The following is a 71,824-nucleotide window of genomic DNA, read 5'->3' on the forward strand; positions in this document are numbered from 1 at the left end:
CTTTTTCGTAAATCAAAGTATAATATAGGTAATTGTATCCAACGGAACTATCAATTCAAAATCAATTTCATTTAATTTGATACTATAAAATTAAACAATCCATAAAAAGAATAGTAAACTCATAATGTACAGCATTAAACACTTTATTACAGAATACCCCGTGTTATAAATAATATGTGTTAAAATCAAATTTGTTCCCACAAGTAATTACAATGGAAAAATTCAAAAAAAAAAAACATTACTCCGTATATAATATATATAATTATGAATCCATCCCCCATCTCCTATGTTTAGTTTCTTGTAGAAAATATAGTTAGGTTATCTGTCACCTCAATTCCTCAAATGTAATGTGGATTGTGATATGCAATTGTTAATCAATTTTTATGTCAACTCATAAACTTGTAAGTTGGATTAGGTCTTTTTTTTTTTTAATTAAAAAAATTAGTTATATTCAGTGTTGTAAAAATGGGCCTAGGTGGGCTGTCTAGGCAACATATAGACCTTACGCGCCCCTAGGCCAATGAGATTTCCTTGGTAGGCGGGTTTTACATGGCCGGCCAACTAGTAGCTGATTTATTTCTCTTTTAAAAAACGGGTTCTTTCGCCCAAAACGATGTAGTTCTGAGCGAAATAAACCAAATTAACAAAACTTAAGTTTGGAAGCTGCAACAAGCGAGAAAGGAAAGGAAGCCAACCAAATTCGCACATTCGAACCTCAATCCCTCAGCCCATAGCTGTTGCAACACTAGAGCGAGTTGTTTGGTTGCCTGATTCGCAGGTAGCAGAAGCTTAAAGAAACTTTAAAGTTCGAACATTGTTTGGAGCTTCTGCAGAGGAACAAATTTCCTAGTAACTAGTAGTAGAGCTCGTTGTCACCACTTCGCCACTTCCACAGCTCGTTATTGCTATCACCAGCTCCGGTGCTCCACATGATCAAAATACGCACTGTTGAGATTAACAAGACAAGAAACAATAATAATGGTAGAAAGTAAGGAAGACATGATTTTACTTGGTTCAACAATGTGCCTACATCCATAGAAGTAAGTGAAACCATTCCTTTATTAATTGTGATGATGATAGTGATAGTGATACAGCACCGAAGGATACAACCATGTATTTATAGGCATCTGATCTATCCTTATACAATACGACTGACCCAATCTGCTCCACTCTTATTCCTTATATATTATATGAGACATGCATATTCCTTATATGAAACAAATTCATATTCCTTATTGCAATATTTATAAAATTAACCTAGGCCTTTTTTAAAATTTATTTTTACTAACTCTCAACTGTTGATCTACTCAAATGGATGGATCATATCAGTTATCACTTTTACCAGGGAATATGTTATCATCACACAAGTAAAACACTAGTTGGGGAGAAATTCTAATAATGGATTGAATGAAAAATCATCAAATCTAGACATAATTATGTCTTGATACGCTTTAGATATTTTAATATTATCTAATTTTTTAATTATATAATATCAAAAGAGCTATTAGAAGTATTCACATCTATCCTACCAATATATATTGGAGCTCTCATTTGTAGAGAATACACCTTGAAAAATCTTATTCAAAGATCATAATAAATTATCTCTAAAACGTATTGGGAGATGCTTAAAGTTATATTTTGAGCATTTAAATTTGGGTTGGCCTAATGTTTGAGACCAAACCCCATAGATATGGCCGTTCTTCTATGCAATCAAGCCCATATATCCGGTCATTTCGTGAAGACCAAGCCCATAAATACTACCCTATTGTGAAAATGAAGTCTATATATCCAGTCATGACCCTTCTGTGAGGAAGTCCATATATTCGGTCTTTTTGTGAAGACCAAGCATGCTAAACCAACTGTCCTTTGAAGAAGCTATACATGTAAACTCTTTATTGAAGATAAAAGTCATTTGAGTTTGGGAGACCTTTCAGTAGAGCGTTTAAGACATCTAATTAAAGAATTAGTGAATAGAGTTTGTACCAACATTGATACTTAATGTAACTTGACTTTAAATTTAATATATAAAAAATTTAATTTTTTGTGTTTATAATTACATTTTTATGAATAACATTGTAAACCTTCCCGTAAATTTAAATGTGAGTATCTTCAACTTTTTTTTTTTTAAACCTTTTAAACAAAAATTGATTAAAGGGCAACTTAAAGGACAAAAAGAGCCATAACCGTAAATAACTTTCAACATACACACGAACTTAATGCTGTTTAGAAATAAACTCATATTGTTCCTAATGTCTCGTTCATAATTAGGAGATTGCTAGTGCTTTTGCCAAGCCTACCAGACCGGGACCGAGCAATGGACGTCCTGTTGATATGCAAGTCCAATGGAACAAACCACTTGCTGGAAGCTGTGACAGATCCACCGGCCAAGCGACGTGTGGTGGGGTGCTTCGGGATTGCGGTGGAAATTGGATTGCCGGGTTTATGTTTAATATTGGCCGATGTTCGAGTGCAGAGGCGGAGGAATGGGGTGTTCTCCAGGGTATTCAAGTGGCTCTAAATGACGGTGTTGGGAACCTGATTGTCGAAAGTGATTCAAAGACTACCATAGACTCCATGAGAGGCGGCCATAGGGGGCCGAACCTTCCTAACAATATCATTTCTCGGTGTCTTGGGAGGGCGAGAAATTTCAACAACATCACCTACCGACATGTCTTTAGAGAACAGAACCAAGTGGCTGACAAGCTTGCAAAGCAGGCACGAACGCAACCGCGAGGCATTACTATGTGTATCAATACGCCCTGTGGGCTGGGAGACATGGTCGAGAACGAGAAATTAGGGGTTGTTTATTGTCGAAGGGTCGTTAGGACCTCGGAAGCTTGAGTCTTGTGCGGGTGTCCCCCTCCTCCTTTATCAAAAAAAAAAAAAAATTAGATTATTGCTTGTACGTTAACATTATTAACGTGTACAACTAATAATGTACTCAAAAAAACTAATAATAATAATAATAATAATAATAATAATAATAATAATACCTTAAATTTCCATCCATTCAATTCCAAAAAAGAAAAAAAAAAAAAAGAAGAAAGAAGAAACAATAAATTTCCATCCATTCAATTCCAAAAAAAAAAAAAAAAAAAAAGAAGAAAGAAGAAACAATAAATTTCCATCCATTCAATTCCAAAAAAAAAAAAAGAAGAAGAAGAAGAAGAAACAACACACCAAAATTCCCAAGTACTACTTTTTCAAAGTAAGAGTTGTATACGTCACAACTTACATAGGGAATTAGGGAGTATTAAATTGCATCATGTCATTCATGTGAATATTCACAAAATTGGGTTGCTAAGGTTTTGGCCGGGCATTCCCATGTGGTGCTTCATTCCTAGGTTGTGCTGTGTTTTTTCTACAAACAAGCAACAATGGCCTGACGAAGATGCATGCCATAGTCGTGTGTGTGGGGTTATTTTTTATTTTTTTTTTAAATAAATATAACTTTAGGTGTTGAACCTTTTAACATCTTAACATAAACTCAAAGTTGGAGCGAGTCAATAATAATGTTTTTATTCATAGCATTTCAACACTAGTCAAGATGGTTAAGGGTACACACTTGTAACCACAAAGGTCATGAGTTTGAATTTTAGTCTTTTTAGTTTAAGGCGGTTAGCTATGAACAGCTTAGGTTGATTTACTTTCTTGTGGTCCTTTGTCGGTTAGGATCACAATGTGGAGTTTACTCAGCACACACATTTAGGTAGTGGTAACGGGTTTCTTTGGACACCCCAAAATTGGGAGTTAATTGGGAGTTGACTTGTTAAAATTACCAAAATTGCACTATTTGTTGAATTTAAGTGTTAAATAATCTGGGGTGTGGTTGAGTGGAAGTGACTCATCCATTCTTAACCAAACGTCAATGGTTCAATTCTTGGCTGTAAGTATGGAACAACCTGAAATCACTAGGGGAACCTACAATTCAACAAGGAGATTAGTCACTATTTTCGGTAATAAAAATTTTGGATTACACTCAAAAAAGAATTTAAGTGTTAAATTTGTGTTGTTTTAGCTCGTTTGCTTAATTGCTATTTTTGTAAAAGTTTAAGAAAAATTATTTTGTATCTTATTTCTAACATTACCATTAAAACAAATTGTAGGAGGAGGGTGTGAAAGCAAATAACACTTATATCCTATACAAATCGGAACCCACCTAGGCCAATTGATGCCCATGCAATCCTCGGACAAGATCCTTTGGATAGAGGAAGGCGGCTCATTCCACACCTGAAAATCCTCAACCATGTTGATTGAAAAAAAATTCAAAGCAAGAAAAGTTACCGTCATATTTTGTTCCCTAATATGTTCCACATGTACCTCTCATTGCTATCTCATCTCTCGCTCACGCTATTATTATTCTCTAGTTGATTTTGTTATGCTCTTAACCCATCAAAGCAATTAAACAACAGTTAAAGCAAAAAACATGTGGAACGATTACAAAAATCCACGGATTAAGAGCACCGCCTCATCTAAAATAAGAATTATGAATGACAACGTCACTTATTAGGAAGTCATTGTTATCATTTTTATAACTGTTACAAGTTTATAATATAAAGGCTGACCCCGTGTAGCAAGAGGGAGACACACTTTGTTTGTTGTACACAAATCATAGCAATACAATTATTGTTGTTGAATAATAAATAAAATATATATTCAGTAAACATTATTACCGTCAACATTAATCAAATGTACTCTAAGCATCTGGTCCGTCAATTTTTTTTTTCAAACCCCACTAAAACAACTTATAAGGCACTAATACGAAAACAAATCATTAATTAAAAATGAACTCTAAAATGGAAATAATTGTACTAAACCTCCAAAGACAAAACCATGTTAGAGTTAGACCGATTCCCACAATCCATCCCCATCTCCATTGCTCTAATCACTTATTAATTCTACTTCCCATATTCTCCTTCAACTAACAAGTCAACACAATCCTTTGTAGACACTTTCTTCACAGGTGTGGGTAATATAGTTATTTCACACAGCACGCATCACTCTAAAATTTGGCGCAAACTTCCCGCTGACCACATTGATGTCGGTCGGCGCGTACACCCGATTTTCAAAATAAACCCTAACGAATAAAAACAAATTGGGGGGGGGGGGTGATTAAATATTAATGAATAATAATTACCAAAATATTCAATAATTATTGAGATTAAAAAAATATAATTATTTACGTGATCCGGTTGATTATGCCTAGTTCTCCTTCTTCTTCCATCTTCCCTACTTACTGTAGTATTCTCTCTCTCTCTCTCTCTCTCTCTCTCTCTACATTTTCATCGGTTTCTTGACTGCGCCGCACGCATATTATATCGGCGCGAGATTTCCTTGGGAATCTTCTTGAGATATCTTCGAAGTTGGAATCTTTTCTGCTCATAATTTCTTGGGTTTTTGTTGTTTTATTGCTGGAACCTGAATTTGGGATCGATTTTTCTTTGCGATAGTTTTTGTTGATGATTTCCAGCTGAGGAAGAGCTTGAGGATCTTAGGAAAAGGTCAGACATCATTGTTATTTTCTGGGTCTTCGTTTTCTTTGAGTTTGTATTGAATTATGGTTTAGTTTCTTTTTATTTGGAATGTTTGGAGACCTGGTGAAGGAGGATCTCTCATATATTATGATGGCAGCTCGAGCTCACAACCTATCAGTTGTTATTCTTGTAGGAGTGCTCACAAAGCTAACCCCTATGTGTTGTTGAATATTTGGGTTTTGGGTATGATGGAGGGTTAATTATTATGTTGCCCTTTTGGATCTTGAGTGCAATTGCATGCAGTATGCTTGTGTGAAATGAATGAGCATTTATTATGTTATTAGTATGCTTTGTGTTAGTTGTTTGTGGGGATGGAAATGGAATGATTCTGTTTTTTTCTTTTTTTGAGCTGCTATAATTGTTAATTGTTCTCTATGATGACTATTTTGCAAACTTTTACACTGTTGGTGGAATGAAGGCTTTATTGATTGTGATTGTGCTAATATCTATCATCTATGGTCTGCTTTGTTTTGCTTTTAGCTTTTGCTGTCAAGGTATTTGACTTTGTGTCTGTTTCCTCAATTTTTTTTAAATTTCATGTTTTACTATGCTAAGTTCTTCAGCTCAAGTGAAGCCCAGGTATCCTCTGCATCTTAGTTGATATTTATTTTTATAAATAAAAATTTCAAGATAATAATATTCCTCTATTCTTAATAACTTTAAGCTTTATATAAAGTTGATTTGGATGATTTACTGTCACTTAAAAACCATGGAGGGGAGATCCTATACAGCACCCTCACTTTATTGTTTAGATGTGAATTTTGTTTACTGTGTATATACATTCATGTGTTGTCCTTCATTTATCTGACCTATCACATTATGATAGATTAGCATGATGTAAAGTGAGTACTAACCAGTTCTGTTCTTAGCAATGACAATGATTGATGTGTTGGAGGAGGAGGAGGGGGGGNGGGGGGGGGGGGGGGGGGGGGGGGGGGGGGGGGGGGGGGGGGGGGGGGGGGGGGGGGGGGGGGGGGGGGGGGGGGGGGGGGGGGGGGGGGTGTTTGACGTAGATAGATTGGTTCTGATGTGCTGAACTACGTCTTAACTGCCTCTTTTATTCTTAATATAATAAAGAATGTGCTTATATTGTTAAGATTCTTTTGCCTATTCCAAGTGTGAGTGGCCAGAAGGTAGTAGATGTCGTTAATTGGATGTGTCTCCTGTGATGAATAACAACTTCTTCTTTTCCGGCATGTGGGATATCTTCAACTGGAAGTTCTTTTAAATACTTGGATTGCCTTCTATTTTGGCAATTTTGCTCCTACATATAAATCTTTGATTTGCAAAACCTAAACTCGTCTTCCTGTCTATGCAGTGCCTGATACAAGCAGCAAAGCCGAATAGTTATTGAAAGATGGAATCTAATAGACATTCTCCAAGTGTTATTGCAAGGCTGATGGGTCTTGATGAGCCGCTACCTCCACAGCCTGTCTATAAACAAAGAAGAATACTCTCAGAAACTTATCTCCGAAAATCAGCTTCTATAGTTTTGCGGGAGAAAAGCTCATTTTCTGTAGGCCACTCTTCTAGTATGAATACTAAGAAGCGCAAAGCAATTAAAGATGCTTTTGAAGATAATTTACCAAGATATGTTCAAGAGGAAAATAAGCTGCTTGATGTCCGGAATTTTCCATCAGAATACTGTCTCGGACATTCAGCTGTCTGTAAGTCATCCAGTGCTTCAAAATATAGAAACAATGAAATATGCAAGAAGTCAGATATAATGTCTGAAGGGAATATTTTGAGTTCACTTCAGGAATTAGAAACAGGTTCTGTTGTGGGTTCCATTGGTGATTTTGAGACAGGCCAGTTGAGCAAACTGAAATCCCACTTTGAGTTGAAGGATTACACATATCATCCATCTACTAGGACTACTGTACTAGGACCTAGTTCTGTACATTATCCTAAAAGTGACATGGAACCTCCCAAACAGAGTTTTAGAGTTCCCTTTGGAACTCCGAGTAGAAGACTCCAATATGCAAGGCACTATCATGTTGGCGATCCTAAAACCAAACCAGTGCAATTGGGACCAGTTACTCAGCCAGCGGCATTAAGCCCCTCATCTTCAAGTTCCTTAAACAACAATATCCTAGATCGTAGTGCATATTCCTTTTCAAATCTGTTATTTTTTACAAAAGAGTCTAAGAGGCAAATGCTTGAACAATGGAATCTAACCAAAGACTTTCAGGAAGTTGAAGTGGATAAAGGCTGTAGCAATCCTAGGGAAATTAGTAGCAGAGATGGTTGGAAGAGTGAGCATAGTAGAACTTTACCGAGATCAAACACTTCACAGATTTGTATGAATATATCAGGAAATGCCAATAGCAGATCCAGAACTGAGCCTACTCTATATGGCTCATGTTTGTGGCAAAAGGATGATGTTAGGAATGAAAACAAATGCATGAAGCAAAGCCAGAAACATTATGTTGAACTTGGAGATAGAAGAGTAGTTATTCCAGAGAAGAAGAGTGCATCTAGATTCTACAAATGCAATCCTGGTCTTTCAAACTCTGAGAGTAAAAGTCTTGCTTTCACAAGGAATGCTGCAGGTTCAATGGCTAATGCGAACACCAAGGGCAATGGAATTTCTTTTATGAATTTTGAAAATCTTCATTCTGAACCAAGTCCATGCTCTTTGTCAACTGGAGATGATCTTTCCTCTAACAGTTGGGAAGCTTCATTTAAACAGGTCTGGCTTTTCTTTTGATCGTATAATGATGCCCTTGTCTTCTTGTCATCATTGATATTTGAACCTGACAAATACTATGATCATCCACACAATATTTTCCCTGATTCAAGCTTTGGTTGATTTGCTCTTTAGTTAATTGTTACTATCATCCTTTTACCCCATCTTTGTAGTTCTACATTAGACAAATTCCTATAGTAGATGTTATTGTTTTCCATGAATGTAAAATACTTAACTATGTAGTGTTTTTCACCCAAACGGATGCTGAAGTATTGGATAAAGAATGAATGTCAATTTAATCCTTTTAGATGCTCTCTTGATACTTTGTTTATAGTGCCATTTATTAACTAGTAACTTTTCTAATTGGATTTTTAATGTCTATATTCTATAACTACTTTATCGTTCTCAAATACATCCGATTAATATGCAATTTCTACACAAACTATGAGTTGAAGTATGGTTTTCATTCTTCTATTTCACAGAGGAGTATAAACTTTAGCTATAATATTATTGTGGATTTAGATTGAAAAACAAAGTTGTAGATCTTGGCATCCTTTACTATGTACCTATCATCTTAGCTTATGATATAGTTTATTACTGCTACTATGCAGGAATCATTGAATGAATCCCCTCCAAACAGGCTGGTTTCTTTGAAAGATACCATAATTGACCCAAATTCTACTATGAATTTGAAGGAAGCCAAACAAAGTAGTCCAATTTCAGTTCTTGAACCACATTTTAAGGCACGGAAACTTCGAAACTCTGAATGCTATGATGGTCCTGTTGTAGATTTACATAGTAAGTGAGCACTGCCTTTCTCTGTTCATTTGATACATTAACATCATATAAAGCAGTCTTTGTTCATTTAGTTGAGCTGTTACTTGGTCTAATATAATATGGTTGCTCTCCATTACTTTTGCCAGGTGTGGTAAAGCAGCTTAAGCTTCTTGAAACCAGCTCAGAGGAAACATACTCTGAAGGATCTGAAATGGCTGTATCAAGTGTTGAAAATAATGAGAAACGATCTTTTTACTTTTCTCAAGAACTGCTGGGAGTGTTTAGCAGTGAAGAAAGTAGGGATTTCTCTTACCTAGTTGATGTTTTAGATGAGGCCCACCTGAATTTTGAAGTGGACTTCGAAACATGTAATTCTTTGGAATCCCCTATAAACCCATTGTTGTTTGAGGCATTAGAGAAGAAATATGGTAAGCAGATATCTTGGTTGAAGTCAGAAAGGAGGCTTTTGTTTGACCGTATAAATTCTTGGTTTAGTGAGATTTTGAATTCATTTACGGATATCCATGTTCGTTCAAAGTCCTTGAAGATGATGTTTCATCCAACATTGAGACGAAGTGAGGTTGAGGAAGAACTGTGGATGTTGCTTGTTAATGAGGAAAAGGAAGTGGGCAAGGACTTGTCTGAGAAGGCACTGGGAGTGGAAACAAAGTGGTTGAAAATGGAGAGCGAGATTAGTAATATATGTAAGGAAGTAGAGAATTACTTGTTCGATGAACTAGTAGCAGAGTTGTTTTGCATTTGAGAGTTTATTTTTTACATTTTCCCTCTGTATTTAAATCATTCTTTGGCAGGTAAAATGCAATGTTGAAATAGCAGTTTTGGCATATAGTATACTATAAGATGTGAGTGCTGTATAGATTAGAGTGAAAAATTCAAATATCAGCCTACTGTATGGTGAAGCATATGAGAAATTTTGCACTTGGTTTTATTGTTAATAATAATATTGCTATAGAAATTCGTGTCTACCTAAGTGCTTGACTTTTTAATTCTTGTTTGCTGACCATAGCATGCTTTTCTAGTTTGTAAAAGACGTGAAGTGAAACGAATTACATTACATGCGTTTACAGGCACGTGCGTGCAACTCTTGGATTCCATTTTAATAAGCCTGTGAGTGAGACATTTCAGGTGTAAAACACAAATGGAGTTTTGCAGCTTTGGAAGCTCGCTAAGTTCCCTTATGGGTTGATGTGGATGAGGTATGCTGCTTTATCTCAATGCCTTTTTATCTAAGATTTAATCAAAGACGTTCATATCTATACACTATTTTTATAGATTTCTCATGAGTGTTCAGATGGGAGATCTTACTGGCATTTCTGTTTCATTTTCTTATGTATTTTAATTCAATGTTTCTGCCTAAAAGAGTTTTCTATTTAAATGTTTATCTGAAGGGGCTAAGAACTGTGAAGCATACTCCTTAGAAATTAGAAAACATAAATTTAAGAAAATTACAACATCAACTGCATATAGGCAACCATTCAATTACAGGCATGAGATACATCAACATATTGAAGAAACATTCGAGAATAAAACATCTTTCAAGGGGTGATGTAAACAGTGAAGTGGGTGATGGTTTCCACACCATCAGTTGTGTGCTGATCCACATGCGGAAGAGTCTCTATGGTGGCATAACCCTTAGCTGTCTCATACGTGCCAGTCCCGCCGATTATAGCCAGGTGAGAAATCGGTGTAGCTGTTCTGTGAACTCCAAAGAAGCTGATGGTATCTCCAAGTTCGTGTTCATGATCATGCTCACCATGGAACATTGCGGTCAAGGCTAATGTGTGGCTAGTGCCATCCAAAGAGCTAGCCAAGTAAAACCCTTGTGCTCTTCCAAGAACAGCTGATCCCAATTCGTGCCCTTCGGTTATTTGATTGTCGACGACGGTGATTGAGCCAAACATGAGTTGTTGGATGTTGAGACCAGAAGGGAGCTGCCCACCCGTGACGAAAGGTTGGTTGTCTCCACTATCGACTACATTGTTGTTGCCAGCGTTTTGGAGGAGCGTGTTGGTTTGTTGTTGACCATTTAGGCCCACGAGGAATGGGTAATTGTTGTTGTTAATGACATTGTTGATGGTGTTGAGAGGTACTCCACCATTGATGGGGAAGATTTGATTGTTAGGTTGGGTGAAAGGCAAGTTGTTGGCATTAGAATTGGCAACAATGCCGGTGACTACTCTGCCTGAAGGTTGCGAGCCACCAAGAATGTCATGCATGAAGAAAGAGAGCGCGGGGTGGTCTGTAGTGGGATTTGCCACCGTGGCAGATGACGTACCAGGAGTGGTGGCAACGGGGGCTGCCCCGGGAGGAGGAGCCACTGCTGCAACCGGGCTAACGACAGGCACTGCTTCCGGCTCCGTGGGTTGAGGGCCCCCTACTGGCTCAACATTAACAGCGGGGGCGGTGACAGCTGAAGCTGTGGGAGGAGCCACCTCGGGGTCATCTGTTTCCGGGGGATCAACCACTCCCGGGGCAGCCACAGCTGGTGCCACCGGAGGAGTCACCACGGGGTCATCTGTTTCCGGTGGATTAGCTTCTTCAGGTATAGTCGCTGGCAAGGGGGTGACCGGGCTCGTTTCATCAAGGATCCTTGCTGATTGAGTACAACCAAAGGTGAAAACTAGAAAGAAAATGCATATCAGAGAAAACTTGGCCATTTTCGTAGAGTGATGAACAGAGAGATTAAGATTTTCTTGGTTGAGGAGAGATGCTTTGTGTTGTTTGATGGGAAAGAGTGGAATCTGGCAGTATATATATATATAGTCTGATCTGATGAATGGTTCACAATGAGAAGTGGAGTTGATGACTATTATTTGGTTTGCAGGTGCATTTGTTTAGTTGTGAAACTGCTCCATAGACATATGGTTTTGGATGTTTGATTTGTTGAACAAAACCAATACAGAAAAAGACAAATTACACAACCAAATCTTTGAGGACAGATGCAAGGCTTCATGTCAGATAAGATAGTTTGAGTTTAGAAGTTGTGTTTGTGTGGTATATATATCTGGTAGTTATGTTAAGTTTCATTGATTCAAAATTTTAAACGGTAGACAATAGCACGTAAGTAAAAGACTTAGCATACAGGTTGATGTTTGAATATTCGTAAAATATGTAAAAGTTTGATTTGTTAACATTCTGTTGATATTTATTATAGTAGCGTAAATTTAGATACACATTTAAACCCAATCTAATACTACGTATGTTCTACTTAATTGGTATAGCATTAGTTTTGATTTGTTAACATTCGATCCATATTGATTTGTGCTCAAGTATATATCCCTGACTTTCAAGTATCTAAATTTTCAACCTTGAGTCCTTGACCAACAAATGAAAGACATGTAAAAATTATTTAAAAAAAAAAAAAAAGGAAAACAACGGAGGAAAGAAAAAAGAAATGGGAAAATTTGGATAAATCTCGTTTCAAACACTACTTCTAATTCCAAGATTAAGAAGAAGAGATCCTCTCTCTATCTTAAAGTGACGAAAAATAAAAAATAAAAAAATTGTAATGATAAATTTCGATCTATCAAAGACATTTCCTCTCTCTATCTTAAAATGGCTAAGGATGGATAAAAAGATCTTTTTGATAATTGCTTCATAAATAATAGGCAATCTATCTATAAATCTATAATAAATATATAAAAACAAAATGTCGTGTTGAAAATATAATGTAGCATTTTCCCGCCTAAATACACTTTCCAAATTTGGATTGAGGATGTCATTCTTTGAGATAAGCACATACAATCTTCTAACTCATGTACATAATTTCATGTTTTGGCCAATTAAATTACCTACTGAAAAATCTCTTGAGTTGAAGAGTGTTAAGTATACTCACAAGATTGGAAGAAACATGCATGTATTATATTTGTATTTATACATATAAATTGAGTTAATTCGAGCAAAGGTCCTTCGACTATAGTGATTTTCCACATTTAGTCTTTGTCTTTTAATTTGGACAAATTTGACACTTGACTATCAAAATCTTTCCACCATTGGTCCTTCCGTCACCTCAGTGTTATTTAGGCGGTAATTTTAGGGGTAAAATCGTCATTTCATTGTTTGGGTTGTCTTCTCATGCCTTTGTTTTGATTCGCTTCAAGTTCATATTTGTTGCGTATTCGTTCAATCATTTCCTTTATTTCCTTTTCACAATCAGATCTCTGCTGCAATTTCTGTTCAAAGATGAAATATAGTGTTAAAATACAAAGGGAAAAGCAAGGAAGAGATTCAGAGAATAAATACTGATCAACCAAGCCTTAAATTGAATCTAGTTGGAGTTTCCTGGATAATCAGAGCAAAAAGAAGGAAAACTGGACATTACCCCATCTTCATGGGACTTTACTGCTTGTTCTATTTCTTTGTGTATCCTTTCCAATTCCTTTGAGAGAGGATTAACTATCATACGAATAGGTGAATTCAAGGAAGGCATAAAATGCGCATGATGCATTCGCATATCGTTAGGTCTTGTAGAATAGAGGTCAGATTCAAAGGTTGTAAAATTGCTTGGTTAGGAAGTTCACTTGTGATCCTGACTTCATGGGGCAAAGTCTTAGTGTTCTCAGAAGAGCAATGCAGTTCACCACTAGGCTGGCAGTCAATTCTACTAACTGATAAATCTGTTGGACTGCAATCAAGTGTCTGTCATATTAGGGAGATGAACTGAGGCAAACAACATTCATATGATAAAAACCATAAATTTTGTTAGAGATGTAATAGCTAAATTAGAGAGTTTAAAATATTTCTTGGCACACATGCCAGAGGAAAATAACATAAGCATCTCATTGTCATCAAGTTTTTACTTTAAAAGTGAGGCTGCCACCCTACACTGACAAATCACAGCACACAATCAAGTAAGAATTGTTGCAACTTCAAATACAGAGTTAAAAGGGTTGACGAAGGCATACTTGCCGTAAAGGCAATCGTCTCGGAATCTGCTCGCTAGAAGTTTAATCCCCTACTCCCGGCTCAAATTCCACGACCCAGCCGCCAAATGAGAACAAGATCTGGCGACTTTTCTTCTCTTAGATCTCGCCATTTTTCTTCTCTTAAAGGCTTCATGTTCTCCATTTTTAATTAGCCATAACCCTAGCAACTGCCTTCATTTCCAGTCGTCTGCAGCCAAACAAGAGAGAGAGAGAGAGAGAAAGAGAGACGTCGAATGGAGAGGGAGGGAGGTCGCCGGAAAAGGAGTCGGCCGATCCAACGGCGGGAAGCAGCGCCGTTCACCACCATTTTCGGAGACCCAACACCTCATCCCTCCGCCTTCTCTCTTAGAATGGCCTGAGAAGACAACCAAGAATAAAAGGACGATTTTACCCCTAACATTAACGCCTAAATAAAGCTGAGGTGACGGAAGGACCAATAGTGGAAAGATTTTGATAGTCAAGTGTCAAATTTGTCCAAATTAAAAGACGAGGACTAAATGTGGAAAATCACTATAGTCGAAGGACCTTTGCTGGAATTAACTCCATATAAATTTTTTACTTTGTATAAATTTAAGTGAAATTATTGGCAGAAAAAATTAAATATTTGTATCAGTACACAATTACTCCGTAATAGTTACATGAGGAAGTCAACAACTCAAACCATGAAAACAATGGATAGATGATAATGTCAAATGTAAAATATCTGAATAAACACAAGTGCATGCCTTTGTAAGTACGTGTTTGTACTCATATTCTTACTACATACTTTAATTTAATGATTTCAGATAGGTATTAATGGCGTTAAATTTTTATTAGTGGTTGGTTTGGGTTAAACCAAAACAGAAAAAGACAAATTACACAACCAAATCTTTGAGGACAGATGAAAGGCTTCATAGTTTGAATTTAGGAAATAATTTTAATGAAATTAATTATAACCTTTGTCACATGATATATCATATATGTAATTTTATGAGCTATACTTCTTAGTAATATTGCTCACAGATAAGTTATTTCACGAGTTATGTTTTTTAGTTTTATTTTCCACACACTAGTTTCATTATAACAAAATTTTACTATATATATAGTTTCATTTGACAATATACATATTTGTAATGTGATACGCCATTAGTTTACGGTAATGACAAAAAAGAAAAGTAGTGTATTAGACCATGGTCCACTCAGTACTGTGTGGACCATGGGCCATCGTACAACGGCATAAACCCATGCTAGTCCAATGAATACGTAAGTTGAACAATTAATGAAGATTGTAATAGTTTAGAAATGTAAATTACAAAATTGTTCTTATATTGGCTAATAACGGGCTTCACAATTTAATGCAAAAGTGATAGTCATTTGAGGTATTCGTTGATGAATGAAGAATCAAAATCGTCACTTTATGAAAAATTAAAGGGTTCATAATATAGGTGATGATTTTTGTCCCCTTTTGTTTTCTCCACAATGTGGCAGTATATATTTATTAACATTTCTTTTTGATATCTCATATTTTCTACTTTCACCGGATTATATTCTGGATCTCATGAACCATGAATAAGATGGACCATTAACATAAGGTACATTTTTAATATATTAAAGATTCAATTTTAATACATTGAATATTCATTTCTTAAAAATACATTATTTATTTATATACTAAATTAGTACACAATAATGTACTTTTAATATATTAAAAATAAACATTTTCTCATCATCCACAGTATAATATGCTTCTAAGGGTTTAGAAATGTAAGTTTTCAAAATTGTTCTTATATTGACTTACAGGCTTCACAATGTAATGCAAATGTGATAGTCTTTAATGTATTGGCCATTGAGGAATCAAAACTGTCACTTTATTAAAAATTAAATGGTTCATAATATTTACATTAACAAGGGAAGAAAAATATATATCTTTATAATTATAGGGAGGAAAAATATAATGATTATGTTAATTAATTATTATTAGCCTAAATAAACATTGAAATTGAGGATTTTGTAGGATCCATCGTCTCCACCCTCCGATGATGTAGACCCTGAAATGTCGAGAGGCTTCACCGTGGCATACCCATTAGCTCCATCGTACCTCCCTGTGCCGCCGATCACAGCCAAGTGCGATTCTTCCGCGTCATTCTTAAGCACTCCGAACAACCTCAACCCATCCTCATACTCTCCACTCCCCACAAACCTCGCCGTCATCGCCATCATGTGACTGCCGCCGTCCCCGGAGCTGGCGGCGACGTACACGCCCTCCGCTTTTCCGACGAGCGCCGAGGCGGCGGCGGAGGAGTAAACCTCCTCGTCGATCGCCACCACGGTGCCGAGCTCGAGCTCTCGGAGGGTGGCGGCGGCCGGGAACGACAGTGTGAGGCCGCCCAGGTCGAGCGTCGGAGGTTGCCGGACTCCGGCGGGTTGTGGGTTGTAGGGGATGCCGGCGACGACGGGAGGGAAATAGCCGCCGGCGAGTAAGGGTTTGGAGAAAGGCGGGAGATTGTCATTGGGGGCGGCGTTAGGGCGTGTTTGGGTGTGGATGTTGTGTGGCATGGAGAATGAGATTTGTTGGTGAGGGTGAAGGGCGTGTTTGGGATGATGGTCATCAAGATTTCTAGCTGAATCTGCTTCATTCATTAATGATGTGAAGAGGATGAAGAAGAAGAGATAGTGTAGTGTGGGAATTGGCATGTTTGTTCGTTGAAATTAAGGATTTTAACATGCAACCTTAATTTCTTCAAATGTTAATTAGTTGGCTCTTCAATCTTTATATATAAGAAGGGGCTATATTATATTGCATGCATGGGGAGATCGACATTATGAAGTGCTTCGTTGCATGGTACTTATAGTTGATATGATGAATTGGAGTTGGTTGGTACTATTGGAATGGTTGATTGTAATGTGTGGATTAAGAATTCATTATCAGCTAACAAATCCACTTACCAATGCAAAACTTAATAATGTTGAGGATTTGTTGGGTTTGAATGTTATTACATAAAAGTGAGTTTACCTAGTATATATAAATCTGTAAATAGTGATTGTAACACTATGTCATTATATATATGGCAATACTTAAAAACAGTACTAATATTTTGAAAAATAAAATAAAAAATATTTAGCTACACTTAATAACTAATACTATATATAGAGAGAAAATTGTCATTTTGGTCCACTGACTATAGAGGTCATCTTAATTGCAGTCCACGACTTTTCAAAAGTGTTAATTGCATACCCTGACTATTCAATTTTTGTCAATTTTGGTCACTCCGGCCAAATTACTGGTCAAATTCGCCGGAAAATTCAAAACCCTAAAATAATGAGGGTATTTTAGTCATTTCACACCCCTTTTCTTCTTCTCCGGCCAACCCATCTTTTTTTTTTCTTTTCTGGCGAACCAAAATTGCTTCTCCAGTAAGGGGAGAGTGGATTGGACTGATTCAACTGAGTACTAAGAGGAATTTATATTATTTTTGTTACGTTCTCACACGGCTGCCACAGAAGTGGGATTCACGTTTCCGTAAACGTCACGGATTTCGAGCTGGACGCCCGCCGACGGAGCCAGGTTACCCATCTTGACCATGGTGGTGGCAAAGTCGAAGAGGAAAGCGCCGATGCGATTCACGATGCTGCACGCAGATTTCGAGCTAGACATTGATCGACGAAGCCAGGGTGCCCATCTTGACCGTGGCGGTGGCGAAGTCAGAGAGGAAAGAGTCAGTGCGATTCACGATGCTGCTCGCGGATTTCGAGCTGGACGTTGGCCAGGTTGCCAATTAGTTGAATCAGTCCAATCCACTATCCCCTTACCGAAGAAGTAATTTTGGTTCGCTGGAAAAGAAGAGAAAAAGATGGGTTGGCCGGAGAAGAAGAAAAGGGGTGTGAAATGACTAAAATACCATCATTATTTTAGGGTTTTGAATTTTCCGGTGAATTTGACCGGTAATTTGGCCGGAGTGACCAAAATTGACAAAAATTGAATAGTCAGGGTATGCAATTAACACTTTGGAAAGTCGTGGACTGCAATTAAGAGGACCCCTATAGTCAGTTAACCAAAATGACAATTTGCTATATATATATGTGTGTGTGTGTGTGTGTGTAAAAACATAATAAGTGTGAATGAAGGTTATACCATTCATTTTTGTCTATTTTTTTCGTTAAGTTTTTTTTTTATACATTATGTTATAAAAGTTGTACTTTACAATATTTTAGACAAATATACCCCTACCGTTATAACTTCCGTTATCTTTTCCACTATTGTTACCATGCACATGCATTCACCATATATTTTCTTATTTTCTTCAATAATAATAGTATATACACATTATATATTGGAGTTATATGTTAATTATTTCGTAAAATATAAATATAAAATTTATAAAAATATTTTACATTATTATTATTATTTACAATAATTTAAATATCTAAAAACTAAATAAATTTAAAATTTTAATATAAAATATTAATATTTGGCACCTATTTTTTGTGCATTGCGCATAAAAAGAACTAGTATGTATGTATGTATGTGTATATGTATATATATATATATATATATAGGATCATGTTTAAATGAGAACAGTGTGCCTAGGGGAGAACACAGAACGCATGACGTTTGTCCACGTATCCAGATCTAACGGATGAAAACACTGATTTAAAAAAATGTGGTGTCATTTTCGTAATATAAATAATTGAACATCGAAGTGCAAGTAACAGTTTCATATAGTGCACCTAAGTACAAGTAAAATGTATTATAAGTGTAAGTAAATTGTATTACAAGTGCAAGTAAAATGTACACTGAGAATCAATACTAAGTGAACCTAACGTTATAACTAGCTAGTTGCATGCCACTGCGTCGTTTTTTAAAAATTGCATCTGATTCTTCGTTGATTTGAACACGTGAACGACCGTGAATGGTTCTTATTTCTCTCCTGGGCGTCCGTTCGCATTAGAACGTGTTCCTACGTGTTGCACGCCGCCTTGCCGACACCCTCGACGCTACTCCGACCAGTGTCGGGTCGAACGCTCCAGGAGTGCGATGCCGCTCTAATGCCCCAGCATGGCCGGAGTGTGCGACAGCACCAGCGGAGCCCGACGACGCCGATCAAAACGATCGGCCAGACACCCTGTTCTTCGAACGTCGACTACCATTGGACCTAGCGGTGAGTCGCGACCAGCCGGAGAACCACGGGACCTAAACACTACGACTCCCTGTCGCAGTAACCAGCCGAAATGGTGAAAAGGGACCCTAACAAAAATAATAATAATAATAATAATAATAATAATAATAATAATAATAATAATAATAATAATAAGTTGTCGCCCACACGCGACCCCCCAACACACCTCATTATGAGCGTTGATTCTCCAAAATTGCACTGCTAAAATGAATGCACAGGGTGCACACGAAAGGGAGAAGTTCACATATGAACTTAATTAATTAATTAATTATATATATATATATATATATATATATATATATATATATAAAGATCAAATGCGGAGGGGTATCCAGGTGAAATGTGAGGGTGGATGATATATAGACGTTGATTTTGTACGTCAAAATCAACCGTCTAGATTGAACAATGTTTAAAAAATGCAGTGACATTTTTGTCATTTTGTGTATTGTTGAAACTTAAGGTGCGTATTTTCTGTGCTTAAAGTACGTCATTTTAATACTTAAGGTGCGTCATTTTAACACTTAAACTTAAAGTGCATCAGTTTTACACTTGCATGATAACTTAAGGTGCGCAATTATTGAAACTTAAGGTGCGTCATTTGATCTGAAGCTTAAAGTGCGTCTTTTCAAAGCTTAAGGTGTGTCCTTTTAACACTTAAGGTGCACCATTTTAACACTTAAGGTGCGCCAGTTTTAACACTTAAGGTGCGTTATTTTAACACTTAAAGTGCATCATTCTAACACTTAAGGTGCGTCTTTGTAACACTTAAGGTGCGCCATTTTTACACTTAACTTCTGCCAGCTTCCATCCAGGACGCGCATATTTTTTTTAAAAAAAAATTCATTGATTTAAGTCATTGATCTAGATTTATCAACAGTTCAGATATCATCGCATGTTTCACCTAGGACTTCATTCGCACTAGATCTCATCCCTATATATAAATGATCAAAGTCCAGCACCCAACATCTAAAAAATGTGTGACATGCAGTATAAGAAAATGAAGTTACACCTTCGCTATTAGCTATAACTTTTAGTGTAAGTGGTAAACTTTTGATCCTAACAATATATATAGCCGCGATGGCAGTTATAAAACTGTGGCTAAAAGTAAAAGTAGTCAATAATTTTTACAGTTGTATAAAATTACCACTAAATTCTTTGCAACACACTATTTAGTTACCGTTGGAGAAGACACTATTTAGTTACCGTTGGAGAAGTATTGACAAATAGTTTTGTGGCGATTACAAATTGTTGGTAAATGACATTTTTGGTGTAGTGGGTGCATTACACGATGAGTTTTACTTATAAAAAAGGCAGACAACTTGGTTCCATTAAGGCATCTAAAATGGGATATTTTTTTTTTTGGTAAATTCACGGGGTCTTTCTCCGTCCGGTCCGCTTGTGGAAATCGAACCCGGGTTCTCCCAAAATTCCTCCTCACAAAGAGAGTTCATTTGCCACTTGAGCTATCCCATTGGGTTAATTAGTAGGTTGATTAGCAGCAGCTTTAATGCGTTATTATTATGCTAATTCCTTAAATCAATAAATTGTTATGTGTATTTATTCCCAAATCCAAGTAAAGTGATGATGTTAATTCCTTAATTATTATGCTAATTAAGCGGGATTAGCGAGTAAATTAAAGTTATATATTCCTTAAATTAATAAATTGTTATGTGCGTTTATTCCCAATCTAAGTAAAGTGATGATGATAGGCAATAATTGCTGTATATTATATCACATCATCTAATAATTATGAGTATTTTTTAATTTTTTAATTAAATAATTACTTAAATATAATATATCACATCAAACAAAAATATTACTGTTTAAATACATAGAGTTTCAATTTTTATCTTCCTCACACATTTTGTTTGTGTGAACTCTCCTGTATGTGCTTTGAAATCAGCAATTCACTTTCATCAAAAGCTTTAATTTGCATCATTTAGAGCATCCATTGTAGGGTTTTTGAGGGTTATTGGAATAGTAAAGAGTGAGCTGGATAAAAGAGAAAGGAGAGCCCTAATGCTGCCTCCCTTTTCTCTCTAAAATCAAACGCCTTTTTCTGTTGCTCAACTGCAGCTTCCACCGCCGGCCTTCGGCCGGAGCTCTAATGGAGCTTTGAGCCGACGGTTTTGGTCACCTTCTACGTTTGCTCTCGCTCTTCTTCCGCCCCGACCACCGTCGCAGCTCCGTCCGCCTCCGACCACGCCACAGATCTTCTTCTTCCGTTTTCTTTCCCTTTGAATAAAATAATAGTAGGTAGGTATTAGGGTTTGTGTTGGTAGTCTTGAACTCCCAACTCTACTTTGACTTTACCCACTTTTTATTTTCTCTATTATTGTGTTTTCCTCTCGTTACTTTCGCGAGCATTTTTCCTCTCGTTACTTTCACGAGCTTTTCATTTTCATTAGCATAAATCGTTTAGTTTGATTTTGGCAAGTGTTGATCTTATCCTGGGTGAGCAAAAAAGAATGATGACGAAGACCCAGATCTTTGATGAAGCTTTAAGTTCCCTGAAGGGACATAGCTTCCTAGTTATGAAACAGTCTGCGCTTCAAGTTTTCTATAGCATAGTTAGAAAAGTTGTTTCTATGTCTGACTGTAAGAGATGGTTTACCATTTCATTGATCGTTGATGTAAACGTTTTATGTTATGAATTAATGGAATAGCTACGTTTACCTTAAAAAAAAAAAAGAGAAAGGAGAGAGAGAAGGGCAAGAATCATCTGCAAAATCAAAGTTATTGGAACAGTATCCAAAGTAACAACAGAGCACTGTTGTGCACGTTTTGCGCACAGCCGCGCCCACTCGGGCGCATGCAGTGCAGCGCGCTTGACAAAGCTATTTTTTAATCATATTTGTTTTATTTTTTTCCTCCCCTCCCATTTTCTCTTTCCTAATCACACTTACAAAAACTCTTTAAAAACCGCAAAAAGAACCTCATTAATAAGGATGCTCTTAAGCCTCCTATGGTTGACCATCATTGAATTTCCATGTAGTTACATATTCTAAAATTACATTGATAAGCTAATCTTGTATTGTGCATATATTACAATAATGTGGACGTTTTTAAGTGGATGTGACAACACAATACACAAATGCACTTAAATAAAACAACATAACAACAACGAAGCACATGCCCAAAAGATGGTAAAATATTCGAACACGTGCAAGTCATCCAATGTAGAATACACTAAATGGTCACGTGATGCACACAACTGCAAACAACTTATACATGCACAACGCAAGTGCACACACGAGTAATAGTATGCAACTATGCATTAGTCCGAAGCATACCAAAGTGCACACGATAGAGCATAAAAGTATACACACCACACTATCGTTAAAGCATTCCAAAATGCACACGATATAGCATAAAAGTTCACGCACCGCACTACCATCGACTTGATGACGTACAAAACAAATCAAAGTCAACTATTGAACTAAGTACGAATGAAAAAACTCCGAAAGTAAATAAATAATACAAGCATAACATATAAATTGAATATTCTACCATGAAGAATCTTATTCTATCATAAATACATTTGTAAAATCAAGCATAACATCCTAATCAAATTCTATCCCTAATTAAATCCACTGTATATTCTCGATTTTGCCCTTATTAATTCTGATTTCATTAATCCAGCCATATATTTTCGAATCAATCACATCCACTCAAATCTTTGCATTCAGTGGATATGATATGTTCTAACTAGGGGTGGGCATTTCGATTTTTGGTTCAGTATTTCCGGGTTCGATTTGGTTTGGTTTTTTTTTTTCGATTTTGAAAAAATGAAACCATTCAGTTTCAAATTTTAGTTTGATTTAGTTTCGGTTCGACGTGAATCAGTTTGATTTTGGATAAGATTTGGTTCGGGTTGAAGACTCACACATTCCTTAGTTCTCTTGAGCATGTAACTATTTATTTATTTTCAGTAATAATTTAAATTAAAAAAAAAAACTAGACAACAAGTCTACAATGGATATTTTCATCCGCAAATGCATTATCAAACGATTTCAAATGTACCATTGTAATTTCAGACATTGACATTATGACATACCTTATTAGTCTATATGTTCTCACGGAATTAGTAGTACTCATCTATATATAATCTTTGGCAAAAATTTGTGTGAGACCGTCTCACATGTCTCAATCCGTGAGACCGATATGATCTTTGATTAATGAGGTCAAAGATACTGTAGACACAGAGAATTTGAAGCCGACAAATGACTGATTCGTATGTTCTGGACTTCATTTTGATGAAATTGAGCTGATTATTGATTTATTTGGATTAATTAAATTGGTCCAATTGGCCGAATTAAATTGAAGAGTGATGGACTCAAATTATGTCAATTGGGCTTGTTAAATGAAGCCAACAAATAATGAGTATGGATTGATCCATATGTGGCCCAACAAGAAAATATTTAAATTAATTATTTAATTTGAATATGTGATAAGATATTCATATATTTAAATTATTTATTTAATTTAAATAGGAATAAGGGTCAAATAGGTCATCCAACTACACATAACAATGCAATTAGGTCACTGAACCTAAAAAACTACAATCAAGTCTTTAAACTAACCTATTTCATACAATTTGTCCAATTTGCAAGTTTCTAACAAGTCACTCAAAATTTAAATTACTTAAAAAAAACTTAAAATTAATTATTTAAAATTAAATTTTAAAAAAAAACGTCTCTAGCCTGAGGCGAAGAAGGTTTCTTCGTCTCTGGCCGGAGACGAAGAGACGAAGAAACTTCATCTCCATGGCTAGAGATGAAGAGTTTCTTCGTCTCTGGCCATGGAGACGAGGAATGGAGACGAAGAAACTCGTCTCTGGCCATGGAGACGAGGAATGGAGACGAAGAAACATTCCTCATCTCAATGGCAGGAGACGAATAGTTTCTTCGTCTCGTCTCCGGCCATGGAGACGAAGGTTTCTTCGTCTCCGGAAAAAACCTTCTTTATCTCTGGTTAGAGACGTTTTTTTTTTTTAATTTTAATTGTAAATCATTATTTTTAAGTTTTTTATTTAAAAAATAATAATTTTTAAGTTTTTTATTTAAAAATATGTAAATTGGACAAATTTCATGAAATAGGTTAGTTTAGCGACCTAATTATAATTTTTTAGATTTAGTGGCCTAATTACATTATTGTGTGCAGTTGGATGACCTATTTAACCCTTATTCAATTTAAATATGTGATAAGATCATCAATTTGGATTTAATTATGGCTAGATATATTTTGGATAAATATTCCCATTATCCTAAATATTAATTGATAATAAGGATAATATTGAAAAGTTTGAATTCTAACTAAAGTCTCTCATATTCTCCCTTATAAATAGAGCCCTCCATTCATGGTAAAGAACACACTTGAAGAATTGAAGACACCTGGAGAAGCTCTAGATTGAAGATCAAGCCAAGTTAACAAGGATTGAAGATCAAACATTCAAGAAATCAAGTCAAGCTAAAGTGGATTGAAAATCAAATATACAAGAAATCAAGTTATGGATTGACGGTCAAACAAGCTAAAGTGGATTGAAGATCAACTATTCAAGTGTTAAACCTAGTCTAAAATAGACTGAAGATCAAACTAATTCAAGACAGGAGGCCCTTCAACGAAAATTAAGCAACAAAGCCCTTCATTGAAAAACAACCTGCATTGGCCACGAGAAATTTGGCTGAAGAACCTTCATAATGTGGCTTATTCTTCAATGAAGGGCTTTGTTGCTTAATCTTCGTTGAAGGGCCTCAGATCATGAATTGGCTTGATCTTTAGTCTACTTTAGACTAGCTTTAACATTTGAATGTTTGATATTTTAGCTTGTTTGATCGCAAATCCACTTTAGCTTGATTTCTTGTATATTTGATCTTCAATCCACTTTAGCATGACTTGATTTCTTGAATGTTTGATCTTCAATCCTCTTTAGGTTGGCTTAATCTTCAATCCAGAGCTTTTCTAAATGTCTTCAATTCTTCAAGTGTGTTCTTTGGAATGAATGGAGGGCTCTATTTATAAGGGAAAATATGATGAGAGACTTTCGCTGAAATTCAAACTCTTCAATATTATCAATTAATATTAAGGATAATATGAATATTTATCCAAAATGTATCTAGTCATAATTGCATCCAAGTTCATGATCTTATCACATATTTAAATTAAATAAATAATTTAATATATAAATATTTTATCACATATTTAAATTAAATAATTAATTTAAATATTTTCTTGTTGGGCCAAATATGGATCAATCCATCCTCATTATTTATTGGCTTCATTTAACAAGTCTAATTGAAATGTTTTGAGTCCATCAGTCTTCAATAAGACCAATTTAATTGGACAATTTAATCAATCTAAATAGATCAATAATCAGCTCAATTTTATCAAAATGAAACCCAGAACATACGAATAACCATTTGCAAGCCTCAAATTTTCTGTGTCTACATATACAACTCATTAATCAAAGATCCAACTCGTCTTACGAATTGAAACTCATGAAATGTCTCACACGAGTATTACTCATAATCATTTAATAGTTTTACGTACTATTAGGAAAGATAGGTGTTTTACAAAATACAAACGATTTGCTTGTGTGGGCTGTTCTGATATATAGTACATATTTATATTTTTTAAATTTAAAACATCACATCATACATCGTATATTCAATTTTTCATAATCTGCTGTAAAGTGTAAACTGTAATTAAATCATACATTATATTAGCATATAATATACTAATATAAGATTATGGCATTTAAGTCAAAATTAAGATTAATTTACAAATTAAACATTATATTTTAATTAATATCTTACAGTAGAGAGTTGCACGCTGTGAGATGGAATGAAATTAAGTTGATTTTATTGGAGACTGTCGTTTTGAGGTTTGAAGAGGAGTGTGTCATTTGCATTCTTCTGTAGTTTTTCCAGCCTAGAATTGCCCATGGAAACCCTTTGGTCGAGCCAGCCAATGATGTCAGAAAACACGGCGTCGATGTTCTCCGGCAACTCCCCGTAGGTTAGGGAATGCCACATTCCAGGATACAATTTGAGGGTCTTGTCTGTGCTCGAAGCTTTTTCATGCAATAGTTTGCTCACCGATGGATCCGTAACTATGTCCTCCTCTCCATGTGTCACTATGAATGGCAACGTCACCTGTTTAACCACAAGTTGTTTAGGTACAATGGGGAGATTATTACATTTAATCACGTTATTTATTGGAGTTAACAATTTAGGCAAAATTGTTAAATAAACTTTTGAGCTTTATACAAAAATTAATTAGGTCCATGAACTTTTAAAAGTTGTCATTGGACACATTAAATTGTTATTTTGGTGAATTCGGGTCCAATAACCTGTTATCCATAGATAATATCCGATAATTAAGATTCCATTTAGAGTTCTGATGATAAAATCGGTGAAAGGTTTCGATTGCCTCATTGGTCATCACTGAAAAAGACAATTGCACCATTTTCTTCAAAAGAAGAGGGCGACGATGCCGAGGTCGCCTTTTTAAATTGATGAAGAAGGCGACACCGAGGTCGTGTTCTTAAACTGAGGAAGAAGGTGGTCGTGTTGCCTTCTTCGGAAGGAGACAACGTCGAGGTCACCTTCTTCAAATGAGGAAGAAGACGGTGATCACCTTCTTCTTCAGAGGAAGAAGGCAACATACAGTCATGCTTCTTCCTCTGAGAAACAAGGCGACCTCGGTTGCCTTCTTCAACTGAGGAAGAAGGCGGCGAGCATCAATGCATGTCCTCTTCTTCTTTAGTTGAAGAAGGCAATACCAGTCACCCTGATCTTTAGTGATGAGGCAACCGTTGACGGTCAATACTCACCGAATTTACCGTCTGAACCTAATCGAGACCTTAATTACAGGATCTTACCGGTGGGTAACCGGTTACTTGGCCTTGATGTATCAAAGTGACAAGTTAATGTGTTGAATTGTAGCTGTTAAAAATTTAGAAGCCTAATTTGTTTTTTGCATACAGTTCAATGGCTTATTTGACAATTTTTTCAACAATTTATTATGTTGAAAAACTCTAGATTTTTAGTTAAAAAGAGAGTTAAGAAAATACTTCATCGTTATAATTACCATCACTTATTGAATGTATGTAGTTGGTCACACTAACCACCAACAAATTAAATGTTATCGAAAAACTAGACTGACTAGTTCGTTAGACATGTTAACACCATTAGTTTGGAATCTAATTTTTTAAAAATATATATTTAGCCTTGGTAAAACTTGTAACTGACCTCATCAAGTCTTCTCTCCAAATCCAGGCTGACAGAGAGCAATTGGTAGCCGGTTTGCAGTCGGGGTCGGCCCTTGTAGCACAGTGGGTTGGACCTAACCTGCATATCATCATCGGATTATATATGGCTAGAGACAAGACAATATGGGAAACCGTTGAAAAAGTACTAGGAAAAATATGGATTTGATTCTTATATTATGATGTGTAAGGCTTTGTTTATTAATACTTTTTTTTTTAAAAAAACTACAAAATGGATTATATATATCATCATATTTATAATTTACTTACTACTCCGTATTTTTTTGCATCCATACAACTCCGGCCCATTTCTAAAATACAACAACAATAACAAAGTTAAAGTGGGTCCACTCTACCACATTTGACTATGTAAAGTTTGAATTATGTCAAATTAATTTGCAAGCTTGCATTTGTTGAAAGCTTGAGAATCCACTTAGCATTTTATAAAATTAAAGCCAAAATTCCAACTCCATATCATCTTGCAATGGGAGGGAATGAAGGATGACGTGTATAAACATATAGTATAACAAGAAGAAATGAGAAACAATTTTTTAAAAAGTACTAAATAGGCTTATAGATTCTCCAACTATTGATGGAAAAACAATTAGGCTCTCAAATTTTAAAAAATTCCAATTAAACTCTCAAACTTTAAAAATTTTCGATTAAATACTCAAACTCAATAAAATACTACAACTAGGCCCTTTTTACTATTGTTTGCATGTTAATTTCATTACTTGCTAGATTATACCACATTTGATTCATATTGTGTATTTGACAGTACATTATAACTACATTTAATATTACTTCGTATATTAAAATTTTAAATAATATTTTATTTCCTTTCGGCTCTAATAGTCACTACCCCACTATCGTCACAACACTCGTTGCCTACTGCTGGCTGCCGGTGGCACCAAGCATTGCAACTTTGCTATTTGAAGAAGGCAATGTGTCCACGCTCTTCAAATTAAAGAAAGTGGCATCATTGAAAATTTTTCCTCTCGCCAAAAAAGTGTTAGCTCCATAGCTTAGAAATGTTTGATTGCATGATTTTTATTTGTTTGATCGAAAGGTTAATTACATAATTTTTAGTTAGTGATCTAATTACATTTTCATTGTTGATTCATTTAATTTTTTTGCGACAAAATTAATTAATAGCTGGTAAATACAAATAAAATTGATATTGATATTTTATCTAAAAGTACTAAAATCTTAAAAGCAAACTCATTAATTTAATTTAGTTTAGTTTAATTTAGGTTTTTTTTTTTGGCAAGTATGAAAAGGAAAGAGAAAATGGGAGGGTAGAAAAAAAATACAAATATTAAATCTTCTTTTCATGTGCCCAGCTGGCGCGGCGCTATGCCTTCCGTGCAGTAAATTTTCTCTTATTTTCTAAAATAGTAAGTCTCATCACAAAAAGCTAAATAGCAAGAAAAAAAAACTCCCAAAAAATCTACTATCCCGTTTGTTCAAACACAACTCCATGATTTTTTTTCTCCTAAAAAAATCTAAGTCAAGTTTCAAAAAAAAAAAAAAAATCTAAGTCAAGTGGTCTGTATTGTTTTGTTCCACTTTTTCCCCATTCTCTAATGATTTGATTGGTGTTTCGACTAATTGGACGACTTGGTCAGTAGGATTGACCAGTGGAGTCGTTACCACGTTTTGGACTACCTTATAAATTGTTTTATGTCGTTAGCATATTCTAAGGTTTTTTTTTTAGATAATGAAGAAAATATGTAAATATTATCTAAGAGTGTATATTAGATAAATCTCGTTGCGACCCTAGTCGGTAAAGAACCATAAGAATATAATATAATCTAAATTGTCTATAACTGACTGATTCAAACAAAAAAAAAAATGTTAATAGGCCGTTTCGATTGAAATCAAAATTAAAATTTTGTAACTATAAAATTAACAGTCTTATCAACTTGGTTGGTGTTGCGCTACATATTCTAAAATATTTTCTATGTGGATTTCCGTCAAAATTTGGCGTTGGGCATTATTGACTTGGCAATCAAGAAAATAATAATTGTGTTTTTAAAAAAAATGTAAATAAACATTATTTAATTACCTCTTTCCTTATTGCTGGGTCCCTGAAGGCAGCATCAATGATATCTTGAGTTGGAATGATCTTCCAAGTGGGAATGATTTTGCTACACTTTTTCAAAACGCTCAACACTATTGCTGGTGGCTTCATTTCCTCTGCAATCTGCAAGTGGGAGTGGGACAACCACATCATTTTTCATCAAATAATTTGAAAAGTATAATTTCACATATAATATCTATAATAAGTATATTAATTTTAATTCAAATTAGTATTAAATTTTCTACAATAAATATTACAATTTCTTTCATAAATAACAATTTTTATCATTAGTAACAATCATTTTACCCTAAATAGTATCACAATGTTCACATATAAATATTATAATATCTATTATAAGTAACAGTTTATTTATTTCAAATTTGGTATTAAAATTTCTGTAATAAGTATTATGGTTTCCATAATAAGTAACAAACAACTATTCTAAATTTGACTTGTTTCAAGGATTAAGATCCGTGAGATGACCTCATCACACAAGTGTGATTGATCTTTTTTATTGTGAGTGTTTAATACTCCGCATATGGAAAACACTTTATTCCCCTCCTAAAATTCCTCTTGACATGGCTTATAATCATTGGGTGTCATGAATTGATTGACCTTACTTACTTTTTATCGAAGACTAAATCATCGATGAAACAATATACTCTTATATATTTCTCATAAAGGGTATTATAAATATGGTTGATTAAGGAATGATAACGTGTAGGAGTAGTGCACACACCTTGCACATTGGTGCCACAAGGACAGCACCATCCCAAAAATGAGGCATTTTTCTATGTAAGAGAAGAGCCATAGCTCCTCCCATTGATTCTCCCAACAATATCCTCATCCTTTTCACATTTTCTTGCCTCTCTGCAACATCTCATCACAAAAATAATAATTCAGAAGATTATTATTTATTTATATATTTCGACTCATTGACAGCTAATAATATATATGTGCGCCCACATGATCATAACACAAATACAATGTCACATTGTCATAACATAGTACAATCATGATTTTGTTTGATAATTAGCTATTCTTGATTAGCAAGGAATACTGAGATGTTTTGCAATCAGCTGATAGCTCATAGGTAAGGGTCACACTTGTGTGAGACCGTCTCACGGATCCTTATTCGTGAGATGGGACGGGTCGGATCAAAGCATCATGCAAATGTCATACTTATATGTGCAAATGTCATACTTATATGCTCAAATATAACACTAATCAAGAATACAATTTTTGTTACTTATAAGAGAAAAAGTAATACATTTTTCATAATAAGTAATATTGACAAGTATCCCTTACTTATAAGGGCAAATATAATACTTTTGAGGAAAAATGTAATACTTTTAAATCGAAATGTAAAAGTATTGTATTTTCCCTTAAAAGTACTACATTTACCCTTATAAGTAACAAAAATTTTATTCCTAATTAGTATTACATTTGAGCATATAAATATGACATTTGTGCATATAAGTGTTACATTTGCATATTGACGCGACCCGACCCGTCTCATGGTGGGACGGTCTCACACAAGTTTTTGCCCATAGGTAATAGTTGTTTGTGTTAACTGTTTTGACCAACTGATAGTATTATGTGATTAGATAAATGTGTTTCATAAATTAGTTGTTTACTCTTAACTAATTATATGTAAAATGACCTATTAAAAGTAAAATCATAAGCATAATGCGCTATTCACTTAACTATTAAATTAACTTCACAAATTATTATTATTGTTGTTGTTGTTGTTGTGTTGTTATTAATAATCTAATTTTAACCATTATTTTTTGTTTTATTATTAATAATGTTTATTATAAATTTATAATTGTTTAAAAAATACCAATATTGAAAATATATATTCAAACAAAAATAGAATAAACATAAGTTTTTACTAATACTTCACACATAACGGTTAACACAATTATATATATAGATCAAGTGTAAAGAGACATGCAGGATAAAACTGTACAGATCAACGACTCTAAAAAAATTACACTTTTAATCTATAAAAATGTGCATTTGACGGCACAAAAACGTGCACTCAAAGGCATAAATATGTGCATTCGAAGGGCAAAATTGTGCACGGTCCCAAAAGACACAAATTATGCACTCAAAGACATAAAAATGCTAAAAGACCAAAATTATACACTCAAAAGCATTAAAATATGCACTCAAAAAGAAAAAAAAATGAATAATTAAAGAATCTTTTCATTACCACATATATTGGAGTAGTGTTGAGAGCAATCAGTGACAACAGCATCAAAGCTGGGGACGAATCCCTGAAGGCCTTCTGACTTCCCGTGCCCTTCATAGTCCATTCCGTACACTGCGTACCCTGCTTTAATCAGCCTCCTTGCTGTACCTGCAACGTGCACTTTCTACTATGTATACGTGCACTGCTCAAAAATACCTACATACGTATGTATCGGAAAAAAATACGTATATGTTGTCAATTAAGGATCGGAGTAGATGGGTGGACCTTTCATGGAAACACTGCACTCCATGGCGTATCCATGGCAGAGAAAGATCAAAGCCTTTGGCTCGCAGCTTGTCGGCACCCATCTGCACGTGAAAAGCTTCATTCCTCGTGAATTCCTCACCAATTCCTGGGTGGATTTAACCTTAATGTTTTCAACTTCTGATCAATGTTTAATAATATAATAATCCCAGAATACAAATACTGTATTTTTGGGATGTATTGTGTGTGCGTTCAATAATTAAGAAGAGAGAGAGAGAGAGAGAGAGAGAGAGAGAGAGAGAGAGAGAGAGAGTGAAGGTTATAGGAGAAGTGATGATGAACTACCTCTTCATATATGATACTGCTGGTTTCATCTTCAGAAATAGCCTGTAGAAAATATGATCAAAAAAGAGAGCAAAAGATGGTGAGTGAGTGGGGGTGGGGAAAAAAGATGAGGAAGTGTAAATTAATTCATTTGGGCTGATCATGAAAACATGTACCATGAGAATTGAAGGGTGTGTACTCTGTGTAGACACTGAGATTTCAAGAGATTTAAGATTGTGTGAGAGAGAGAGGGGGCTGGGTGGGGGAGAGAGACATACAATGGTTTGAGACTTTGATTGTGTTTATATATACATTCGAGAACTAATCCTTAAGGGCTCGTTTGGTTCGCGGAAAATATTTGAAGGGAAGTGGAAGTGAAATTCCGTGGAAAAGTAGTTATCAGGAAGATAAATTTTGTTGTTTGGTTGGTGGAAAAGAAGTTGCTGGGAAAATAAATTCTGTTGTTTGGTTAGGTTTAGAATGGTAAGGAATAATGTGTATAAAGACCTAAATGCCCCTATTATTATTATTATTATTATTATTATTATTATTATTATTATTATTATTATTATAACTAAACCCATAAACCTTATTATTATTATTATTATTATTATTATTATTAAGCCTACCAAAGTCCAAAGTGATGACCCATTTGCCATTTGTAACCCATCAGCCCAAAGTCCCAAACCCATTGCATTTAACCCTACTCATTGTTGACTACTGCAAAGTGCAAAAGCAGTTGAAGAAATTGGGAGAAGAAAAGCAATCGAAGAAGCCAAGCTAGAGAGGAGAAGGAAATGGGAGGATCGAAGAGCTCAAAGAAGAAGGCAACCTTGACTCAGGTTGGTTATTTTTTTCATCCATGTTTGTTTTATCCTCTCTTTAATTTGCGAAATAGATGAGAAGCGGAGGCGGCGGCGCAGGAAGTGAACTCGTGGCAGCGCAGGAAGTGAACTTGCGGCGGCAGAGGATGAGGCAGCGAGCGGAGGTCCATCAGCGAGAAGAATCAAAAGAAAGGGGTGAGGAAGAAGAAAACAACAAGGGTAAAATGGTCTTGACAAAGGAACTTTTCTTCCCAACAGAACCGGAAAACAAAATCCTAGGGTGTAGTTCGGATTTTATTTTCCTCAAAAATGAGGAATTGAAGTTCCAACGGAAAACAAATTCCGGTGAACCAAACAAGGGGAAAGAGCAATTTCGAAACCCACTTCCCGTGGAAGTGCACTTCCTTCCTACTTCCTGCGAACCAAACATGGCCTAAAAGAATTTTTGTTTGGGGTACTACTTTATTACAATTTACAAGGTAGTATAGACTTGTGACCTCTCATGTCAGACTTGTAGGCCTATAAGCTAGGCCTTAAACATATACTCACTCGGCAGGCCAACACAACCGATCGACTCAATAAAATGTAAAAAATAAATAAATAGAGGTAAGAGTAGACACAATAATTTTAACGTGCAAACCGAAATGTGAAAACCAAGAGCCTTTTTGGGCTGTGCCAAGCCAAAATTTCACTACTTGTATAAGGATTTTGTACATATAATATGGACTCGTGAGCTCTTCTCTATAGTGAAAATGTTTCTCTCGTGAAAGAATGGAGCCCCCCTTATTGCTCTTGTTTTCTGACCCCTCTTATAGTAGCAGGGAAAAAACATGGAAATTAATGGGTTTTAAGGGGTGAATAAATGGGAAAATAAATAGGTAATCAATAGGTTTTATGGATAATAAAGGGATAATAATTGGATAATAAATGCTCAATAATTGCGTAATAAATTGTAGGTTATGGAAGAATAGCTGAGGAGTCAACTGGTCACGTCCCGATTGCTTACTACCGAGTCCGAGTGTCACGCAAGATGCTTGCTAGGTAGTATCGACTGAGTGCCTGTGCTGGGTATCTATCACAAGTCCCTCACTTTTCGATCTATGTCTCGCAAAGTATGGCGCAGGAAAATACATTGTCTCGTCTCAAAATCAACTTCCAGATCAAAATTTGTTGACTCCTTTTACAGGGAGGCACAGTTGACCGAGTGCCGACTCCTTTCTCAAGACTCCAACCAACCCAACCGACTACCGCCTTATGACTTCGCACCTTTTACACACTCATTTTTCAAGGAACCACGGTTGACCGAGTGCCGACTCCTTTTCCATGACTTTGGCCAACCTAACCGACTACCGCCTTATGACTTCGCACCTTTTACACACTTCTTTTTCAAGGAGCCACGGTTGACCGAGTGACGACTCCTTTTCCATACTCCTCTTTCAAGGAGGCATGGTTGACCGAGTATCGACTCCTTTTTCAGGACTCCGACCTACCCAACCGACCGTCACCTTATGACTTCTCGGCTTTTGCACACTTGACACTCCTTTTGCAAGGAGGCACGGTTGACTGAGTTCCGACACTTGTTTCAAGACTCTGGCTAACCCAACCGACTACCACCTTATGACTTCACACCTTTTACACACTCATTTTTCAATGAGGTACGGTTGACCGAGTGCCGACTCCTTTTCCACGACTCTGGTGGCCAACCCAACTGACTACCGCCTTATGACATTGCACCTTTTACACACTCCTTTTTCAAGGAGGCACGGTTGACCGATCGAGTGCCGACATCTTTTCCAGGACACCGGCCAACCCAACCGATTACCGCCTTATGACTTCACACCTTTTACACACTCCTTTTTCAAGGAAACACGGATGACCGAGTGCCGACTCCTTTTTCAGGACTTCGGCCAACTCAATCGACTACCGCCTTATGACTTCACACCTTCTACACACTCCTTTTTTCAAGGAGACACGGTTGACCGAGTGCTGACTCCTTTTCCAGGACTCCGGCCAATCAAACTAACCACCACCTTATGACTTCATATTTTCCATACTCCTTTTTCAAGGAGGCACGGTTGACCGAGTGCTGACTTCTTTTTCAGGACTTCGGCCAATCCAACCGAGCTCCTTAGTCTCTAAAGAGATCGATTAATACAAGTGGTTTCCTACTTCGCCTACCTATCTCGGTCCTTCTTCTTTGGTCGCTCGATTGATGTTTCGAGTAACCACATATTACTCATCGGAGGTTTCTTAGGCTTTTGAATCAATCTCATGCTCATGCAGTTAGACTGCCTCAGTTACTCATTCATAAGCAATCACAGATTACTTTGTAGGATCCGGCTAAGTATCACATATCCTTAGTCGGTCCCCGGATTAGATTGCCTCACTCACTCATTCGTAAGCAATCACATATCACTTTTAGGATCCGACTAAGTATCACAAATCCTTAGCTGGTCCTTGGATTTTTGCAGTTAGACTACCTCACCCACTCATCTGTAAGTAATCACAGATTACTTTTAGGATTTGGTTAAGTATCACAGATCCTTAACCAATCCCCGGTTCTCGCAGTTTGACTGCCTCCTTTACTCATTCATAAGCAATCACAATCGCTTTTAGGATCTGGCCAGCTATCACAGACCCTTAACCAGTCCCCGGTTCTCACAGTTAGAGGGCTGGCTAAACCAAAACTCAGTCGTACTAATTAGAGGGCTGGTAGACCACCCAAGTCAATCTTGGCTCGACCGACTACCTGATTAACCGGGAGTTTTGTTTTAGTACAATATATTACAATATACATTGTACATCTAACAAACATTAGCTATGTTTCAATAATTTTGATAATTCCATTACTAAAACTACGTCGGTGTTTTCGCATTCCCTTCTTGGACCACTTAACTTAGTTATACCAATAATTTTCGTTTTGATTGCCTCTTTTGATACGTTTGGCTGAATGCCAGATCTCCATCTTATGGTCGACATTGGTAAGTATGCTGTCCTCACTTGTATATAAGTTTTAACATAATTTGCCTTCATTTTCTCATTTCTCTAAGTTTTCCCACGCATTGGCTTTCCAAATTTGCCACCAAATTTCCATGCACAAATTTTAAGTATGAGATTTTGAAGTAAGCATGTACCTGAGCGACTCCAAGTCTCAACTCCAAAGGATTGGTGGCCTGAACGCGAATTCTTGACTGTGGAAGTAAAACCTTGCGACCTTAATGTCAATCTTCGAGAAAATTTATAGTGATCCTTCCCCTCTTTCAGGACGATTATCACCCGTATTTCAAGACAATTTTCACCCATATTTCAGGGTGCACCCATTTTTCAAGGCGATTATGGGTGACTATATTTCTACAGTCGACTGCATGACTTGTTCAGTCAACTTCCTCAGTCTAGTTGCACACCGGTAGTCTAGTCGTTCACTTTGTTACTGGCTCGACACACTGCGGGTAGTCTCTCTCTTCTTTTTTTTTTTTCTTTTTTTTTTTGGTTTTCACGCTTTTGGGATGACAACCTTTCCCAAATAGTGGCCACGTACTTAAGATTTTCCAAAACCTTTCTCCTTCCCTTTAAATGTTCCTGCAACGCAATCTATACGATTAATAAAAACAAAATTCTCTATTTTAACTTTCCGTCCAAAACACTCCTATACTATTAAGGTTTACGTAATATTGTAAAATATGGTAATAAAATTTATATTCATACTACAATTGCAAATTAAAATGTGGTAAAAGAATTCCAAATAAAATATATTCTTTTTTTTTTACTTTCAATTCGTAATACAATTCTAGATTAAAATTACTAATTGTTATAATACAGTACATATACTTCCCTGCAACGCAATCTATACTATTAATAAAAAAAAAATCCTCCATTTTAACTTCTCGCCCAAAACACCACTATACTATTAAAGTTTTCGTAATATGGTAAAGATATTCGTGGTCAAAAATCTTAACGGAAGACTATTTGTGGTAAAAAATGAAAGTCAGAGGACCATTTGTGGTCAAATTGAAAGTCGGGGACTAAAAGGAGTACTAGCCTAATAGTCAGAGGACCATTTGTGGTATTAACTCTTTAATTAACTATTACTTAACTAATAATTAACTATGAGCTTTCAATTTTTTAGTGAACAAATCCAGTTTTGAATTTTTCAGTTTGAGAAACCAGACTAGGATTTTTCAAATTGAGAAATATAGACATGGATTCAATTATTTGATAACTCGTGCATGTGTTCTCAAATTGGGAAAAAATGATAGAAAAATTAATAGGGTATACACGCATCCGTGTTACGAAGACTGGACCAAATTCAGACTATAGGATTTCTCAAATTGAAAAACGCATATCTTAAATTATCTGAGAGATATTTCAAATTTAAAAAGATTAGAGTTTATCAAATTCAGACACCAAGAGTAGGAGAACCAAAATGACCAAATGAAATAGGGAACCAAATGATTTTTTTTTTTTAAATCTATTCTTCCCGCCTCTCTATATATGTGTGTGTGTGTGTGTGTGTGTGTGTGTGTGTGTGTGTTGTTTTAAGGCTATCTAATTTTGGGCAGCAATGTTTATATTTTTTTTTCTAGGAAATTATAGAAAGTGTTGCCTTGAGTTATATTCATCTTGAATACAATATGTAATTAAAAATTGTAGAATAAAAATGATTAAGTAATAAATATCTAATTAGCTATAAAATGAAATGTTTATAACTGAATGTGTCATTTTGTATTTAGAATATCTAATTATCTAATTAATATATCTGATTTAACTCGGACATTTTATTTTTTAAGAAAATGTGTCATTGTGTAATCAGAATAATACACAAGAATCGTTGCTCCAACCAAATAGGTTGTTCGATAATGCTCAGTCACTGCTAGAACCAGCTATTGGTGCACCAACATTATTTAGTTCAACTAATCTCAGTTTAATTGTAAGCAAATTTGTTATCTCAATAGCGTACCTAACTATTTTATTTAAATAAAATACAATTTGTAATTTTTCTTCCTCAAGTATAAATAATAATTGCAATGGCTGGTAGTGAAGCATTATACAATGGATTTATGGTTTGCTATCCAAGAACACCTATTAATATGCCTAGGAATGGTAATACAACTCAAATTTAAATTATTTGTAATAACCTTTACATTTTAGTATATACAAATTTTGATTTATTTGTTGTTTTAAATTATTGATTTACTCCAATTAATGTGTTAATCATTATGTACTTATTTGATTTTATTATTTTTCAAAAATATTGCAATGGTTAGCAAACCAAATAATATATATGCAATTAATATATAAGATTTAATATTACAAATAGGAGATGCATTTATAGTTGTGTATTTAAAATACAAATCATTCTATGAGAATCATATCGTCTAAATACTGATCATTTTATGATTTTTGAGAAAATGAGTCAGTATTGCAAATAACTGTTGGTTCTGCAACATTTAATTCTGTTCATTCGAAATTTAATGGTGAACAAATTTATTTTTCTAATAGCCTATACGCGCCTATTTTCTTTTGTATAAAATGCAGTCATAAATTTTGTTTCATTCCTCAATGCAGTTATAAAAAATTCATTCCGTGCATCGCACATGATGAAATACTAGTATAAGTAATATGAAAATAATTCATTTATGATATTTCCTAAATTGTATCTTTTTTTTTTTTTTTCAAAATATAGGATTTTCACATGTATAAGTATAACTTTGATGGCTTATAAATACTATTTTAAAAGTCACCAAAAACATAAATACTATTTTAAAATTATTTTTATTGATAAATATTTTTATTTTTATTTAATAATTTTAATAAAGTTTAATATTGAGTTCAAATCTTCGTGAATTGGATATAAAAATGCTTTGTTTTTATTCACTCGCATGTTTCGAACTCTCAACGTTATTCACTCGATTAAAAGATTCATGACAATATTATTTCAATTAAAATATTTTTTATGAATCATTCCAATTTCATGTCAAGAGTTTCAAACTAATCAATTTAATTTTAGCATATATATATTTTTTTGAATACAATTTTAGCATATATTTAGATGCATGTACATCACCTTGTATGCACGGTAATGTTTACAAACTAGACATGTACTTGTGTAAAATTATTGTGTTGACCGTGGTCCACAGAGCTCTGTAGATCACAGTCCAAAACACGTCACGTCGTTTTGATGTTAAACAAATTAAAAATCGTTGTTTTACGCGCGTGTTAGAATAGTGAATATTTTGGATAGAGACGGAGTCATTGTGGGGTAGTGGCCAGTGGGGGCAGCTGTCCCCTCTTCCACCCTACCCCTTTATATATATGTATACATACATACATACATACACACACACACATATATATATATATATATATATACAGCATTAAATTTAATATAAAACCTATATTTATATTTAAATTATTAATAGTTTGAATAGCTTAATTGGTTGAACTCCAACCCTTTTAAAAAGCTTATGTAATTGGTTTAAATCTCATTAACAACACTTGTCCTTATCTTTCTCTTGCTTATTTTATCTCTTTCATTCTTTAACAAGATAAATTAAATATTTTTAATCTACATTTTATGAAATATTTAATTAACAAATTAAATGTTCTTTTAGTCTACTATTTATGAATCATTTCGTTAATGTACTATATAAGTTTAAATTATACTTTATTATATTCGAATTAATTTGGAAAAAAACGTAAAGTTGATCTAACTAAAAGAAATTAAATTTAAAAAGTATTTATGAATATAATGTTATTCAAATTATTTTTATCTAATTGATTATGTTTCATATTTTGTCATAAATATTTTTAAATTTTCACCCACTCAAGTATATTTTTTTGCTCCGACACTAACTATTATATAATTTATCAAAAACATTCTATTGTAATTTATAATGTATTTTGTATTTTAACCTTATTATGTCTGTATGATATTTTGTCATCGACTTTTCTAACGTCATTTAATCTTCGCCCCACTCAGATGATTTTCTAGATATGTCCCTGTTTTAGGATAAGATAATGTAGTTTATGAGTTAGAAATAATGTACTTTATGTGTTAGAATAATGTACTTTATATGTGTTAGAACTTAGAATAATGAAATTTCTGGGGTAAAATAATGTATTTTATGAGTTAGACTAATGTACTTTATGTGTTAGAATAATGTTCTTTATGAGTTAGAATAATATATAATGTACTTCATGCGTTAGAATAATAAAAATTTTAGAATAAAAATAATATATTATGTTAGAATAATATACTTTATGTGTTTTTAGATCGTAATCCACACAACAATGCGGACATCGATACACACAATATTAATGATTGATGTACTTTGTGCAGCCATACTAAAACATACATTGTCTAACTACAATACTTAAACCATGACTTACAACTTTTGATATGAGATCTCATACAGATTTTTTTTTTGTTAGGCCACGAGGTGTCCTGAGCAGGCCTAATTGTATGAGACACCTTTAAATTTGTACCATACTCAGACTGATCCTTGTTCACACCGGCCCGGCCCAATTAAGGGGCAAAGTGCTGACTAGATTTATTTTTTCTATATAAATCATTCATTGGATTAACATAATGAAAATGAGCCCTCATAGGCTAACTCACTAGTTCAGTAGGCAGTATTTGGAAGAAGAGACTAAAGTTCGAACCTTAGTAGCTGTAGTGTGGGATTATGCCTAAAGTTGAAAGATCCCTTGTGCGCACCGGCATTTGACCATGTCTGCTGAGTCATTGAGTCACCGTGATATACATCCTCCTAAATGCTCTGTTAGGTCAGTGTGTGAAGGGCCCTTGGTGTTGGGGATTCAACCTTTTAGGAGAATAAACATAATGAAAATTAAATGAGCATGTTTGGTAGTAGGGTGTGTTTGGTTCACACATGGAAATCAGAATCAGTATGGGTATCAAATACTTGGTAAGGGTAATGAGTTTTGATGAAAGTATTTTGCATGTTTGGTAGTAGGGTGGAATGAGAATGATTATTAATAGTTGGGAAAGAAAGGAGGAAGGGAAATAAAACCCTTATTTAATAAGAGTATGAGTTTTTCAATTAATGGGGTATAAACCAAGTAGTATTCTAAAAACCTGTCAACTAAAAAATAACAATCACTTTAATACCTATACCTTATACCAAAACCGGTCAACCAAACACACCCTTAATTTCGCATTAGTATATACAATGTTTTAATTCCGCTTGCTAATCTCCATTTAGGGTGTGTTTGGAAAGCTGGAAAATGATTTCTAGAAAATGAGTAATTTTTCAGAAAACATTTTCCTTTCTTGTATTTGGCGGTAAAGTAGAAAACTGTCTTTTGAGTGTTTGGTTCATTTTCCAGAAAATAGACATGAAAATGAACATAATTGTATAATTGAACATTTTAATTAATTTATTTAAATATAACAACATTTATAACAAATATACTATTCAAAAAAATCACAACAAAAAAAAATATATTTTTTAAAAAAGTAAAATATGCCGGACTGGTTTCACAGAAACCAGTCGGCCAGACTAGTTTCCAAACCAGCCGACCAGACTGGTTTTGCCGTCGGTGGGCGATGGATTTGTGTTAGGAGGCGGAAGGAGCCGAATGGGAAGAAAGAAGCAATCCAGAAAATGACTTCCCAAAAAAAAAAGAGAAGTCATTTTTCACAAAATGGGGCTCATTTTTCATTGACCAAAATACTATTTTTCATTGACTCTATTTTCCCCCTCCTTTCCAAACACCAAAAACCCAGAAAATGATTTCCAGAAATCATTTTCCAAGTTTCCAAACACACCCTTAATTATCCTTCTTTCAAATAAGTTTTTGTTGTGTGATCATTGGGCTTTTTGCTTAGTATGTGAAAAGTTCGAGCCCATTTATAATATCCAGTCCAATTAATGTCATTGGCCCAAACTATATAACTAGGACTCGTCGGTATAAAATGAAAAACCCTAATCCCTTCACACTGTAACAGCATTCAAGCTAGGGTTTTCGGAATTCTAAGGAAGCAGCGGCCATGGGTACATTTCGCACGATTGTTTCGATTGCATCTGTTAATTTAACCTGTAGAAATGAATTTTGATGAGATCTGATTTTGTTTCGATTTTGCGGTGAAAATGCAGCGAGAATCAAGGTTCACGAGCTGAGGAACAAGAGCAAAGCGGAGCTGCTGGCTCAATTGGCTGAACTCAAGGCCGAGCTCGCCCTCCTCCGCGTCGCCAAGGTTACCGGTGGTGCTCCAAATAAGCTGTCAAAAATGTATGCGCTCTCTCTTTCTATATGTGTGTGCGTTTGCTGACTCAATTGCATGCACTTAACATAAGATTTAGATGTGTGGTGGATATTAGTTTCTTCAAGAGTTCATATAATCTATTATGGAACGTTGGAGATTAAGCCTGGATCTTTTCCTAAGATTCGGAATGGGTGATGCAAAGTCTGTTGCTTGCTTGGAAAATGTCTCCTGAAGTTCAAATATGGTCTTTTTTTTTTTTTGTTCGAAATGTGAATTGGTGGTGTGAAGATTTTGCTTGGATAGTGTATTGATTTGATTATTTGAGTGGACTGTACTCATTCAGATGTTCTAAATAGGAATATGATTTCACAAGGTAGCCAGGAAATTACACCAGATATAAAATTGTACGGAGTAGTATTTTTTGAACACTCAGAATGATCAATTGATGATGTGAAGCCCCTATTGCTGTGCTGTACTGTACCATGTTGTTTTCAGTGTGATTGAATTGATTATAGTTATGCAAAATGTGAATATTTATTCACGGAGTAGCATGTATCTGTGTAGTTATTTGTGCAAAATGTGAATATTTTCAGTGTGATTGAATTGATTATAGTCATGCAAAATGTGAATTATTAATGGAGTAGCATGTATCTGGGTAAATGTTATAGGAGAATTATATATTCTCTTTGCTACCCTCTATGTGAAACTCTATTCACCTTTTGTTAGTGGCAATTTTATATCATACTTTTCTGGGTTATTAGGATTGATTTTAAAATCAGGGATGTATGTTTGAGTCTGGTGTAATGTTTAGTCCATTATTATTTGTTACATTGAATAGTGGACTTGTGTGCAGTTGCACATTTGTTTCTTGTATTTATGTTGGTGTATTTCTTGTGGTTTTGTCACGATCAGTAGATGAGGTTTGTCAGTGCTTGACTGCTTGTTGAGGCTATGTTTTAGTTCATAGGCAATTGTGGAATTTAATCAATTTATGGGAGATCTTTTTGTGGATGCAGCAAGGTGGTAAGGCTGTCAATTGCACAGGTATTGACCGTGATTTCTCAGACTCAGAAGGCTGCACTTAGAAATGCTTATAAGAACAAGAAGTATTTGCCTCTTGATCTCCGCCCCAAGAAGACCAGAGCCATCCGCAGGCGTCTGACCAAGCACCAGGTACTTTCTACTCCGTAATCTTGGGTACACTTACTGTAGCACTGCCCGTTGGTTTGGTCTGTGGAGCACCTTTAAGTTGATGTTGTTATAAGCACGGATCTTATCCTCATTTCTATTGCTTGCTTATATATAAAAATTGCCATTGTGTACAGGCTTATTTGAAGACAGAAAGGGAAAAGAAGAAGGAGATGTATTTCCCCTTGAGGAAATATGCTATCAAAGTGTAGAATAGGACTATGCTCTGTCTGTTTTCAACTAAGTATATCAGTTAGAACATTGAATTCAAGAATTTTGTTTACTGTGTTAATGTGTTCATGTTAACTTTGATTGGAAGATTAATCAGTTTGCAACATACCATTAATTTCAATTTGTGTGAAGTAATCTTGTATGATAGATCCACATCAATTCTATAACACTTTGCAAGGGTGCAATTGCCAAGTTCCAAATAGTTTGGTCCTAAATTTCTACCTATCTTGCACATCATCTATGTTTTGTACTACGTATATTATATGCTTAATAGTTAATAGTGCTCAAATAGATTATAAGTAGTTTAACATGCTTAAACTGAAATTATTCATGCAATATTTTTGTTACACTGATTTGTGTTGCTAACTTTTGTAATTACAGCAAGTTTGCAACCTATACAATAGTTGAGGCAGCCTTTTGTATTTTTTTTTAAAATTTTATTTATTTTAATTTTTGATTATTTATTTTGTTTTGATGTGATGTGAAAATGAAATTAATATTGCAAGGATGTAGAGAAAATAATAAAAGAATTGTAAATTTGGTGATACGAAAATATGATTCACTTTTGAAAGTAAGAATTATAGGGATAAAGATAACATTTCATTCTTATTTAACAAGTGTAGCATACTTCAAGTAGGTTATGTTTTAGTTGACTTAAGTTATGGCTCCTAAATCTTAAACGTTTGAGTGAGTTAGAAGAGGGAGATGAGAGGAGAAAGTGAATTTTTTTTCAAGGAAAGAAAAAAAAAACATTTTCTTTTTCTCTTTTTTCCCTTGCACGTAAAGTGTTGGTGATATTCTTATGTCATGTGTTAGATATTAAGATTTATATATTTATTTTTCAAAATAATTGACTTTTAGAAAAATGGGCTTCTTAGAATTTGAGAGTTTACATTAATCAATAAATGAATTAACAAGGATTGATGATATGATCAAGTCTAATACGAAGAAAAATGAGGTGTTTGTGTGTTAACGAATTGCCAACGTTTCAGACAACCTGGTCCAACACGTGCCACACATTACACTTGTTGTGATACTTATTCCATTGACCTTAAAAGAGTGAAAGAATGAAAGAATCAGCAACCAGAATGATGATTGATTCCAATATTCATGCACCAACCAAACCTCTCATTTCCCAATTAATTAGGGTCCAATAATGTTGCATAAATCAAATCAAAATTGTTTCACCAACCGTTTTTATTATCTGACACGACTGTATTCAATCAATTCATGATGATGAAATTTGTTAATCAAGATGTAGACTAGGAATATAGGGGATTTTAGACCAGTTTTTTGAGGAAAGATAGGTGAGATGGAGGAGAGAGGGTGAGGTAAAAGAAGAAATGAGGTCTTTGTGCATCCGGTGAGGTAAAAGAAGAAATGAAGCCAAAAACCTTGTGGTCAAGCGGCATTCGGTGTATACTCCCATGTGGAAGGGAGTGGGTTCGAGCTTCAGTGGAAGCATCTGTTGTCTTTGTGCTTATGTAATAGAGTCAGTAGAATTCAAAAAAAAAAAGAAGAGGTCTATGGAGGTTTTTGGCCGGAAATGTGGGCCCCACATTTTTTTTTTGGTTTCAAATTTTGTATTGATTTGTTTTTCTTTTCCCCCTCTCCTATTTTATCTTTCATAATCATACTTGCAAAAACTCTTCAAAAACCTACCCCTATTGATGATGCCCTAAAGAGTTCGTCACACTTGTAATATATGCCATCTTGTTTGACAAAATATTTGATCGAAATTTATATATACTTTTTCTAATATATAGTTTCATTTGATAAATTTATAAGAATTTTTTTTTCTGACTTTGGTCTATTGAGTATTGTACTTCTCACAAATTTGATTCATAATTGTCAGTTTTCATATTTGACTCATGACTATCAAATTCCTGTCACATTTGATCCTTTTGATTAGTTTCCTAGCTAATCATGTCTCATCTTCATCATTGCTAATTCTAAACCCAATGTATTCCACTGCGGTCTACGTGTTGCTGAAATTCAAATAACTCACATTACAGTCATGTGAAAGATTTTGACTAAAGTTAATGGAAAAATTAATCAAAAGGATCAAATGTGGTAGTAATGTGATAGTCATGCACAAAATATTAAAAAAAAAAAAAACCTGAGAGTTAAGAATCAAATGTAAAATATGTACAATAATTGATGGATCAAAACTGATTTTATAATGAAGTCAAACAATTCACTAATAGCCATGAATAGAATAGACACGTTTCATAAAACAACTAATATAAACTTTGGCATTAAAAAAATACTAATATAATTTTTCTTTAGGGTAGTCATAGCAACATATGTAGGTTTTGAATAAGTCTGATAATTATTAAAAATAAAAATAAATAATTAGGGATTTAAATTTTAAAAATAATCACAAAGTAACAAGTAACAATAGTACAAAAATAAGGAAAATTCAAGTCGTGTGTAACACACTTTTCATAAAGCTAATTTGGTACCTCTCGAAGTTGCTAGGAGCGTTGTAGCATCAGTTTTCCAAGATAAAATGAATTTATATCTATATTACTCTCGACGAACTAGAACAATAGGTAGAACACAAGAGAATTATAAGGATGTGTGGCCAAAAGTTTTCACGAGAATAGAGAGCATTTTAGGAGTAGAAAAATAATTTTTTCAACATTGTTGTAAACCATCTGTCAAGCACCATGATATTTATAGGAGATAGATAGAAATAATAACATTAATATATCAGTTAAATATGATTTAAAATTAGATTAGAACTGACAATTTAATTTGAAAATAACACCCGTGGTTACGGCGTTAATCTAAAAAATACATTGAAATTAATAAGAATTAATTCCTAAACTGATCAGAATTAACACATTTTCAAAACATTATACCCAAAAGGTGTAACCCTCAAAGTACCAATGGATACACAGGTCGTGGGTGCACGAGTCAAGCATTTCCAAATGTGAGACAATTTTCTTAAGCCTTCCATCTCCAATTTATTCAACTTCACGTGTACACTTTGAGAATCAATTTCTAATTTAACCATTATCCATTTTTGAGCTTATAATATCTTAATTTCTTCGTTTCATTTCGAAGAATCAAAACCCACTTTGACTTTACCCAAATCCAATGTGAATCATACAAATATTTGTATCACAAAATAATTACTCAAAGAGTCAATTTTGCTAAAATTTTCAACACCATATTAAACAACAGTTTTATTTATGCCAAGTAATATAGGATATGATAATACATTACATAAGATTTCATATCTTTAAATAAGCAAAATAGTCAAAATTTTAAGCTGTACTAAATCAATGGATTAAATCTCATCCAGTCATCTTGCCAGCAAGTCAAAATCTTGTACACAAACATACGTGGAGTTGATCCGTCAGAGATGAAGAACGAGTCATGCTCATTCGTTAGTTGACTTTTTAAAAATACTGAAAAGGAAATAAAATAAAAATATTGCAAAATATCATAAATAAATACATCATGGTGCACTCTTCCATCCATTGATATAATATTGTGGGCAAATAATCTCCATTACAATTGAACTTTATGGTAATAAATAACTACTTCGTGTAATTTAAATGCCATATGTTTAAGATGAACATGAAGTATTACAACAATGAATAACTAACAGGGATGTATCCGGCCTTCTCCATATTGCCATATGTTTTTTGGGCAATTTATTATGTGTTAATGATGCGTTGGGATAAATATAGTGTAAAATTAAGTTTGAGAGTGAATCTTTAGTTGTGACCGAAAGGATTTAAGTGAGATCGATCCTTCGGTGCTTTCATGTGCATCTTGTCAACGAAGTGTTAAGATATTTTTTGAGATGCGATTGGACTTGTAATATGAGACACATACCTAGGGAAGCGAACATGTACATATATTGGATGACATCACAATTTCATATTGATCAATTGGGATTTATTGCTTTTGAATCTCCCCTGCAACATTAGAATTTAAAGGCGCACCTGAGCGCAATCTCGCTCTCGTGTGTCCGTTGGCAGGGGGTCTCTTCCGAATTGAATTAATAGATTGCCACTGCGTCTGATTCGAGTGTCTCCGTCATCCGTTCCGCTATTGAGGCTGCCAAACTTCTGCTTTATTGATATGATATTAAAATCACACACGAGAAAAGCCATTCTTTGGGACGTAGCTGGCGCACACGACGAAGGAGGACAGAGGGGGTTGAGGTCATAAGTAAACCAAAAATACTTATTTTTCTTCCTTCTGGTGGATCAGCATACCCGCCCCACTTCAGTCGTAGTCTTAGACCCCTTCTCTCATTGAGAACCCATACCGTAGACCCCGTCAATGCCCGAGCGATGTCTTGTACTGATGTTCTCTCGAACCGCTTTAAGAAATGAAATAAAGCATAGGTAATTCTTTATGGATTTTGAATTACTGCTTGCCCTTTCTTTTCTACCTCCTGCGGTTGAACAAGGGCATCATCCTTTCTTCTTAGCTGCTGCTAATAGGTCTGGATTTTAGAGGGGCTCGCTTGACAGAGTGTCGAGCATTGTTCGTCGTGCTAGTTCCGCTACTGCAGTTCCGTACGGAGTTGCGTCAGCTGTGGATATAGACTAGGCTAAGGGACGGACTTCATCTCTTCTATTCTCTTCACTTACACCTTACACTTCAGCTGAGTCTAACCAGGCTCAGGTGCGGAGCTTTCCACTGTGGACCGAGACTACGGTCTTCGAGATAAATTGGACCTCCGCCCGAAGAGCGCTTCCCTGGCTTAAAGGACGGAACTCCAGCGCACTGATTGAGCTAGCGAACTCCAATTTAAGTAGACAGACCGAGGGTCTGGTGCCTATGATGTCATCGTCAAAGAACACTCGAATGGGCAAAACAAAAAAGAAAGAAATCCTTCCATCCAGCTTTCAAAGTCAAGGAAGATTCAAAAAGATTTCCTGGATCTATTTATGACATAAAGGTGTTGCTTATGTTTACCTAAAATGCCGTTGACGTTGATGAAGGAGACTACTGTCGATTGACGATTGAAGGCACATCCTTCCCCTATTGTCCTTCTAGCGCTGGGACATAGTCTTTCAATTCATCTCTTCTCCCCTGCTTCATCAGGTATGCAGGTGAAGTTCCAGTAGGAGTTGAATTGGATGGGCTTGCAACCTTCAGGCCTTCCCCCTGGCTCCCGCTTGTGCTGCTCCAAAAGATCTGATCCAACAGAAATCTCGCATTGAGCGTAGCTGATATGCGGCTACGGCTAGGCGATCATATCATGCCATAAAAAACTTTTATATGTCTAGAGAGATCCCCACCCGAGTAGGCGGGTCGAGGTCCTACGAGGTACCCACTACTCGGAGTACCCTCCCAAAAGGAAAAAGATGTGTCTGTCAGGTTCGGTTCTTCTTAGTTGGGTTGGGCGGGTTCGACCAGAAATGACACAGAAGTCATGGGTGATCATTGGTCCGATGCTTCGGGCGAAACCAATTCCCAGGGTGTGACGGGCGGTGTGTACAGGGCCCGGGTACATATTCACCGCGGCATGCTGATCCGCGATTACTAGCGATTCCAACTTCATGTTCCAGAGGGACTGGTAGGTTCCTTTCTTCATTCGGATAAAGATGACACTTCGTCGTTTAATGTGGAAGTTCGGGGCCACAACACCTCCTTCTCCGGAATCCCCCCTTCCCTTCAAGCATGAAGTGAGGAAAATATCTTCTTACTCCACTGGTAAAGAAAAAGAAAATCCAATAAAATCATTGGCAACGAAAAAGGGGCCCGATACTTCAACTAGAGGAGCGACCAGTTGGTTCACCAAACCCCGACCCAGCGTCACACGTTCTCCAGGTCCGAAGGGATCCAGTGCCCAACTACCGACTCCTCCCGGAATTCGCCAGTGGGGCAAATACCGCCAGATGCGAGCCTTTGCTATGGTCTTTACAGGAGAATTTTTTCAATATTAAATAAAGGAATGATCCGGATTTTCCAGTTGACCAGTTTCGGGAGATCGAAAAGAAAAATCAACTTTCACTATTTACTTCCACAACTTCTCTAGATTCGATGGAATTCTCTTGCTTAAGCACCTAGCATATCATTCCTCGGACTTGACGGCCTTCTCTATTTTGAGGGAACCCTCTGATTTAGGATTCCCTGCTTCCCAGACGCAGGTATGCAACCAACCCTGCTTCCGCCTCTTGTAAGTTTTTGCCTTCGGCATCCCCCTCCTTGCGGTTAAGGTAACGACTTCGGGCATGGCCAGCTCCCTGACTTTGAACGTTAGGGAAGATAAGGGAAGACCGCCTGAGCGAAGCGACCGAAGGGACTTGACTTATCCGAACCGATCGCCGTTCTTAACCGAGACTCAGGTTAAGCTCCGTCTCGGAACCTTGTGGGGTTAGGAGTAAAGCAACGGGTCAACAACATTCAAATGTGTATTTGAGAGATTGTCCTCGGGCTGAGGAGTGTCCACATGAGTTCGTTGAGGTGTTTACACAGGCCTGCGGTCAGTAGGGTTGTCCAAAGCCCCTTTCTTAAGAGATAGAGCAATCCTCACTCGACAGCTCAAAGCTGACCAGTACAAAACCATGTGATCAGTCCTCGTACGGAGAAAGGACCTGAACGAAGCCAAAGAGTCGAGCTTCAGGCAAAACTGTCCCTGGCTGGGAAAAGATGCTTGAGTCGCCGGTGTGGGAAGACTAGCAATTGAATCAGCTGTTGTGAAAGCAGCGGAACTCTTAAAGAAGAACAAGTCGTGGGAGTGGACCAAGAGGTGCCAGAATGCCAACAAGATTGATTCAATTCCCCAAGCTACGTCGATTCAATTCCTTATGAGTGGAAATCCAATCCCGTTTTGTCTTTTTTTTTGCATAAATAAAAAGCAGCCGGCCGGTGTTATTTATATATATATTTTAAATCCAGTGCATTTATTCCGACAGTCTTATATGATGATTTAGTTAGAGTGATTATCACGTTATTACATCACAAATTATTTATTTATTCTCTGTTGCATTGTAAAAGAAATTAAAAAACAAAGAAACCAATGTGGTTGAGTGGCATGAAAGAAAAAAAAACACATCGTATATGAAAGAAAATTACATACATTGTTATTTACGACAAAATATGCAGTAATTCTAGCCAAGTTGATTAGACAATTGATTTGGCCATTAGAAAGTTACAAGTCTGACTCTTATATGATTTACTATTTTTATGGGCAAATTATTTTGTTGACCCGAGTCTAAAATACACAATTTACATATTGAATGTTCACAATTTATATACTGAATGTTCACAAAGTTGGTTAGACAATTGATTTGGCCATTAGAAAGTTACAAGTTTGATTCTTATATGATTTATTACTATTTTTATGGGCAAATTATTTTGTTGACCCAGGTCTAAAATACACATTTTACATATTGAATGTTCACAATTTGAATTGTGAACATTCAATATATAAATTGTGATACGTCCATAGTGTAACTATTGATTTTTACGTGATTTATAGACTATTATATAGGAATAGTGTTTATAGTGATTACTGGTTTTCCTCGTCACCCATATAAAAATACATACTTTAAAATATCTTTTAATATGATCTATATTGCTTACAATTTTCAAACTAATGGTGCAAGTATAACTATATCTTATATAGATGAAATGAGAATATTTTACTTCTTTTTTTGGTCAAAAACGATACAATTATAATATTAATTAACTAATTAATTGCAATCAAAGTAGATAATTCTAAGATTACATATGATATCTTAAAGATTTCAAGGACTAGGTTGGGACTGTTGAATTAGTCAGCTAAATAAGGAAATTAAAATATGTTTAATACTCCATAATCCATATTACGTGGGATTTTACTATTTTAAGCAAATTATACCGTGGATAATTGATAAATGTTCTTAGTATATTTAAAATTCATTTTTAATTTACTAAATGTTCATTTTTAAAATGCAATTGAAAAAGCTATTTCAAGTAACGTTTTGAGATTAGTTTATTGGAGTTTATTTGCAATATACCCTTGTCTTCTACTTCCACGGCTAGTGATGTATAATATCTTGAGAGGCTAAGATCAAGTGATTTTTATGGATCCATAGAAATGGTCTAATATACCCTTGTCTTCAACTAAACAATGTTGTTCATGCTTTTTATTCTTCCTCCAAAAGGTTGAATCCTAACCTCAAAGGCCCCACACTCCAGCCCGACAGAACATTTGGGAGGATTTAAATCACGGTGACTCACTAGCTCAGCAGACAAGGCCAAATGTCGATGCGCAATGGTTCCTGCTTTTTATATATGCAATGATTAATGCTTTTTAGGGATCCATAGAAATAAAAGTATAATTATATTTTAACTATAAAGTATTACGTGTCTCATGAGAAGTCCAATAAATAATTTTTACTAGGAGTCAAACTTGAAATCTTATAATTATCAAGTCAACTGCACAACCAAACAATGTTGTTCCTATCAAACATATATTTCTTGAAGTTTCATTTTCATAAATTTAATTATATTGGCTTGAAAATACTAATGACCTCTTATACTCTTAAACTAGTGGATATGGGATCTGAATATCTAAATCATTTTATTTTTAAAAGAAAATACGATCATAAAAATTAGAGTCATTTTCATTTTTGGTCCTACTGTTATTAGGGCATTGTCAATTTTAGTCCACTTCATTAATTTTTGCAACATTGCGGCCAGTCTTATTTAGTCCTTACCACTTTTAGTCCACCGTTAAAATTTTGGTCAAATAACCGTCCAAAACAGGGGTATTTTGGTCTTTTTCATGCTTTGATCATCCCCTTAACCATTTGCAGTAGTTTCCCTTACACATTTTCATCTAATGAAGAGATCCGGCGAATGCCATGGCTTTGTAATGTGGCTCACATGGCTTTCACTGGACCAGATGAAAATGTGTAAGGAAAACCACTGTAAAGGGTCAAGGAGATGATCAAAGTATGAAAAGACCAAAAATACCCCTGTTTAGGACGACCATTTGACGAAAATTTTAACGGTGGACTAAAAGTGGTAAGGACTAAATAAGACTGACTGCAATGTGGCAAAAATTAATGAAGTGGACTAAAATTGGCAATGCCCCAATAACAATAGGACCAAAAATGGAAATGACTCTAAAAATTATCATAACTTTTTCAATAATATCAAGACATTAGCTAAAACATTACTCCAAACTCTTTCTATGTAGGAAAAAACAAAACACATGTGCCTAACAACAACAATAACAACAACAACAACAACAACAACAACATTCCAAGTTCAGCCCTGTTCAATTTGTGACGTGGCGTTGTGGCTTATCATATATGGAGGGATGTGGTTAAATGGTTAATATCCACCTACTTATCGCAAATTGATTTTAAGCATGATAATATGGCAACAGATAACCAAATAACTCTGTGCTCGTACTTGACTTACAACAATCACATTTACAATAGTCACATGATTGGTGACTCATTGGGAGGAAGTAAGCAAAAGAACTATATGGTTAAGCGTGTGCAGAATCTGTAAAAGTTCTTCATTACTTAAAAAGAAATTAAAAAATGGTCTGCTTGTGCTTGACAAACATTGTTTTTTACAATATGATACAAAGATTAGCAAGAAAATGTGGAATCATGAGGAAGCTTCTACTTCATTCGCACCACCACATAATTCAATGCCTGGAAATTGGCAAGAATCACCCACCTCACTCTTTCTCCTTTCTAGAAATTAAACTTAATTCTCTTCACCAGTTAGATTAGAGGAGTTATAACGTTTAAATATATATTTTTTTCTCCCAAACAAAAGTTAAATATAAGTTTTTGACTAGTTGTCTAGTTATGTTTCTATTCTTTTTAAAAGAAATTATTAATTAATTTAATATTTAAGAAAGATCAGAACTCAACTCAACAATTTGGGATATTTGCTGAGCGAATTGTCAATACAAATATAAGGTTGGAATTTCGAAGATGTATAATGTTAAAGAATTATAAACTAGGTCTTTCCCAAATACTCATTATTAGAGTATGGACAAGATGTCGCGGGTCTCTTCCAACTTAATAAACGATTTCGGGTTTAAGACTTTAGAATGTAACTACTTTAAAACTCATGAGTAAGTGTTTTATCATCCTTTGAAGTCCTACACGATACAAATAGGATTAGCCTTGTTGTGTGGAGACCTAATCACTAGTACAGAATAGCTAATCCGCCATTGTTGTAAAGGACTTTTCGTAACTGTTATACAACATATCAGGGTCGCGGAAAGTCTTGGACTTTCTATGACTATTGTTAAACATTCACAGAATGTTGAGAATCTGTGACTGTTCTTTGAGTAAAATGGTCGTGGTTTTTTTTTTTTTTTCCTTCACTTTCCATGAACGTTCTTCATAAAAAAAAAAAAAAAAAAAAAAAAAAGGTCGCGGAAAACGTCAAATTATTTTTTTGGGAATATAGATTAATCTGAAAATGGCGGAATATATTAAAGAACTTTGGGCTCAATTCCTTGATTGTTCAGCAGTCATACAGTTTAATAGAAAATTAAATTGTCTAGAAACTTGACTCTTAAGTCATTAGTTACTTTATCTTCTCTTCTGGTGGCTGGAAGCATAGGGGTTAGAATGAAAGTGTGGAATTTAATAAAAGGAATGTTAATTTAATATACTACGTACAAATTATAATTATAAATAGATAATCTTGCTGGTGGCGTGGTCATAATAACAGAACATCATATCAATATTATTCTCAATAAAATAAATAAATAAATAAGAATTCCTTAAATCAATTGCTTGTTCAGAAAGAAACTTAAGTTGTTTGTTGTACCATGGAATTAAAAATAGGTTGGTCTCCAAGTCTCCATCAATTATACGGGTTGAATCTAATAAAAATGAATCATAATAGAATTATAGATAGAGATAAGGGTCAAATAGACCCTCAAACTATAGTGTATTGTGCGATTAGGCATTCCAACTTCAAAAAGCTCCAATTAAGCCTTCAAACTTGTTATTTTGGAGCAAATAAACCCTTTAACTCATTTGTGACTTATAATTGCATGTCAATCCAAATTCCGATGAACCTCCGACCAAATTCCGGTGACTAAATCAAAACTACAGCCACCGACGCCGATCGCACCCTGCCAGCCTTCTCCGGCCGTGGAGATGGCGATGACCAAGTTGGTCGCCATCTCACTGGAGATGGCAACCAGTTGGCCGCCATCTCCAGTGAGATGGGGAGATGGCGACGAACTCTGGTCGCCATCTCCACGGCCAGAGAAGGCGGCCAGACTTCTCCGGCCGGGCACGATCGGCGCCGGTCTGTAGCTTTGATCTGGTCACCGAAATTTGGTCGGATGTTTGTCGGAATTTGGATTGATCTACAATTACAAGTCACAAATGAGTGAAAGGGTTTATTTGATCTAAAATAACAAGTTTAAGGGCTTAATTGGAGCTTTTTGAAGTTGGAGGGCCTAATTGCACAATGCACTATAGTTTGATGGTCTATTTGATCCTTATCCCTTATAAATATAATCAATACTTTAAATTTTATATATAATACTTTGGCAAATTATACCATGAATCATGGTCCACTTTGCACTGTAGACTCTTGTCCAAAATAGTTGTATGCAGTTAACAAATTATATGTCTGTAAATAAATTGAAAACACATAATATGTTAATTACATGCACATAATATACCGTTAAAATATTATGTTTCTGTAGTTAACAAATTATGTATCTTCAATTTATTTACATGCACATAACTTATTAACGGAAGACATAATTGATAATACAAGGTGGACCCTGATCCATAGTATAACAATTGATAAATTCTTTATATCTTAAATGTAGTACCTTATAACAAAATTATAGACAATTTGCATGAAATAAAGTAATAACATAACAGAATTCCATATATAATCAATACTTTAAGTCTTATATTTAATAATTTATAGCATAAATGTAATACACATTTTGTAAAGAATAAAGTAATAACATAATAGTATTACAAATATCATTAATACTTTAAGCCTTATATATAATATTTTATAGTATAAATGTAGTACTTTATAGCAAAATTATACTCCCTCCGTCCCATTTTATGTGTCTGGTCGGTTAACGAGGCATGCCTGAAGTTATTTTTAATATAATTTTTCATAATATTAGGTTTAGTATTAATATACAAAATTTATATATTTAGAAACTACACTAAAAGTACCATTAAACACAAAAAATAAAATTTAAAAATAAGTAAAAAATATTAAAGAAAATAAACAAAGAAGAAAGAGTTGATTTGACCAATGAATAGTAAGTAGGACAGATAAAATGGGACAGAGGGAGTAATAGACAATTTGTAAAAAATAAAGTGTCGTTACATAGCATAATTGTAGATATAATCAACACTTTAAACTTTATATATAATATTTTATAGCAAAACTATTGTAATAAACACACATATCATAAGACCCAAATTCTGCTAACCCGACCCGTCTCACGGATTGAGATCTGTGAGACGATCTCACATGATACTTTGACTAAGTAATACTACAAGTCTACAATCCAACAACATTTAATCGTAAAGTTGAAGATTTGACATTTGTAAAGGGTGTGTTATATTGCATATACTCTCATTTTTTTGGAGCGACGAAAGAAATCACAACCACTAGTATCCAAATGGTGCACGAATAAACTTTATTTATGTGTAATAACCTGCCAACCAAACAAGCAAGTTTTTGTATACTCTGGGGAAGAAAGTTTTTGTATACTCTAATTTTTGTCTCTTTACTAATTGTGTGAAATGTTAAGTGCTTTGTTCAAGAGATGTTTTAGGTAATGTAACATTATTAGAAATCTCACATAACATAAAAATGTGGGAAGGGTGTTATTCTATGAATATTGTCAAAACTAAAAACAAAGTTTAAAATTTTTAGGTTCGGGTTATCTCACATTTCCAAAAACCAAACAAAGAAATATGATATGACTATTAACATTATTAAAATTTTAGATATGTGGCTAAAGCACAAAAATGCATCCAATAAAATAACTCAGTAATCTTATATCGTGATTTTTGTAGGACGGGAACATGTCATCTAAACAATATCAATTTTAAGTGTTAATTCCAGCGAAGGTCCCTTGTCATAAGTGACAATTCTAAATTTAGTCTCAAACTATCGTTTTTGTCCTTTAACACCCTAAACTATCATATTTTGAATACTTTTGGTCCTTTCGATTTTTTCCAATGAGTTAATTTCAGTGGAGGTCTCTTGTCTTTGATGGTAATTCTAAATTTAGTCTCAGACAATCAATTTTGCCATTTAACAACCCATACTATCATATTTTGGACACTTTTGGCCATTCCGATTATTTTTTTTTAGCTGAAACTCTATTTTAGGCAAAGACATTATTGTCTTTTCAATTTTTTTATTTTCCAATTTTCTTACGCCGATTTTATTTCGTATCTTAACCGTAGATTGCACCATCTCCTTCATCTAGCTCTTGTCTTCATCTCCTTCAACTCGGCCTCAGCCAAATCGTCCTTCTTCAATGGCGATACTGAATACATGATGACCTCCAAGTATGGAGGAATCATTTTACAACGCAGTTAGAAAGCTCAGAATGTCGCCATCCGGTCGGTTTCAGTTTGACCGCTATTGTTTTAGTACATGATTTTGTGACTCATCTACTATAGCTGTTAAAAGGAAAAAAAAAAAAAAGCATATTCTTTTCATCGGGAAATTCCCTTTCCTAAAATAGGGTTTCACTGGAAAAATTCATCGAAATGATCAAAAGTGTCAAAAATATGATATGAGGTGTTAAATGGCAAAAATGACTGTTTAGGACTAAATTTAGAAATGCATCAAAGGCAAAGGACTTCCGTTGGAATTAGCTCATTTGAAAAATATTTTTAAAAAAATTGAAAAGACAAAATACTCTTGCCTAAAATAGAATTTTACCAGAAAAGTCATCGAAATGATCAAAAGTGTCCAAAATAGGTGTTAAGTGGCAAATATAATAGGTCTGGGACTAAACTTAAAATTGCCACCAAAGACAAAAAACCTTTGCTAGAATTAACTCTTTTTTTTATTTTTTAATTTGATCTAATAACTTGTTGCAAAAAAAAAATGTCAAATCAACATCACTTAAATTTAACATGGGACAACCCTAGTTAAGTTGGATGGACAATTGGACTTGATAACTAGAAAGTTTCAAGTTCAACTTCCTATGAAAACTACCATTGGCATTCTCAGTTTGAACCAGTCAACTACGGTCCATGGACATCCAAAGCGCACATTGGTTAACGATCGCGGACTTTCCTATAAATCAATGTATTTAAAAATATTGTAAAAGATTAATTATATACCAAGTCATGCACAATATTAATAGCAATTCATGAATTTAAATTTTTAGATGAATTTGATGCTCAGCTTCTATGTTGTTCAAGTACAAAATGATGAATTTAACAACTTGACACTGACCTTATAATGTGAATCCAAACTTTCAGGAATTTTCTTGAATACACTCCGTAATAGTTTAGTCATGAAATTTACTACATAAAGACTTAGTATCTCTGTGAGAAAATTCTGAATTTGATATAATAAATAACATGAAATTTTCAAAAAACTTGAAAAAATTCATACCTCTTGGCCATTGAATACTGCAGCTTCAGAATTGTTTGGGAGAAACCAAAGGCAGTCAAACACCCTCTACACCCCTAACACAAACCAAGTCAATTATATCACCTACCCCACATACAACTGTCTTTATTTCTCCCTCTATTTAAACTCAGATTTCCTCACATCATTTATTGCATACACAGCAAGGCATCCAAATACAGCAAGGCCCTCCCTGACCAATTCTCAGCATCTTTGAGAGTGCAATGGCGATTCTTGATACCAGGAAAGAGAAATCATTGCCCTCAACGCCGAGGAGGATGAGAGCAGAGCTCTTTGCTTCATCAAAAACCAAATCTTCCCTCTCTTCCTTTTCGGGCCATTCACCACCTGCAACACCTCCCCACACTTTTTCAGAGGCAATGATGGAGGAAAACATTGATAATGCCGAGGTGCTTATCAAGAAATGGGATCCTAATGGGTCCTCCTACGGGAAACTGTTCCAAGAAAACAGAAAAGAAGCCAAGGAATTCGTCAGATGTGTGAAGGAGTTGAGAAGGGCCATGCACTTCCTGGTTTCACAGCATTCGAGTTCTGGCAAGCTTGTTAAAGCTCAGAACTTGATGCACATGGCCATGGCAAGACTCGAGAAGGAGTTTTATCAGATATTGTCTGCAAATAGACAGTATTTGGATCCAGAATCAGTGTCCAGTAGATCCTCTCACCTGTCACAGTCACTTTCAACTGATTCAGAGCAAGAAGATGGTGGTTGCTCAGATAATGAGATTCAGGAAGCTGGTGAATCCATATCCAAGGTGGAACGGTTGTCTGTTCTAGCTATGTCTGACCTCAGGCTGATTGCTGACTGTATGGTCAGCTCAGGTTATGCCAAAGAGTGTGTTAACATATATAAAATCATCAGAAAGTCAATTGTGGATGAAGGGCTCTATCACCTTGGAATTCAACAGTACAGCTCATCCCACATCAGCAAGATGAGTTCAAATGTTCTTGAGGATCAGATAAAGAACTGGCTAAATGCAGTGAAAATTGCAGTGAAGACACTCTTCCATGGCGAGAGGTTTCTCTGTGACCATGTCTTTTCTGCATCTCAGACCATGAGAGAAGCATGTTTCACTGTCATAGCAAAAGAAGGAGCCACTAACCTGTTCAGATTCCCGGAACTTGTTGCGAAGAGCAAGGGATCACCTGAAAAAATGTTCCGGCTAATGGACTTATATGAGGGGATTTCAGAGCTATGGCCTGAGATTGAGTCAATCTTCTCATATGAATCAGTCTCAGCAGTCAGACTGCAAGCTCTCTCCTCTCTTCACAAACTCTGCAGTTCAGTCCAAACACTACTTTCTGAGTTCGAGTCATCTATACATAAGAACTCATCGAGAACGCCAATTCTTGGTGGAGGGATTCATCCATTGACCATTTCAGTGATGGATTTTGTATCATCCCTGGGAGACTATAGCGATGTACTCTATGACATAATTGGTGACTCTGCTGGATCTCCTGCACGAACACCATTTCCAGAATCATACTTTGAGAGCCCTCCAAGTGCCTCTGAGACTCCAACTTCAGCAGTATCTGCCCGACTTGCTTGGATCATCCTCGTACTCCTCTGCAAACTCGACAGCAAAGCTGAGCTCTACAATGATATTGCTTTATCCTATCTTTTCCTAGCCAACAACCTCCAATATGTAGTGGAGAAAGTAAGGTCAAGCTTCCTCAAGTGTCTCCTTGGTGATAACTGGGTTTCAAAACTTGACAGGAAGGTGAAATCATATGCAGCAAACTACAAAGCAATGGCGTGGGCAAAAGTGTTTTCATGTCTGCCAGAGATATTGGATCCATCACTATCCCCTGACAGTATAAAGGAGCATTTTAGACAATTCAGTGCTGCCTTTGAAGAGGCATACCGGAAACAGACAGCATACGTGGTTCCTGATGGGAAGTTACGAGATGAAATAAAATTGTCAGTAGCAAAATTACTCGTACCAATGTACAGGGAATTCTATGATACATACCTGGAAGTACTGAGCAGTGAAAAGAACTTGGAGGTGATGGTGAGGTATTCTCCCGATAATTTGGGAAACTACCTGTCAGATTTGTTCCATGGGGCATCAATGTCAAGGAGTTCATCATCATCATCTTTATCATCAAATTCCCGTGTACCACGGTGCCTTAATTAAGTCCAGGCACTTTACAGCATCTGGATCTTGTGTTATTTTCATGTAAACAAATGTACAACTGTTTCTAGATTCAAGCTGTAAGTTCTTGCTATAAAGAAACTGTCTCTCAGTGGATTCAATACCAAAAGTGAAAATTTTCTTTGTAACAACTATCAACCCTTCTGACCAGTATCTAACTTCTGAAACAATTCAAACAGTATCCAAGAAACTCCATCAATACAGAAAAGTATAGTAAGATTTTGTGATGAGCAATTAGAAGGATAAGCAAATTAGTCAAGTTACACCCCTTCCATATATTCACAAATGATAACATTATACTAACACTGAAGTCTTACACATAATCACATATAGCATCTGCCAATACATTTCCCCTCGTTGCATCACAGAAGATGAAACTTTTTGTTTCCAAATTTAGTGGATACTGCCTACACAACTTACTATTATTTTCAAATAAGAATCAAATATTCTCCAAGTTTTTGTTTCTGATATGAACAGAGAATCAGAGATATACTATCTACATTCGAGACTAATAATTTTCTTATTGGCATTGCATATGATTGGCACATTATTCTGCTGGCCGAGGAAGAGATTGCCAGCCTGTGCAAATTTGCAGTACAGTTTTGAGGGAGTCTGAAACCGTTTCCAATGTCCAGTTAGGGTAAAATTCACTTGGATGGAAACATTGCTCACCAACTCCATTTAATAAGAATCCTTGAGCTCCATTCAGAAACAAATCACCCTCTGATCTAATTATGCCTGATCTTGCCTCCTCCTTATCTGCTGCCTAAATCATCAAAATAACTCAATAGCTTATGAAGTTGGTCACATAAATGCACATAGTTAGACTTTTTAAAAGCAGTGGGATATTCTAATTACCAAAAACGTAATGAGAAGACATAGCATAAGAAACAATATGGGAAATCTTTTGTTATAATCCCATCAATGTTGTTAAGGCGGACTTTCATAAGTTACTGCATACATTCTTAATCCATCTCCACATATTTATCAATCCAATACAGAACCCTTCTCTAGCATGGAATGTCATAGAGCCTTCAATTGAAATATATTGAATAATTGGAGATTATATTCACCAAAGTATAGATGAAAAAGATAATCCATATGTTCCATAAGGGGACACAATTATTGTATTTCCGTTTCCAGCACAAATAGAACAAGAGAAAGTCTTTGCAGAAAGGGCAAGCCCAGAAAGAAGCAATAGGATGACCTTGTGTGTAATAAGCTTGAGTTTGAGCTCATTACATGAACACCTCAGATATCTCTTTAAGAAATGAGTCAAGCAAGTTTAAACTCAGCTTTCCTCATATAATGTAAAATATTATATATGCACAACATGTCAACACACAACTAATACATTTTTAAAATAAAATAAAACAGTTTATATGAACAATTTGTTTAAATAAAGTCAATCAAGTTCAAACACCAACTGTTCCTTAACCAATCAAGCTGAGATCAAGCACAAGAAATACCCGCTTGGCTCAACTCTTTGCAGCCCTAGCTCAACAATAAAATCATCAGATCATTTTTTTATTTTTGGTTTTAATATAAAATTTTGGTTTTACAATTCCAAGTGTGTATAATTATAATGTAAATTAATGTATAAAACTTGTGGAGTTACCTTCTCCGTGTAGTATTCAAAAGCTTTTTTCTTTTGTCCTGCTTCATAAATGTTGCATTGAGAGTAAATCTGGAACCAACCATAAAATGGGTTAAGTAGTTACCTATTTTTAACATGCATGAGAAATAATATACAAGAACCAAACTTACCTGTGATTCTACACTGGCACACACAGCATATATACCCCAATTTCTTGTGTAATTGTTGTACAGGTGAACTTTACCAAATCTAACACGAGGCTGCCTTTGGCGTGTACCATCAAAAAAACAATGGTGAATGGTCACTCTTATACACCGATCATTGACATGAGAGGGGTCTGCTCCAATAAGCATTGTTTTGTCATGATTTGCAAAATAGCATCTGCAAGGCAGAATTCTTCATTAATCCATGTCAAGCAACTTCTTATACAATGTCAGAAAAACTAGCTGACCTAGAAACAGTTATGTCTGTGCTTTGTCTTGTTATGTCTATTAGGCCATCATCATAATCTCGGAGTGAACAGCGATCAATCCATATGTGCCTAGAATTGGGTTTTATTTGAATGCCATCAACATCATGACCCCTGCCACCTTCAAACTCCAAGTTGCATACAATTATATGTTCACATTCCTTTAGACGTAATCCTTTTCCAGTCAGCTTTACTCTTTGTCCACGCCCGTCAATTGTCTTATAAGATGACACACTCAGGTAGGATGAGAGATGAATGACACCTGAAACTTCAAAGACAATCCAAAGTGGCTCTTTCTTACGGCATCCATCACGAAGTGATCCTGGACCATCATCTACAAACAAGAAAACAAAATCACAATACCAGTCAACTGAAGTACCTACTAGATAACTTCCAGCAGAGACCCTTGTCCTGCTAGACCACTAGCTCCTGAAAGGCTGAAAATATCATCAAATCTTGAATACATCCCCAACAGCCAACCATCAGACACGTGAAAACTTTTAAGAACAAGATGCAATATGAACAGTTCCCTATTTGCCTTTCTGTTCAAACAACCATTCTTCAACTTTGATAAAAACAAATCTGTTTTTGAGGCAAAACAGATTCGCTTATAGGTGAAAATTTCAACTAAACCAAATCAGAAACCTCTAAAACGAACCGATCCACCACTTAAAGTTAAACATGTAGGCAGTTATAGCAATTATTGTATCACAAAAATAAAACCCTATGAATTAAATTCTAATAAACAAAAAAGGAAAGCAAAATCACCAATGTGGTCAAGTTGGCACTTGGCGCCCAAGGTCTCTTGTCTTAGTTGAGTCCTCAAATTCAAGTCTTACTGCATACAGTCTATGAGTGTAGGTCCATTGTTGTCGCACATTTTTATTTGGTGAATATTGAACTTATTGGACTAGGTAGCAGTGTTGAGCTAAGAATTTGTGGATAAATAAGTAGACTTGTATCTTCAAAATAAGTAGACTTGTAGTTGTAAAGGTTATAGATAGAGATTATTAATTATTATAACTCATCATTTATACTTTTTTCTTCAAAAAATAAAAAATAAAAACAGACACACACACACACAAACAATACAAAACCTATTGACAAATTGGTATTACAAATTTTTAGTGCTTACACAAGCTGAATTAGAAATTAGAACTACACACCAAATTAGTAAAGATACACTCTCACACCAAAGACTTATTTTTTTTTTTTTTGTATAAGCTTCAATTTTCAATCATCATTAGCAGACTAGGTTTACCATAAAACACCATTTTGTTTAATAGATATGCTCTTAAACTTCAGATAGACATTCTGATTCTACTCTAAACAATTTAGCAAAGCGCTTTTTGTTGTGATTATCTTCACAAAACTGTGGTTAGGTTACAAAGTAATTTCGACTACAATATACGTCAACAATTACAAGTTACATTACATACCTAATAAATCAGAAATTGGAAAAGAAAAGGAAATAAATATAGGAAGAAGGACCAAACCGGCTAATGTGGTAACACGATAAAGGCCACCGTTGAGGCCGCCGATGGAGAACCTTCCGAATCCTTCGGCTCGACCGGCCAGAGCTCTGAGGTTAAAGTCGACGTCAGCGTATGGTAATGTTGCCATGGTGGTTTCTGTCTCGGCGGACCTCTGATTTCTTCGGCGGTAACCGTCGCGGCAAGTTAAACCGGAGTTTTGTTTCGGCGGGTTGCTTCTTATGTCTTGGGACGTTAACGTCACCTAGAATTTCACGGCGGGTTTGGCTGTTAATGTCAGCAAAGTTTTGATTTGCCAAAAAAAAAAATAAAAAAATAAGGGTCAATTAGGTCATTGAATTACACACTAAAATGCAATTAGGCCATCGAACTCAAAAATAATGCAATTGGGTCCCTGAACTATACAAACTCATGCAATTTGATCCAAAATAACTTGTTTTACCTGCTTTGCCGGTTACCAATTTTAAAAATAATATTTTAAAATAATTTTAAATAAAATAATTAATTAAAATTAATAATTAAGAATTAATAATTAAAAAAACTTCCGGTCCGACCGGAAGTTTTTTTTTTTTTTAATATTCTTAATTTTAATTTTAATTATTTATTTTATTTAAAATTATTTTAAAATATTATTTTTAAAATTGGTAACCGCCAAAGTAGGTAAAACAAGTCATTTTGGATCAAATTGCATGGTTTGTGTAATTCAGGGACTTAATTGCATTGTTTTTTAGTTTGATGGCCTAATTGCATTTTGGTGTGTAGTTCAGTGGCCTATTTAACCCTTATTCCAAAAAAAAAAGTCAGTAAAGTTTTGCCGTTTTGGGGGTGACAACTGACAACTAGGTGGAGCTGTCAATATGACAATATGTAATCTTTATTCTATAGAACATGATTTACACCATTTTGTCAACTATAAGGCATCCCTCAATAGTTATAATTTTGGTGTGATTTTTAGAGAGTTTTTTATAAGTGTGATTAGGAAAAAAAATGTGAGTAGATGAAAAAATAAATAAACAAAACAAAATCGAAAACAGAAAAAAAAAAAAAAGTAGTTATTTACACGTGTGAGGCGCAACTTCTTTCTCATTGGGCGGGGCTCACTTTTTTTGCCAAAAATTCATTTTTTGCAGTAGAAAAACATCCATAAAAACTCACTCCCCCATTTGTATAAAAACTTGTGGGTTAGTTTTTTGCCTAAAAACTTGTGTCAAAATGAACAAATGGGGAAGACTTAAATAAAAAGTACATTTCTATATACAAATTTAATAAGAGCCAATAAAATATGTCCCTAAAAGGAATTAAAAAAATGTTAGGTGTAATTGTTTGTTAACATGATTGGTTCATATTATTTTAATTTTAATATATTTTTAATGATTTTTCTTATTTACCCTTTATTATATTATTTTCTCCTCTTAAATAACTCCGCATTCCGTTAGTATAAATTTTAGTAACAGAATATTATGTTATCTATTTATTTTTCTTAACTTACTTATATAGAAAGGTCTTAGATTCGAACACCGTTCCAATCAGAATTGACACAATTGTTAAACATATACTATGAATATGTTTGAATGTATTAAAAAATACAATGAGGCCAAGACGGTGATGGGGGAGGCTTATAGAGGAATTTGTGCAACCCATCAGGGCGCCAACACACTAGCAAGAAAGTTGGTTATCTAGGGTTATTACTGGCTGACTATGGTGAAGGATTGTATAGAAGAAGTCATGAGGTGCCCGATATACCAACCTTTTGCGAAAAATGAAACCCGACCGACTATGTTTTAGACCCCGGTTATGACGACCATCAACTTTGCTAAGTGGGGGGTAGATCTTCTCAGGCCGCTAACACAACCACTTGGTTGACAAAGATTCTACATCACGGCGGGCGATTACTTTACTAAGTGGGCGGAGGCTGAACCTTTGGCCACCATTACCAAGTATCTGTGTCGCCGATTTATTTGGAAGAATATCATTTGTAGGTTTGGGTTGCCCGAGCAGCTGGTTATTGATAACGACCAGCAGTTTGATAATCGGTCATTCGTAGCCTTTTCCATTCAGCATGGCATTCGACACATTAAGGGTTTCGTCGCTTACCCCCAATCAAATGGACAGATAGAGAATCTAAATCACACCCTGCTAGACAGAATGAGGAAAATGTTGGAAGAATTGGCCGAAACTTGGGTCGAGCAGCTAGAGAAGGTTCTCTGGACATATCGAATAACTCCCCGCCGTGCGAATGCAGAGACGCCATTTGCCTTGGCATTCGGATTCGAAGCCAAGGTGCCGACTAAGGTTTAGGTACCCAGCTTTAGAATAATGTTTTACAATGAGGAAGGTAATGAGGAAAGCTTGCGAATTGAAAAGAACTTCTTGGAAGAAAGATGAGATGTCGCGTACGCTCGGATGGCTGAGTACCAGCAGGCAATCAAGCGATACCAAGACAAGCGGCAAAGGTCAAGCACCTCTAAGTGGGCGACTTAGTCTTTAGGGATCAGGAGGCTAGTCAACCCACTACGGGGGGGAAGTTAGCTATAAAATGGGAAGGAAATTATAAGATCTTCAGAAGTGGTCTTCTCAGGAACGTACTGATTAGATACTATGGAAGACAGACAAGTGGACAGAACATGGAATGCCCATCGCTTGAAGAAGTTTTATCAGTAGCATATTTATTGTTTTTTTCCCTTATATAATTCTATGTAGGCACTTAGTGGCCATAATTAGTTGGTGTATTACTTAGATATTTCAAGTAATACAACTTTGTTAGTTTGACTAAAACACTCATGCGAAGCCGATTGTTCAGTCACCCTTCCATGAGAAGTCAGTCGACAATTGACCTTTTCAGGACTTAAAAGATAGGGGGTTCGAAGTTTGCAGTTAGGAGTTAACCAGTAGCCCTTTCTTGAGAAGTCAGTCGACAACTGGCCTTTTTATGCCTTAGAAGAAAAGGATGGAATTCGGAGTTTGGAGTTAAGAACTGACCAGTCGCTCTTCCTTGAGAAGTCAGTCGATAACTAGCATTTTCAGACCTTAGAAGAAAATGATGGAATTCGGAGTTTGCAGTCAGGAGCTGACCAGTCGTCCTTCCTTGAAAAGTTAGTCGACAACTAGCCTTTTCAAACCTTAGAAAAAATGATGGAATTCGAAGTTTACAGTTAGGAGCTGACCAGTCGCCCTTCCTTGAGAAGTCGGTCAATAATTGGCCTTTTCAGGCCTTAGAAGAAAAGGATGGAATAATTTGAAGTTTGCAATCAGGAGTTGACCAGTCGCCCTTCCTTGAGAAGTCGGTCGACAACTGGCATTTTTAAGCCTTAGAAGAAAGGGGGTTCAGAGTTTGAAGTTAGGAAGTAACTAATTGTCCTTCCTTGAGAAGTTGGTTGACAACTGGCTTTTTCAGACCTTAGAAAAAAAGGCATTCGGAGTTTGCAGTCAGGAGCTCACCGGTCACCCTTCCTTGAGAAGCCGGTCGACAACTGGCCTTTTCAGGCTTTAGAAAAAAAGGTGTTTGGAGTTTGCAATCAGGAGCCGACCAGTCACCCTTCCTTGAGAAGTACGTCGACAACTGGTTTTTTTAGGCCTTAGAAGAAAGTAGAATTCGGGGCTTGCAGTCAGGAGCTGACTAGGTACACTTCTTCCCATGATTAGTCGGTCCTTCCATGCTGCTCAGAAAGAGGAAGTCTAGCCAAGGGGGAAAAGAAACATTTTATTCATGCTAAGTATATCTCATACAAGTTGAAGGATTACATTAGACTACACCCTTCACTTTTTCTTCGAAGGGTGAGTGATGCACTTCCACGCCCTGACCTGGGTCCGTGGCGAAGGAACGGGGGCTTCTAGTGGTGCAAAAGCATGAACAATTCCGATCAATCATCTCATACATCTTATCCAGAAACCACAAATAGTCAGGATCCAGTAGCGGACTTCTTTCCCTGTCCGAAGGTGTGGTTGCCGCCTCTTCCCCATTAGATAAAACTGCCAGAGGATCTTTCGACGAGTCTCCCTCCTCATGGTTCACTAAGCGTTTGTAATATTAGTAATTAAGAAACTAATCCTCAATTTGCTTTTTAGACACAAACTTAGTCCAATTCAAATGTCGAGACTAATAATTAAAAATAATGATGAGAGTAGAAGGAGGTAGCATCCGCCTCCTTCCAGATCGGAAGGAGGCGACGTCTGCCTCCTTTCGTTCTGGGAAGTCGTTGTTTTCTCTACTACCTTTCAGCATCCTATCTTTTCTCAAAGCTTTCCTCTCAAATTCATTCACCTGTTGAAAATAAAGGTAGATACATAATGGATTCAAACTAAAGAGAAACACCAAACAAAGAAACCACAAAGTGAAGCAAAACATTTGCAGAGAAATGCTCCAAACCACAAAGTGAAGCAAAACATTTGCAGAGAAATGCTCCAAACAACCGTCATCATACGTATAACATAACGAATAGACAAATGTTGCAATTAAAGTACCACTGAAAACAAGTAACACAAATTTGTGTACAAAACTTAATGAGAATGTAGGTAGAAAAAAGAAAAAGGAAAACAAAAAAAATGAAAGCATAAAATGACATCAACTTACACGAGAGAAAAACGAGAAGAAACCAGAGAGAAATGTAATAGCGCAGGGAAAACGTCTTCAAAAGGACAATTGAAGTAGGGGGAATGTTAACAAATTGGATAAAAGGACAGTTAAAATAGTAAAGAACAAAATTCATTGAACAGATTCCGAGATAAATAAAATAAAATAACGAGTAAAGCGTGTAAAGAAGAATTTCAAAAGTACAAAGAGTATGGATTAAATGTCAGAGAACAATATCACCCATACAAGTCTAGCCTATCAAAATAGTATTACCGTTGTCCTCTAAACAACCGGAGTGCGACCATCGACGCATCGGCAAGGACAATATAGACAGACATTTTTTAAGGTCCAACAATCAATGCAGAAAACACAACAAATTTTGTCTGAAAAGTCGTGGCAAAAATTGATTAGGTGGGAACATTTTACGCGTACGAATGGAAAAAAGAGAAAAGGAAAAAATTCTTAAAACTGTCTTGCAAATTTACGGTTTGGTTTGGTAGAAGCTGTGAAGGAGGAATATGCCACGCCTATTTAATTAAACATCCAATCTGCCACGATAAGGACCAATACCTACCATTTTCTTTTTCATTTCTTTAATTTTATTTTCAATGTTTTAATTTTAATATTAATTATGATAATATTTGATATATATATATATATATATATATATATATATATATATATATTAGAGATTATTTAAAGTTAATTCTATTTTTAGTTCTAGATTTATAAGTCGTAATTCATTTTTAGTTTTTTTTTATAAGAAAGTTCTCATTTGGTCCTAATATTATTATGGTATGATCATTTTTAGTCATTTATCAATAAAGCAGTTTAAATTTTGTTAAATATAAGGGCACTTTAGAATCATATAAATATAAGGGCACTTTAGACTTCAATTATGATTAAGGATGAAATTTGAAAATTAACTCTTATTATTTGATTTGATACCAGTCGTGTGATCTAATATATCTTTTCAACCTTATTGACTTGGATGTACACCTGATGTATCAAAGTTAAAACAACAATTAATTTGAGGTTTAGTTAGTCTTCACCACATAAATTGCAATGCAAGGTACGCCAACTATTTTTAATTATTAATATTAACACTCACGACTATAAAAAAAAAAAAAGCATAACTCCACGATAAAAAATAAAAAATAAAAAATAAACTTGTAATGACAATATAGTGACAACTAACACCAGAATGCGCCACAACTATAACAGTGATGCACTAATAGCACAACTTACAGTCCTATAATGCAGAACACTTAGCACCCCAATGCACTCCGTCTTAAAATAGTCCTACGATGCACTACACTAAGCGCACTAATACACATCTCACCGGCCTACGATGCATAACTCACAACACCGGGTTGCACAATCAACACACGCGTACTACTCAAAATGCGTGCATATATACCAACATTCAAATATAGGCAATGTAAAAAAAAATAAAAAAATTAAAAAACTGATCACTTTCCATCTGTGAATACTCGATCGATGTGGAAGAAATTGCGGCTCCAATTTACAACAAAAATTTGGTCATATTTGCAGCAGTTACCAAAAAAAAAGACACTACTATCCACACTTTAATATATATATATATATATATATATATATATATATATATATATATATATATATATATATATATATATATATGTCATCTTAGAAAATCAAATCTAAGTCATAAAAATAAAAATAAAAATAAAAAACGAACGTATAAGATTAGTCTATAAGTTCTCACATGGGAAATTGTTCTCATATGAACCGAATTAGGTTTGTGTTCACATGAGAACACCCTTCCACATAAAAACTAAAAACAAATTAAATTTTAACTATAATGACTATAATACAAGATATATTAGTGTAAGTGAATTTATATGTTCATATTACTAAATTCTTTTGAGACGATTTAAAAAGATTTAATTTTGAGTGATATTTTGACCTTTTAATGTTCATATTAATAATAGTGAGAGTACTATTTTGACCTTTAAAAGGGAAGTTCCACCATGCAAATTTAATTTGCCTAGTTTGGTAGTGGGTGTGGAGGAGAATATGCCACGTCTACAACAACAAAGACCTAGTCTTACAATTTTCTATTTTAAATTAAATACATTTTTGTAAACAAAGCATCAACCAAACTTTAATTTTATCTTTTATTAATATAATATAAATAATTCATAAGGAAAACCAAATATGGGAGAATCCAAACTTATGTATATACAATTTGTTAGAGTTGTTTTTGAATGGGATCCGATTAATATTTGGGTTATTAAATTATTCGTATCTCTATAGTATGATATAAATATTAATGTATTACATTAAAAATAATAATAGTTATATAAATTAAAATAGTGTCTGGTTGGGGACTTTTACACTTTACTATGTGTATTGATACATATTTTTGTTAACATACTTTTGTTATTCTATCATTGAAATCAAATTTCAATCATTTAGTAAAAACTCATTACCCTTTTATTCATCTACTTTTGAACAATAAGATAAAAAAAAAAGGAGAAAAAATGAAAAAGAAAAATCATAGTCATTATTCATGCATTAAAAATAATACACACACATGTATGTGTATATATTTGAATTATTATTTATTTATTTATTTATTTTGATTTCAATTCCAATGTACTACCAAACAAAATGGTACATTCTACTTAAACTAGTTACCATTACCATTTTGTAGGGCAATTTTTTGGAATTTTGTGGTCTCATTCGTGTAAATAAATGAGGTCCTACCAAAAGTATAAGTGCAATCTTTAAAATCACTATCGTAAAATATATAATTTTATTTATATATTATTTTTTAATATAAAGATTATGTTAAGATTTTGAACAATTTTGCCATAATCATGCTCAATTAATTATGAGAGAGAAGTGCACTTTGAACCCTCCACAATTTGAGAAAAATTGATGATTTTAGGCAAGATAAAAAGGGGCGTGAAGGAATGTGAACTTAATTGCAGATTTTTTTTTTATTTCTTAAGCAGTTAGGTCAAAAATTAATATTGGGCCCACTAAAATTAAAGCCTTGTGCTATTGGACATTATGCACGAGTCAAAAATCGACCTTGTCATTATGATTCTAATATTTGAACCAAACACACCCTAAGTATTATAATTCAATGCTTATACTATTGACCAAAAGTATACGCGACAAAATAAACTCCGGGTATATGTTCATTTTTAATATACTACATG

At 35.1% G+C, this 71,824-nt stretch overlaps 7 protein-coding genes across 9 annotated transcripts; 3 read left to right on the plus strand and 4 right to left on the minus strand.

Annotated features, from left to right (window-relative positions):
- The first annotated feature begins 5,216 nt into the window (after positions 1-5,216).
- LOC116020604 lies at positions 5,217-9,986 on the plus strand. Of its 2 annotated transcripts, none has more exons than XM_031261072.1 (4): positions 5,217-5,501; positions 6,853-8,226; positions 8,835-9,021; positions 9,147-9,986. In XM_031261072.1, the coding sequence occupies exons 2-4, from the start codon at positions 6,892-6,894 to the stop codon at positions 9,761-9,763; spliced, it is 2,139 nt and encodes a 712-aa protein (XP_031116932.1). In that variant the 5' UTR covers positions 5,217-5,501; positions 6,853-6,891; the 3' UTR covers positions 9,764-9,986. The 2 variants fall into 2 exon arrangements, with proteins under 2 accessions (XP_031116932.1, XP_031116933.1); XM_031261073.1 differs by lacking the exon at positions 5,217-5,501 and adding an exon at positions 5,765-6,113.
- A 397-nt stretch (positions 9,987-10,383) lies between these two features.
- Positions 10,384-11,854, minus strand: LOC116019485 (dirigent protein 24-like). The gene has a single exon (XM_031259704.1). It carries the CDS (start codon positions 11,676-11,678, stop codon positions 10,557-10,559), a length of 1,122 nt encoding a protein of 373 aa, XP_031115564.1. The 5' UTR covers positions 11,679-11,854; the 3' UTR covers positions 10,384-10,556.
- A 2,417-nt stretch (positions 11,855-14,271) lies between these two features.
- LOC116019693 (dirigent protein 25-like) lies at positions 14,272-16,565 on the minus strand. Its single transcript, XM_031259985.1, has 2 exons — positions 15,918-16,565; positions 14,272-14,301 (listed from the first exon to the last, which is right to left on the minus strand). Exons 1-2 carry the CDS (start codon positions 16,563-16,565, stop codon positions 14,272-14,274), a joined length of 678 nt encoding a protein of 225 aa, XP_031115845.1.
- Positions 16,566-25,785: 9,220 nt separating this feature from the next.
- Positions 25,786-32,466, minus strand: LOC116019364 (caffeoylshikimate esterase-like). 2 transcript variants are annotated; one of them, XM_031259543.1, is made up of 8 exons: positions 32,416-32,466; positions 32,261-32,302; positions 31,937-32,078; positions 31,673-31,819; positions 30,194-30,324; positions 29,440-29,577; positions 27,355-27,453; positions 25,786-26,256 (listed from the first exon to the last, which is right to left on the minus strand). In XM_031259543.1, exons 1-8 carry the CDS (start codon positions 32,416-32,418, stop codon positions 25,963-25,965), a joined length of 996 nt encoding a protein of 331 aa, XP_031115403.1. In that variant the 5' UTR covers positions 32,419-32,466; the 3' UTR covers positions 25,786-25,962. The 2 variants fall into 2 exon arrangements, with proteins under 2 accessions (XP_031115403.1, XP_031115404.1); XM_031259544.1 differs by having other exon boundaries at positions 25,788-26,256; positions 31,937-32,063.
- Positions 32,467-42,003: 9,537 nt separating this feature from the next.
- Positions 42,004-43,911, plus strand: LOC116019176 (60S ribosomal protein L35-like). The gene is made up of 4 exons (XM_031259317.1): positions 42,004-42,080; positions 42,183-42,318; positions 43,309-43,465; positions 43,618-43,911. The coding sequence occupies exons 1-4, from the start codon at positions 42,077-42,079 to the stop codon at positions 43,690-43,692; spliced, it is 372 nt and encodes a 123-aa protein (XP_031115177.1). The 5' UTR covers positions 42,004-42,076; the 3' UTR covers positions 43,693-43,911.
- Positions 43,912-58,484: 14,573 nt separating this feature from the next.
- On the plus strand, positions 58,485-60,592 carry LOC116020785 (exocyst complex component EXO70H1). Its single transcript, XM_031261314.1, has one exon. The coding sequence runs from the start codon at positions 58,534-58,536 to the stop codon at positions 60,463-60,465; it is 1,932 nt and encodes a 643-aa protein (XP_031117174.1). The 5' UTR covers positions 58,485-58,533; the 3' UTR covers positions 60,466-60,592.
- A 142-nt stretch (positions 60,593-60,734) lies between these two features.
- On the minus strand, positions 60,735-64,292 carry LOC116020786 (putative pectate lyase 21). The gene is made up of 5 exons (XM_031261315.1): positions 64,046-64,292; positions 62,532-62,883; positions 62,251-62,461; positions 62,102-62,170; positions 60,735-61,249 (listed from the first exon to the last, which is right to left on the minus strand). Exons 1-5 carry the CDS (start codon positions 64,170-64,172, stop codon positions 61,031-61,033), a joined length of 978 nt encoding a protein of 325 aa, XP_031117175.1. The 5' UTR covers positions 64,173-64,292; the 3' UTR covers positions 60,735-61,030.
- Between the last annotated feature and the right edge of the window lie 7,532 nt (positions 64,293-71,824).

Source organism: Ipomoea triloba, chromosome 5 (genome assembly GCF_003576645.1).
Source record: "Ipomoea triloba cultivar NCNSP0323 chromosome 5, ASM357664v1".
Classification (NCBI taxonomy): domain Eukaryota; kingdom Viridiplantae; phylum Streptophyta; class Magnoliopsida; order Solanales; family Convolvulaceae; genus Ipomoea; species Ipomoea triloba.

Bases quoted from the DNA above. Each gene is read 5' to 3' on its own strand.
- LOC116019364 (XM_031259543.1), bottom strand. The intron at 31,820-31,936 runs GTCCACCCATCT...TGCACGTTGCAG, and splicing joins GTGCAGTGTTTCCATGAAAG to GTACAGCAAGGAGGCTGATT. The intron at 27,454-29,439 runs GTAATTAAATAA...GATGATATGCAG, and splicing joins ACCCAGCAATAAGGAAAGAG to GTTAGGTCCAACCCACTGTG.
- LOC116020785 (XM_031261314.1), top strand. From the start codon at position 58,534: ATGGCGATTCTTGATACCAGGAAAGAGAAATCATTGCCCTCAACGCCG.
- LOC116019485 (XM_031259704.1), bottom strand. From the start codon at position 11,678: ATGGCCAAGTTTTCTCTGATATGCATTTTCTTTCTAGTTTTCACCTTT.
- LOC116020786 (XM_031261315.1), bottom strand. From the start codon at position 64,172: ATGGCAACATTACCATACGCTGACGTCGACTTTAACCTCAGAGCTCTG. The intron at 62,884-64,045 runs GTTTGGTCCTTC...TCTTGTTTGTAG, and splicing joins TCGTGTTACCACATTAGCCG to ATGATGGTCCAGGATCACTT. The intron at 62,171-62,250 runs GTAAGTTTGGTT...GGTTGGTTCCAG, and splicing joins GTGCCAGTGTAGAATCACAG to ATTTACTCTCAATGCAACAT.
- LOC116019176 (XM_031259317.1), top strand. The intron at 42,319-43,308 runs GTATGCGCTCTC...TTGTGGATGCAG, and splicing joins CCAAATAAGCTGTCAAAAAT to CAAGGTGGTAAGGCTGTCAA. The intron at 43,466-43,617 runs GTACTTTCTACT...CATTGTGTACAG, and splicing joins GGCGTCTGACCAAGCACCAG to GCTTATTTGAAGACAGAAAG.
- LOC116020604 (XM_031261072.1), top strand. From the start codon at position 6,892: ATGGAATCTAATAGACATTCTCCAAGTGTTATTGCAAGGCTGATGGGT. The intron at 8,227-8,834 runs GTCTGGCTTTTC...GCTACTATGCAG, and splicing joins GGGAAGCTTCATTTAAACAG to GAATCATTGAATGAATCCCC. The intron at 9,022-9,146 runs GTAAGTGAGCAC...TACTTTTGCCAG, and splicing joins TCCTGTTGTAGATTTACATA to GTGTGGTAAAGCAGCTTAAG.
- LOC116019693 (XM_031259985.1), bottom strand. From the start codon at position 16,565: ATGAATGAAGCAGATTCAGCTAGAAATCTTGATGACCATCATCCCAAA. The intron at 14,302-15,917 runs GTTTATTTAGGC...TTGTCTTCTCAG, and splicing joins ACAAAATCCTCAATTTCAAT to GCCATTCTAAGAGAGAAGGC.